The sequence below is a fragment of the Anopheles ziemanni genome, chromosome 3 (genome assembly GCF_943734765.1).
Source record: "Anopheles ziemanni chromosome 3, idAnoZiCoDA_A2_x.2, whole genome shotgun sequence".
NCBI lineage: Eukaryota > Metazoa > Arthropoda > Insecta > Diptera > Culicidae > Anopheles > Anopheles ziemanni.
In genome coordinates, this window is record NC_080706.1 from 36,984,899 (window position 1) to 37,054,559 (window position 69,661).

Genomic DNA, 69,661 nt, shown 5'->3' on the forward strand with positions numbered 1-69,661 from the left:
TCCATAGCGTTGTTCTGCAGACGTCAATGTTCTAGAAGCATGGCACACCGCCTTTATGGATCCATCTGGATAACGATGCATGAGACACGCTCCTATTCCATGACTGGATGCATCGGCAGCAACTATTGTCTCCAAACTGGGGTCATAGTGAGCCAACAACAGGTCTGAGCGAAGCAAGGCTTTGAACTGATCAAATGATTCTTGGCAAACCTTATTCCAATTCCATTTTGAATCCTTCTTCAGAAGTGCATCTAGTGGACGTCTCAGTTGATGCATGCTGCTAACGAATTTTCCATAAAAATTAATAGCGCCTAGAAATGATCGTAACGTTGTTAGATCTTGAGGAGGTGTTAAGTTGCAAATAGCCTCTGTTTTCGTTGGATCTGGGCGAATTCCTTTGTGGTTTACAATGAACCCGAGATAACGAATTTCTGACGCGAAAAATGAGCATTTGTTGAATCTTAGTGTGAATCCCCACTCTTGGATGCGGTCGAGCGTTTTATATAATCTGGATTGATGTTCTTCGACAGTTCTGCCATGCACCAGAACATCATCGAGATAAGTTTCCACACCTTCCAGTCCGGCTATCATCGAATCCACTATTTTTTGGAATGTGCCGGGAGCTGATTTAATGCCCGGTGGTAATCGGTTAAACACGTAGAGACCACGATGGGTGTTTACCGTGAGCAGTTTTTTTGATGTTTCTTCTACGGGAACCTGCAAGTAAGCATCAGAGAGATCGATGTGTGAGAACATAGTACTGCCTGAGAGTTTGGCGAAGATTTCTTCCGGCAATGGTAGCGGATGTTGATTCATCTCAATGCTATTGTTCAGGCCAGTGGAATAATCTGCGCACACACGAATTTTCGAAGGCTGGCCGTTGATTGCTTTCTTTCGAACGGCTAATATTGGTGCTGCCCATTCCGAAAATTCTACTGTAGATATGACACCCATATTCTCTAATCGATTTAACTCTGCCTCAATTTCCTGTAGAGCGGCAAATGGAACTGGTCTTTTAGTGCGATAAATTGGCTGAACATTTTCCTTCAAATAAAGCTTTGCTTCAGCTTTGGTGCAGCAACCGAGTGTGTTTGCGAAGAGAGATGGATACTTTGTTTGCAGCTCCTGAGCTTCGCTGGTTGCGCTCACACTTTTACACACAGTTTCTAGCGGCATTTGCCATAAGTTGAACGATTCGAAAAGATCCAACCCAAAAAGATTGAGGTTGTCAACTTTTGTGATAAATAATGTGCATCTACGCTCGGTTCCGTTGAGGATGACGTCACAGTCAATTTGCGCGTGAAGTGGAAGTGGCTGTCCTGAAGCGGTCCGAGCTTTAACTGTCGGTTGTTTTGTAGGTGGACTTCCAATCCGTTTCCAATTGTCTTCCGTGATGATGGAGATGTCAGAAGCACAATCTAGCTGGAGCTTCACTTTCACGTTATTTATCATTACACTGATAAATTTACGCCTGCTTTGCGCATTGATGTGATTAACCGTGCGGATCGTATTGATATTCGATGCCTTCCCTTTTCTACGTTTGCCTGGGTTTGATTTCACACATTGACAAAACCCTTCTTTGTGTCCGATGCCATCGCACTCTTTGCATCGGTGATCGAGGTAGGGACACTCTCGAACAAAGTGTAACTTTCCACACTTCCAACACGGCGTTCTAGGTTTTCGATGCGTAGAGCCCTTTTGTTCGATTTGCGACGGCGAGAACGCTCCTCTTGGTGCTTCGGTTTTTTTCTTTGTGAAACGCGGTTGCTGAACCACGTGCACTGCAGCATCACTTGATTTTTTTTCCACTAATTCCACATCACGTCGCAGATTTGTTATTCGATTGCACTCGGTTATGAGTTGTTCTAAAGTGGTTGCTTTGTTTACTTCGAGCTTTGCGAGCAATGCTTTTCTTATTTCGGCGTCTTGAGCTTCGTGTAGACCGCACACAAAAATAAGGCACTTAAACTCGTCCACTGAACAACTCCCGATGCCAAATTCTTCACATTGCCGATTAACTAACCCTGCGTAATCAGTATAATCTTGCGTAGCACGTTTTCTCATTGCGAGACAGTTGTAACGTTTCGAGAACAATGAAGTTTGAGAACCGAAAAGCTTTCTCAATTTCAATACTGTGTCTTCGAAGTTTACGTCTCGTGTCGCTAGCGGCAAAATGTGATTTGAATACTGCTGAAAAGCGTCATTACCCAGTTTTCGCAGTAATAACCGTGTTTTTGCAGCGTTATCGAGATTTGCAGCGTCCACTGTGAATATGTCCTCGTATCGACTGTACCACATATCGAAAGTGTAGCTTTTGTCCTGCGTAGGATTGAAGTCGGTCATGGACCTTAGCAACGTTTCAATACGCGTATCCGTTGTCGATGTTTTATCCGTTGTGGAGAATTTGGACATAAATTCAGCGAAAAGTTTTTTAAACTCTTCGTCCATCCTCGTCGTCAAAATGTTGTGCTTCTATGTGGGTGTATTTATTATAATTAACGTTAGCTTATACTTATGGTAGTGGTGGCTGCGGAGAGGTACGTGCGTTCGCCTTGAGTGTCGCTGGTCAAAAGGGCCGAACGACCACGCTGTCTCCAGCTCGCGTCATCTCGCTGATGACGTATGATCGGCATGCATTTATACCTGGCGGTACACTGCTCCAGCCTCCAACAGTTTACAAGCTCTTAAAAAGCATTTAGGATGATGAACATGTCTGGAGGACGTCGAACTCGAAAAGAGAAGTTATTGTGAGCATTTCTCTATTCAAAACTTTTGGAAAACAAAACTCTTGATACATTTTTGAATAACAACATTTAAAAACGGCTGTTTGCTTCTGCCGTTAAACCTTTTCTACGTTGTGGTTTTGTTCGCTTATCTTTAAATTCCATTTCATTAACCCTGACTGCAGTTTAGCTGTTTTGTTGTATTCCACACAGCTGTTTCTCTGCGCTTTCTTGGAGTTTTGATTAGCATTTCCTCTGTGAGCACAACAAATGGAACACCCTTTCATGTGCTCTCTCGAACCGAACGCAATGTCCCGGGTTGACCGGTGGGTGACGCTGTCTGTCGAAGAATAATTACTGCACAAAGAGAGTCAAACAGTCAACGACAGCTCAAACATGCACGGTGTGATTAGGGAAGCTGTAGCTCATCCGGAGTAACCCTAGCGGCTTTCCGTCCGTCTGGATGCCAGCCGCACGACCCGTCGCAAGCGGCAGTTCTCGCAATGGTGTGCAAATGCAGTAGGAAAATGGGGAAAGGGGAGAAGGAGTCTTTTGTGCACGCGAAACACGCTGTGTTTATGGTGAAGCAGGAAGGCAACGGGAAAGGGATGTTTTTCTCTAGAAAATCGCTCCATTGCCAGGCATCACTCGGGCTTTCGCCCGAAGGCTACATGAGCTTCCGCTTTTCCGGATATTTTCCGGCCCTTTCAACCCAGGCTCTATCCATGAGAATGTCAAACACACTTCGACACACACGCACATGAAATTCTCTCCTCATGTCCTCATTCAGACACCATTCAGTGGATAGTATGTTGGTGCTAATATACGATAACCAAAAGAAGTGACAAAGGGCAAGTTTTTGTTTGCAAAATGGCTTGGTCTGGCAAACTCTTAGCTTGGTTTTCTTTGTGAAATCATGCGGCCTAAAAGTATGTGAAATAATGTAAAATGTTTTGTAACGTGTTTCAAAGATCCCATTTGAATTTCATAGCACTACGAAAAAAAATTAAGAAACCAAGGCAAACAACTTTGAGTATGAAATGCTGTAAACACATTCTAAGGAAAAGTATTCGTGAAAATAAGATTATGACTGAGATACATAATCGTTACCTTTTTTAATGAGAACGAAAACTAAGGGCAATATAGACCGACTGGAACGAAAACACAATGTACATGTGTGGCAAAAAACTTAGTCGAGGTTGCTCTTATTTTGCTTACGCGACTTGCTAACTATTGAATTTCAATTTTCAATTCTTTGCATCGTAAAAAACTATAAAATTTTTTGATTACGTCATTTTTATAATTGTATTATAATTCAATGAAAAATGTTTTTTCAGACATAATAACTATTAGAATTAAATTATAATTATGATAATTCATACACAACCATGTGAATAAAATGTTAGTGTAAACACATGTTGAACATCTCGAAGATTTCTTCTTTTCACTGTCATACTAGTGAAAAGAAGAATTCTTCAAGATGTTCAACATTTTTTAAATAATTTAAATAATTTTTTAACTAAAACGAAGGATACAATAAATTAGCAGTAAAGAAACTTTAAATGGTGATTTTTTTATGCAACAATAAAATTATGAAATTTACATTATCAACTATTATGCTATTTATACATTATCATTTGAATTGTTTGATCACAATGTATAACATCAGCAGACTCACAAAGAGTTCGGACTGGAATTGGAATAGCTAGTATGGTTCGATATGCAGTTCTCCGATCTCACTGATCTGCCATTGCATGCAATTCCACTCGAAATGCTACCGTTTAAGCACTCCCTTAGTAATAAAGTGGAAAATGATGAAAAAGACAGAGAGAACGAACACCTCGCACGGAAACTTATGAGCGACTGTCGTACAATGCGTTTCCCTCTCGTTTTCCGGTACGGTCGCACGGGTGGGAGTGCACAATCCATGTCCATGGGCTAGCCCACGCAATCCTTTGAACGGGCGGGTTTTCCCGGGCAGCCTGCCGGCGGACGGAAACGCGCAAAACGACGGAGAACTTTGCTCGCTAGCACATTGTACGCAAACGGACTTTCACCGGCACTCCGGCAGCGGTACATGAAGTCATTAGAACTTTCATCAGACGACATGCAATTGCAACGAGTGTGGGCGAAATGCTGGGAGGAGGGAGGGAAAGGACAAATGAATGAGATGCAAACGGACACGAGCGTGAAGCAGCATCTCGTCCGACCGCTTCGGTGGACCGACCTGCAGCAACAGGGCGAAAAGGTTGCACGATGCAACAGTTCACCGCTTTCCCTCGCTAGCTATGGTTTTCCGCTATGCTCACATCCGGCAGGTGGCCGCTATCAGCGTCACCTGGCCCGTTCGAGCAACGGCCGCGATGGGCGGCAGGCGGACAAATTCATTCGTACCAGTTCCGTTCGGAACGAGCTTTTTCCTGGGAAACTTAGTTTCTTTTTTCTCGCCAGCGCCCCGAGCACAGGTCGGTTGGATTTTTCGTGCCAGCTTCATCGCAAGGCGGCCCGAGGAGAACGGCAAGCGATGGAAAATTGTATCGCTGCTTCACGTCCGCCAGATCGGCTGTTTCCCTCTGTCGGACGGATACATCAAGGGAGATTACAGGAAAGGCGCACAAAACTCACTGGAAAGGCTCCGACACAAAGTGTGTAGCTGTGTGACTATTGGAGCCCTTTAAATATTCATTCCAGGAATATGGCGCGAAAGAGGACGATTGTGAAAACACAACCAATTTTGCACAGCTAGTAATGTGATCTCCAGTATTTTACGAGAAAAGAAAAATAGCAAATCGTTGGCTGCTTAAAAGTTGATGCTTGCGTTTGTTGTATTTTCTTACCTTAAAGGGTAGATAATTATCTTCTATTCGTGAAAAACAAGCCAGCCAATTATGTTTGATAAGCCGAGCCGAAAAATATTGTCCTGTGTAGATGTCAATCATAAAAACCAGCATTTTGTTTTCCTGTAAATGTACTGTTTTACGAGAAGCCTTTTGATTTTGTTCGCCACGCCTATCCTCCCCTGGAAGCTAGCCCATAATGGCTTCGATTCCGAGAAAAGAATCCACACGGAATTGTACCGTGAACCAGGGGTTGTCGGTGTGGCACAAACAACCAAATGTCGCTGCCCTGTCCAATGAGCATTAAAATATATTTACGAAACATGGACAGGCACAAACCGTTTGCACCAACAACCACTGGCAGTAACGGTTTTATCAAGCGCATGAAATGACAACATGACAACCTCTACATGATAACGAAGTTGTCCAGAGTCGCCCGGTAATGTTTGAAATTATGAAAGTAGCTCCACCCACACCCGATGGCCGGTGCGCTATTGACCAGTGACTGTTTACATTCCATTCGGAGCAGATTCAGTTTAACTTTAAATAAACGCAGCAACAAACGTTGCAATGGTACTTTCATTTAGAGTTTGTGCTATCCCACTCCAAGGATTTGTTTGCGGCGATGAATGAGTAACGAATCCATTAAAATAATGAGAAAATCTTTGTGATCTTTTGTCCGAAACGAAATGATAGAAAGTATAATTTTTAGCTTGGCATAATTGATTAAAGTTTAAAACCAATGCAATCAGAGATGAGTTTTGGTTCAGAAATATTTTGTGTCACGAACCAATTGGTTTTGTCAATTGATTGGCACGTTAATTCTATATCAAAATATAAAATATATTGTCCTCAAGATATATTGAATATTGATATTAAGGTTTTGATGAAAGCTGATCGATGTAATGAATGATGCTTTTAATTAACCTTAGCAAGTCGTCAAAAAGCAATCAAAATGGTAAGAATGGGATTCTCATAGAAATCCCCAAAGTCGACCCACTTACATAAATTAAAATGTATTTAACATATGGACTCTGCATAAAATGGGAAGCACACAGTTTTCCTACAATCTATCAGGCAGGGTTTTCTTCACACCAACGATTCCTTCCTCCTATACACTCCCTTCTAATTGATCCATTTCCGATTAAAAATTTCCACAAACAAAAGCATACAATTAAATCCGATCATGGCCAATTAAAGTGTTTTGCTCGTAACGTGGGTTTTTTTATTTAAATCTGAACTCCATGAAAACACCACCAAGGTAATATAAAACTCAAATTGACTAGCTCAAATGTTGAAAAATGAGATCGATCCCGGTTAAATACGCTTTATACATGTATTATGTAGCTAAATGAATGAATATTCCGTTTCCACTGCCACTCAGGCCGGATTTTAGAAACACTTCAAGATTTTTCTCGAGTTGTTTTCAATGTTTATTTTCAATTATTCAATCCATCCAGACTCAACCGGAGCCATTCGGATTCAACCGGCTCAACCAGATTCAAATGGATTCAACCGGATTAAACCGGATTCAATCGGATTCAATCGGATTCAACCGGATTCTATCGGATTTCACTGGAATTCAACCAGATTCAACCAGATTCAACCGGATTAAACTGGATTAAGGTTGAGGTAGAAATCTAGTGAGCTTGGTGGAAAACTGAAGTACTGTATTTTTTAACTAATTGCCATTAATTAAACTCAACCAAAACTGTCGTAAACATTTAAATTAAACATTAAACATTTAAATGTTTAACAGATTTAAACAAAATAAAATACACATAGTATCCTTGCCTCGATAAACTAAGCATTCCTTGTAACGGATAGAGATTGGAAAATAATAAAAAAGGCGATAGAAATTCAAGAAATGTGGGATTTGGCAACAAAGGAAATTAAGGTCGAAAAACCAGTGGCAAATTATCGAAACTAGGAGCATTAGATCGATCAGTTTAAATTCAAGTTAACGAAAAAACAGATGGTTCAATTGATGCAGTAATGGATTTATGATGTGAAGTATAAAGACAAACAAATCCACAACCCTTTGCTTTCGTAGAAATAATCATGGCCAGGAAAGGTGGTGTTATATACGTGTAAATACGATACTATTCAACTTATTTCGGTGCTGTCTAATACCAACTAGACACCATAAGCTATTAATAACAAGTTATTCTTCGTTCTCCCATTCCAACTCACAAACAAACGATTAGAAAACCACACAAATTCCAAAAAGCTACAAAATAACCTATTCACTCAGAAACGCATGAAAAGGTTTGTGTGGTGTGGGATGTGAAAAAAAGAACAGAACGGACCACATCGACATGTCAATTTCACTTTAATAACTACCGACCTTATATCTTCGCAAGGCATCTTTCCTTCGGCACCTGGTCACCACGAGGGGGAACAAAAGTTTGAAACAGTTTCCCGTCGCCAGCTGGGCGAGTGGGGTGAATTTCCACCCCGAGTTCCATGGTCATGGTCGCTTCCGCTTCATCGGCGTTCCAGAGCGTGCTGAACGTTGGAAGGAGATGTTTATCTTGTTTATTTTTTGTCTGTTCTTCCGTGACCTCGGGGGCAGGAGGAGGGGATGGTACAGGTGATTAAAATGCAGTAGTCTTTGGCGCTATCACCCGAGGAAAAACAGCTCATAGAATCAATTCCACCGGAAAGCGGAGCGAAGCAGCTTCCGTTTATGTGTATCAGTTCTGTTCATGTGTATATGCGTGTGTGTATGTGTTTGTGAGTGTGGTTAACATAAAAGAAAAACATCAACTCAACCCTCACTGTCACCATTTTGTCGCAGCGAAGAAAATCCCATAGAACCTCCGCCGGCACTGGGGTAAGTAATTTATTTCTTATTTATTCTTATTATTATTTTATCGAGGTCCTTAACGGTTCGCTTGTCCGGGCGCATCTTTATTCAACCACTAGTCCGTACATTCCGAAGTAAGTAACTAAAACCAGTTTGCCCGATTAAGGGAATGCGCAGGGGGAAGGAAAACCTCCCACAAACAACGAAAAGCCTTCCGAACTTGCTTTCGTAATCACTCGACGATCTATTTTTCCACCCGACACCGCAGACAGACATAAAAACAATCCATGGGGTGAATCGTTCGTCGTCGTCGTCGTCGTCGTCGTCGTCGACGTCGTCGTGGAAAACATTTCCGGTACAGAGGAAGGAAGAAAAAAATTAAACCCACAGGCTGGCGCTAATTTATCACGCAGCGTCGCAGTTAAAGGCTCTTATTATCATGTTAATTAAATTGTCCACTTTCGCCCGACCCGACACACCGGGGATCCGCAATTGGGATTCGAAATGAATCATTCAATAAATAACGTTTGAGACGAGATCGCACGCCCGTTCGCCGGAAAGATAGGCGGAAAGATTGTGCTTGGGTACATTCCAATTAGTCGGGCCGGGAAAACGCTTTAAACCACCAACTGGCAGCTGAGTGTGCTGAGCTGCCTTCCGCCAAACTCCCGTCAAAAACGCGCACAGTGCATTCCAAGCACGCTCGGGATTTGTTTCTTAAGAGACCGGTGGAACGGTCTGTGGGGTAGGAATAAAAAAATAATATCTCGCTCAACCCCATCCCAAAGCCGTCGGGTTTCTTCCCACCCTAGGCAGACTACACGCCAAGCACACTCCAACACGCCCGAGACAACCGAATAGCTTCGGTGAAGTACTTTGCTGCTGCTTAGGAGCAACTTTTCACGAATAACTCTGCCGGACGGCGTGGAAAACTGAACTCCTCACCTCGCCCGGAAAAACTGGCCCTGCCCAAGGGCCGGGCACAGGAAAACTTCGCATCCATGTGGCGCTTTTGCTTCGGCGGTTTGGATCGTTTTGACAAGCGTGCTGGCGGATTGGTGTCCGCCAATCGGTGTGAGGGAAGGAATTTATTGTCCTTATGCTCCCGGTATCGATAATACGACCGGGCTTCTTCCTCAGGACTAACCGCCTTGGACGTGACCAGCGGGCGCGGATGAGTCGAAGTACACACGAATAAACAACCAGGTGCATTGGAAGGATTTATATGCGCCGGATTACCCGCTGCCATATGCCACCACCCTTATCCCTTATGACCTAAACGATGGTCCGCAATGTCAGCAAACTTCGGATCGATCGATGAACCACTGGTTTCTGGTCCAATTGGCCATTCCCCGTACGGAATGCATTCTTTATCTGTGCATCAGCAACCGCATCGACACCGATCTCTGCCACGCAAGAGGAGGATAAGTATTTTCGAAACTTTACTTCCCTACTCCTGAAAGAACTCAAAAAACTTTCTTGAAAGGCGGTGAGAGGATTCCGATGCAACTTCTTCATCGCAAATGGTTACACGGTGGATGCACTTTGGCAGTAAATAATTTCATATTTTCACATGTGCTTGGGATAAAACTTTCCGCTCATCTTTCATATTTCGGCACACTCAAACACTCGGTGAACGATTTCTTAAACATGGCAGCCTGTTTTCCTTGTATCTAGTTCAGTTTGAAAGATTATCTTTTTAAAGGCTGTAATTTTAGCACGTACACCGCTTGTGCAGATAGTAAACCCGAGGCATTTGTAGCATATGAGCTATACATCTTATTGCCTTGTCCAGTTGGGTAATCGTGAAGTTTTACACTTCGTTTGTGCCAGTCTATTGAAAGTGTTTTTGTTGGACGTTTCATCACTCTATGAAATTGGTTCCGAGTTTGTGAAAGTTCACATTTGCGCTCCCTGAACTTGCGCAGTGTCCGGGGCCGAGTTAGTCGGCGTCCTGTTGATCAACAACGTGCCACCACTACACCAGCAACAAGTTCCCGCCGAATTGGATATCGGCACTACAAGGCATTCGTAGTTTCTTAGTATCGACCTTCCTGTTTGGATGCTCACTTATACGCAGTTGACGGAGGCCGAGTCCATCCAAACAAAAAACGCCTCTGCTACATTATATTCTATAGTACCAGCACTTTGTTTACCGTGAATTTGAACTAGGAGAGCGAGCTCTTCAGACTTTTCATCCTGCGATAGCATCTGATGTTGATCACTCCATATTGCAGGAGGCACCGACCCAAATCCTAGTACTATACAAAATTGCATTAAACTCAAGGGTGGGAAAGTTTAACATGGAACGCGGAACTTTTTTTATGTATAAAAGAACAAACCAACGGTATAAGAATGACGCAACCATCAACCCCCAATAAAGTGAAGTAAATGGCTACAAAGATGAACATTTGTGGAGGTTTCGTGATCGTGAAAACCGACAACAAGGCAGCGGCAAAGGAAGTGGGAACTACAATGAGTGCTGACCAGCGACCAAACAACAACTGCAAGACAACGACTACTCACAGAAACTAAAGGTTAATTTTACAGGTGTCTTGTTCCAACTCCTTACGCTTGGGGACAAGTATTGCGAGTACTGTGCCCAACTGACTTGTTTTTCTGGCCGTTTGGGTTATTTGTATATTCCATCACGTACATTTTAAAGAAGTCCCCATAGTATCAAACAAGCTTCTAACAGAAATAACTTAAAAATAAAATTATACAGGCTAGGAAGACGAAATCAAAAGGTCATAAGAGAAGTTTAAAAAAGATGGTCTGAAGATCCCCCAGCCGAGGAGGAACAAAAACAAAGGCCTTTACCGAAAGAAAATTGATGGAGCTCCCAGAGTTTTAAGGAAAAGTTAGAAATTGGTCTCAATGTATAAAGGCACATGAGGAAACCGACCGAATTAAAATGTCCTCGGTTTAAGTAAAGTTTTTTTCGATTCTAATTATTAGCTTAGTTGAAGGCTGTAGTACCAGGTGAAATCATTTTGGTTTAACTGTTTAAAACTCCATCAAATCAATCTGTTGACTTTTGGAAAAATAACGCACCAACCAAGATGCACTCGATTTATCGCTTGTTTTATAATCGCTATTTCTCCAACTTCATAAAGAAGTAATATTGAAACACCACAAACTATAATGTATTATATGCACATTTTATGGGTCTTGGATTCGCTTTAAAGGAAACATGGGTCATTTAGCTTGAATACAATTTGGCTATTAGCAGCAAATGGCGATCCGTTACTTTCCTATGCAAAACGTACTGAATATTACATCCAAAATTTCCTCTGTTTCTACAGAACCCGTTATTTTCCCTATGCTTCGGACGGCAGCGCGCAAGTGATGCGTTACGATGGCCAAATCCCGATCACCTACAATGGTGTCCGCAAAATAGTTTCGATATCGCTCGAGTTGTTCTAAGCATTTCTTGAGGTGGTACCGATGTCGCTCCTGACTTATGGTTGGGCATTCGGTGAGAGGATTTCCACACAACTGCACCAGTCGCGTTTTCATGCGATCCAACATTTCCGGAAGACCTGCTTCGTTCTTGCACGATATGAGGTTCAAGGAGGTGTTAGTCTTCAAAGCTTCCACAATTGCGTCCGTCAACAGATCACATTTGTTCAGTACGATCAAAGCTCGTGCCAGGGCTGCTTCTGAAAGCCCGATTGATATTGCATACTCTCGAAGCTGCAGATCTACCCGGGCAGGTTGTTCTATTTTGCTCGCATCGAGAACTAACACCAGCAAATCAGCAGCATCGACGTACGCCCTGGCCCGTGCGATCCCTTCACTTTCGACGATATCATCGGTGAACGGGCGTAATCCTGCCGTATCGGCAAGTACCACCGGATAACCAGCAATATCGTAATGTGACTCTACAATGTCCCGCGTAGTGCCTGCTATGTTAGTTACAATTGATACGTTCCGTTGGCTGAGTAGGTTTATGAGGCTACTCTTTCCCACATTGGGAGCCCCCACAATGGCCGCACGGACACCGTTGCGAAGCCGCTCTCCCCGTCGGTTGTCGTCGAGATGGGATTTGAGTTCGGTAATTAATGATTCCACTTCGGCCAAAGTCGCATCCAACACGCCATCATCTACATCCTGGTCTTCGGCGAAATCAATGTACGCTTCAACGCTCGCGATTGCCTTGACAAGGCGCGAACGCATGCCATTATAAATGTGAGAAAGTTGTCCATTTGCTTGACGCAGTGCTTGCCTCCTTTGGGCTTCCGTTTCGGCGTGAATTAAATCGGCAAGACCCTCCACTTCCGTAAGATCCATTTTGCCGGCATAAAACGCCCGTTTGGTGAATTCGCCCGGTGCCGCCAGTCTGGTGTCGGGAAAAGTGCCCAAGCTGTCGTACATGGCCGAAACTATAGCCGATCCACCGTGCACATGGAACTCAATCGTGTCATCACCAGTGAAACTATTCGGACCTAAATCGAAATAAGGAAATTATTATTAATAGGAACATAAAACCGGAAAGTTGGAAAATTTTCACCTGGAAACCAAAGCAAAAGTCCACGATCGATCATTTCATCCGTTTGGCCGTGATAAATCTTTGTCAGCAACGCCTTCCGTGGTTCGGGAACCTTTTTTAGTCGTGTTTTCTTTTGAAGAATATCCTTCGAAGCTCCACCGGAAACTCGAATGACCGCAACGCCACATTTTCCCAATCCTGTAGAAAGTCGTTATTATTGTTATTCCTTAGTGATGCCAATCTGTTTTTGATTTTATACCTGATGATAATCCGAAAATTGTCGAACTGCACCTTTTAAATACAGAACGGGAATCGATTGTTTTGGAAAGAAAATGAAATTTTAAAAGGAAAAACATTATCACAAAAGTAAACAATTGTGACGTTCGGCAAAAATGTAAACAATGTATGACAGTCAGCTGTTTCAACTGCGACGTTTATACATGCCAGCTAGGTTGAGTTAGGATTATGCATTCCGCATACCAATTGAAATATTTCAAATGAAAAATTTCATTATATCAAGCGATACTTTAAATTTTCATATTCGCATCTGGCTTTAACGGTGACAAACAAATGATTTGTATGTACGATTGAAGACACAAATTATATACAATTAATGAAGCAGGAATGGCAATCTTATTTGTGTTAGAGGGTGAGGAGGAGATTTTAATTTAAACATTCAACTAAGTGCTGTTTAAGCCATAAATAAATAGTAGATTTTTCATCATTTTCATTCGAGTCTTTTTAAACGCCATTATTGATCTATGCTACTAGTGCAAACGCGCCGGCCGTAAAGCGTTGTGACACCGTGAATTATGCGGACGTCAAGGTGTTAACGATGGAGACACCCAGTACCTTTCTAGCCACCATCAAGGAGAAGAAAGAAAATACCTTTTGAATCCGTACATAAATATTGCAACTGCCTTTCAACTCTATCAACATCATATAAATCATATGAGGAGCAGAACAATAAAACAAACGCAAATTTGGCACACAGTTTTCAAAAGTCTAGTTTTGGTATTTAAGCATTGGATTCTAGGATAGAATTAGAAGGATTTAGAAGTTTAAGTTGTAAACCTACCGTATTTGATGTAAATGATAAGAAAGTTGATTTTTCAACAATCAAAGAAATCATTCAATGTTGGTCTAGGGTAAGCTAATTTTTAACAGATTTGATTTGTTTATGATAAAACCCCAACTCTACAGTCATATTTTAAGTGCTTAATTTGTTTTTATTTTATCAAAGCAAAATGAAAATGTTTTCTGAACACTAAATTAAATGACCATTACATTTTTTAAAACCAAAATCCGAAAGGAAACGTGTGTTAAACAGACCTACGTGTAAGGTGATTGCTCAAAATATTAGTTCAGATAATTGTATGACCATAATTCATTAATAGAGTATTTTTTACCATAAATTATCACTTCAAATTGAAATGCAACCGTACACATCTGCGCAGTCAATTTCGCTCTGCAGAACTATCGGGCCATCGTGGCCCCAAAAAGAATCCTCCCTTCCACGAAATGTCATGACCATCCTTGTCCGCTTGTTGATAGACTTCCAATTCGTGTACCTTGCCCGATTAGAAAAGCCGCTAATTTCCACACGTTTCCGACCCGACGGCAGCGGGCCCATGACATTCTCCACGAGTCGGTTCGCTCCACTGACTTCGCTGCGCTCAATTTTTTCAACGCACGCCCAGAAGCGCCGACTCTCGATTGCGATGGGGACAATATCTTTGGCATACTTTCATCGTGCGCAAACCAGTTGTACTCGCCGCCGGAAAAGCGATCACACAGCACAACGGATTTTGGTCTGATCGGGGTTATACTTTTATCGGACGATCGTACACGGGACAGAATGCGGTCCGCTGTTGTAGTGCTGTTCGGTGTGTGGTTGGTGCTGGTGTCGATGGCCATAGCCCAGGGATCGACGACGAGCCACGATGGCTCACTGGATACACTGTCTCGAACGAAGCGAAAGGTTCTCCTGTTCCCGATCCAAACCACCCTGCAGGTATGCTGTTGTGCTTGGGTCTGTGCCTCCGAGTGACTCCTGGATTCAATCAATTGTGTTCTTTTCAGGTCAGCATGTGCACGGCCACCAATGGGCGCCTGTTTTTCCCGAAAAAGAAGTACTCCGCGCGCAAGCTGGGCATCAACTTGGGATTCCAGCAGAACTTCAACCTGCCCTTTCGGCTGCTGGAGTTCTACAAACCGGCCACATGGGCTCGAGCGATCGCGGGCATCGTGCGGGGCTACTTCCCGTCGACCAGTGTCGTGACGGCTCGGAGCTGGAAGCGGTCCACCGATCACGACCACAATCGTCAACCGTTGGCCCTCAGTGCCGGTCAGTTGTACACGCTGACGGAGGACTTCCTGCAGGTGTTCGGCTACGACAAGGACTGTCTGCTTCGGAGTGTCTGCGAGCTCGCTCACAGCCCGTTCGACCAGGCGGAACTCGAGCAGGACTTCATTGCTGAGGTGGTGCACCTTCTGCTGAGGTACGTCACGGAAAACTCCTTCCTCGTTGACTTGTAGTCTTGAAGTCAAATTGTTCTTCTTTTTTTATCCACAGTCCCTCCGTGCACGAGTCTTTCGCCGACGACGAGCAGGAACTGAAGCGAGCGTACGAAATGGCGGAACGGCTCGGAGCCAGTGGGGCCAACTGCGAGCTGATCTACGACCGTTGCTACCGATCGGTGCTGAGTGATTTTTCCAACCTGGTCGGCGAAGACGCGCGGACGTGATGTACGGCGGGTCGTGCTTGCGATCAGTTCACTGGATCTCTTACAACTGTCCCCAAAAAACCTTCCCCAGGTGGGCTTGCTCAAAAAGTGTTGAGTAGATGTGCGTTTGTTTGTCGGAGGAGAACTGTCGTTACTCAGTTATTAATAAAATATTTATTTTATATACATTCTGTGGAGAAACAACCCCAGCATCGTCGTGATGAAATGATTCGTGAAGGAAAAAAAATAGTCCTTAACATTCTCATAAGAACTGGGTGCTGCTAAGCTGGAGAGTCAACAAATGAACTGTACTGCCTTCATCTGCAGCAATTCATTTTCTACACCGCTCTCAGTACATTTACACACCCCCGGATCGACGCAACACTTTGATTTAAAGCCGACAAAATGTACTACTTCGATCCTACCAGGCTAGGGCATTGCACTCTCGTGGCCATTTGCCTTGCAACGCTTGTTCACGGGGAAGTGACCATGGACTCGTCATGCACTAATGCAACCACCCTCGTTGCGGCCCATCACAGCCGCGATCGGCGTTACGTGCTCAGCTTTCCCGTGAATGGCGGTGTCGCAAAGGTGCTCTTTGGCTTCGTCGCACCCGTCCGGTTCCACCACAAGCTGCGGCGAAGCATCAACCTCGGCATCAACCTGCAGGCGAACTATCGCATCCTACCGAACATCATTTTCCCGCATCCCGAGTCGGTGTGGAAAAATCGCTACAACGCCGACGCGTACGTGGACACGGGCCGGAAGCAGTTGTACGATCTGCTGCTGCAGTTCCTCGCCGGGGCCGGCGGTGGTTCCCGGCGCCAGGCACGTACCTGCCTGCTGCGGACGATCTGCGAGGTGGCCGACACACCGCTTTCCCACAACGGAATGGTGGGCGAGATTATGGACATCGTGTTCGCGTAAGCACCGGGGTGATGTTGCATTTTAATTACGTAGAAATAAGGAGGTAGATCGATGTGGTTTATTTACTTCCAGCCCGGCCGACACTGACGACCTGGCGGAGGAGTTTAAACTGGCACGCAAGTACGGTGCCAACGGAGTGGACTGCGGACGGGTGTACGACGAGTGCGCCTGGGGCCATGGCATCCTGGATACTATCACGGCCATGCACTGGTGAACTCGCTTTATGTTAAGAGCAATTTAGATGGAAACTATAACAAAACAGTAAAATGGCAATTTCTTTCACATTTCTTTTTCATACTAAGCTCAAGTAATCAACTCCAAAAAAGCTTTGATTATTCGTAAGTTAAATAAATTCTAGAAACCGATTGAAAATATTGTATGCCTTATTTGGAAAATCTGCTGAAGATTTTAGTGAATAAATTATCATACCCATCTAAACGGCTAAATTCATTGATAAACCATAATCAACGAATAACAAGAAGGAAGGTTTATTGTCAGAAGCAAGATTTTGTACAATAAAAAATATTTACCAGTTTACTAATAGAATTATTATTGACGGTGAATACTATAAATCTCAAATATTGGGTTTGGTAAAAATGTTGGAAAATGATGAAATTAAAATATTAACTTTAGCTTTCAACTAGGAACTAAATTAATTATTAATTAATGGAAAACCGGTTTTTCTGATTCCACTTACTAGTAATTTCACCAGTTTATCAGATTTTTTAAAAACAAAAATTCAATTAAGAACTGTTAATACATCTTCATCCCTTTTTCGTATTATTTCTCATTGAAAGCTCGAAGACCTTGGATCATTTTCGCTCACCTTGCAACTTAAAGTAAAAGTGTCAAAACCAAAGAATTTATTCCTAATGTACGCATCGAGCCGGAAGTACGAAGGCATGGAACGAACCTTCCATCTGTAGAAGACGTAGAGTAAATTAAACAAGATGTCTGGAAGCTTCGTCACTCGACGGGTGAACACATCGCTTCGATAATGGAACATCACGGGACACATTACAACTAGAACCGTTGCTGTTCCCATTTCGGTTTATTTGAGGTGCTTTTTCTTTTCGTTTCACGATCACGACCGGTGACACAGATTTTCTAACACGTTAATCACGGAGCCACACATGTCTGCGTGTGACGGATTCGCTTCTCCAACCGAACTATTCTGATTGACACAGTCAATGACCGGGAAGGGAAAGTTGAAAGTCAGTTGGTCGAGGCGACCAAATTCTTCTCCTAGCTGTGGCCTTTCATCATCATCCACGATTTGGCTCAGACCGGTGCAAATGATCGGAGAAACAGTTTGAATCGTCGCATTGTGTCTAGACTGTTGAACATTTAGTTGAATTCGAATGTTTTGGTAGCAACATGAATTTACGGTGGATTGTAATATCGTCAATAGCGATGCTGATTACAGTGATTGCAGTGACGTGCAGTGTCCATGGCCCTGATGAAAAGCGAGACTGCTGCGACAACTCTACAGAAACTTTGGCCCGACGGAAGCGGAATCTCATTTTCCACCCGATTTCGAGAGGATTCGTAAGTCAAGCTAGTTGAGTGAAGTCGGTGAGGATGGAGGACTCAAATCTCTCTGGTGAATTCACAGTTTCGTGTAAATATCAAGGATGGCGTCGCGGACAACACCAGCATTTGGGCGCAGGGTATCGGCTTCCGTATGAACATCGAGTTCTTTAATCCTCCCGGGCTCAAGATAACCCGTCGCGATGTGCATCAATCAGTGGAGAATATGATTATGGCGTAAGATACGATAAATGTCTTTGGTTGGATAACATTTAGTTGGATATTATTCCGTTTCAGTCACGGATTCGACGGACGCGCCTGCATTCTGCGAACGTTCTGCGAGATATCGAAGGTGATGACACCGAAGAGTGGGATCCTGTTCAAACTGTTCAAGATGATCTTCCGGTAAGTGGCGAGAAGTGGGTACGGGTCAATCCAACTCCTCCCCAGGACAGTCTTACATGCTAATGTGTGGCGTACCGGTCCGCTCTCCACTTCAACCCTCAGATCCAAAGCGCTCGGCTCTGATGACAGTTCCATCGGTTCTTCAAACAGTTTGCCACAGGGCGATGAAGAGTACTTCCCGTACCTGACGGCCAACGATTGCGAAGAGCTGGAGCGCCACTGTCCCATTTCGCAGTTGGACATGGACCGGCTAGAGGACACGGCACCGGATGAGGCCGACGAAGCGACTCGTGCAAATCGGGATTAGTATTTCGTTACCAACCCACATACCTGATTTCAGTCGGACAACGAAGTTATGGAAATGTATAGAGCGTATAAATATCAACACCGCATAGTTTGTACGAATCATCATCAGCCATCAAATTTGACGACGTGGACGCAGAAATGATCTCAAACTGATCCTTATTGGTGGCGGGAATGGGAAATCCTGGGAACTGTGGTGTTGGCTAGTATGTCTAGAAAAACTTATCAAATGTTTTGCATGCAACTAGGCATGTATATTAAGTATTATTACCGTAGCAAAATATTGATCTTGTCTATCTTATTCTTGCTTGGAAGCTAATTTCCAATGTTTTTTGGACTAAATAAAATAAATTGCAGGAATAAAACTAAGATAAATAGAAAAAAAGTTGTAGAGCACATTGATACTTTTTTTGAACCATTTATTAATGATGAACGAACTGTATGAAGAAAACTTAAAATTCATTATGATCAAAGAACGTTTCCACAGAAGTCAAAAACACAAAATAGTTTGATTTCTTTGCAATCGTTTCTTAAAGTAATTGTGCCCCAAGTCAGACTAATGATTTATTTGATCACTCTACCTTTAAATAAAAAAACATAACACTGGTTGAAGCTGGTTGTCACTCTTGTGAAAAACCACCCGAGGATATTTGACCTATTTACATACCTATACAATTGTAAATATGTTACAGGATTTTAAGTATTTGTCTATCTAATGATGGATAGATTAAATGTATAAAATCTTCTTTAGTTCCATCGGGACTATTTTTCTAATTGTTTACAAACCCTTCGTGTGTTTCGTTAATTATTCTCCCAAATATGACATAAAGATAAGTTTAATTTAATGGAAACACAAAATCCAGTGCAAAACTCTCCTGCTATAAAATCAATCCTGCTTTTTGAATGAATGTCGTAGGTGAAAATGGTGGTATTATGTACGAAAATACACAGCAATAAAATTGCACAATTGCTGATTGTTCCTTCATTGAAAGATACAATAATTTACTTTTTTCTGCATAACAATCTTTACTGGCTTGTTCAAACTAATTGTGTACTATTTATTTATTGCTGCCAATCAAAATCAGTGAAACATTTCGGACGCATAAATAGAATGGCCGTTCATTATTCGTCTTTATTGGAAAAAATGACTCATTTCCCTTCTTTATTCATCATCCCTCTGGCGAATCCTACTTAAGTGAATATCAAGAGAGCACGATATTATTGAACAATGGGAAAGATTCAAGGTTGGTAAGTATCTATCTGGATGATCCGTTTACCATCTGCGTTGTAACTATTGCTTACCTACAGAATTCTACCCATTTCCCAAATAGCAACTCCATTTTGCATACATCGCAACAGTTATTTGAGACAATCCAGTTATGCTGTTGATGATGTCGATAACATAGATACAGCAACTTTGTGCCATTAAAACTGCAAACTTTAAACGCAAGAACGGACAACAAATACATCGCAGTGATTGATTCGTCAATGGTCAATGGTGGCGTGTTTAACGTTACTAAATAGCGTCGAACACGCTAGATGGACGCTATTGCAGCCACCTGAAGCGGAGCAGTTAAGGCTGGCACTCTTTAAACCTCGTCTCTAATTAAATTATGGCGTGCCGCAGGCGAAATCCGTTGTCGTGCGAGCCCAGATTGCAGGTGATCGGTTTGATATGTTTGGATCGGAACTTTTCGCTTCAATTACACTTTGCATTTCGACGTTGGCCACCCGTGCCCTCCCATTCCAGTTCCGTCTGAAGCCCAACTGAAACGGTTACTCTCGGGTTGAACGGATAGCACGCAACTAGAACACGAAATCGGAAGACCAAAAACTATCCTCGCAGTAGGAGTACGTCTCGGCGCAGTTTCCGGTGTGGGCGTGGGCTTCGTCGTACAGTCGATGTTTGTGATGATTTGGAGTCTCGTGGGTAGGTGGAAGGCTGGGGAGAAATAGTGAAGAGTATTAAGTAACATGTTTACACGCTCCGTTTTGGTTGAACGCGATGCTCACCTAAAAATGGCTCTTAGTATTTCTTTTAAAAACGTGTCCGGTTCACTGTCGTCTCTACGTTGGCCACTCTCACAAAGTGCCCGCAGCACGCACTGGTGTCCATGTTTTCCTTTCCTGGCGGATAATAATAATTGATGGATTCAAATGCGATTTAAATTATGATACAATTTCATATGCCTTTCACTGACGAATGGTTGTGATTTTATGAAATCACATATTATCATATCATGCCAATTTAAAAAGCTTTATATGGATAGGGTTTTGATTGAATGTTTACTTGGGTTATCAAAAAATTATCATGGACCTAATGCAAATTCGGATCAACTAATTTAAAGTAAAACGATTTCAAAACGATCATTTAAACGACTCTTTTGCAAAGTTCAGCATTACTTCAAAGAGTCTTTACCATATTTCAACCTCGCTGAAGTTATATTTGCAATTCACATAAACATATCTAAAAATCATTAAATGACCCGAATCGGTTCAAAACAAGCATTCATATACTGGTTGATATGTTGATATCTTCATATTTTACTTTACTGTGTTGCCCATTTTAAAGAGTCTCAATTTGTGCATTATTTTCAGACTAAAAATGATCACTTCTGAATTCCCTATAGAACAGATACGCGCACGACAAGGATAGTGGTCTAATAACGACACTGCTATCGCTCATGGGGTTGTAAAGGCACGTCACGTTCGAGTCCGGTATCGCAACATTCATAAACTATCCGTTTGCGCTGCAAAAAAAGGAAAACAAAACCTAGAACATGCTACCGATTCCTGGATGCCAATAAATTCTAGCCTTGCATCGGCGCCACTCGGGAAGGCAACGCGACCCAACCGTCGATTGGCGAGTTATGCATGGCGAAATTGGGGTAAAAAAAGGAAACCTATCATTGTCAAACCGATTATGTGCAACACGCTAGCGTCGCTACAAGTCGAAGGCCCACGTTCGACCAGCGATGGATGGAGAGGGAAATAAATCAGGACGAACTGCTGCACGAATTTCCTATCTGCCGGAGCCCTGTCCCGCTGGCGAAGGAAAAAGTACAAGGAAAGAAAAAAACTTACGCCGTTAGAAACTGTTCTATCCTCTCGTAGAGTGCGTGCCGCGTGACACGATGGTGATTGAGAAAATGCCTATCGAGTGGGTCGGTGTCCTCGCGTATGCTTCGCTTGCCGAACACGGGATAGAACCGCTTTTTGCCCACCGGGTAGTTGGGCGGATGTCGTCGGACCCAGTCCTGGATGTATCTAGCGGTTGGATAAAATTGGGAAAACATACGTGTGGTTGAGAAAATGGGTCAATATAAACATGTTTTTAAAGCTTTTCCAATGTTCTGCTCATTTGATTAGAATGAGTGCTGATATGAACCTAAAAATAGCAACAAGAGTTAAAGGCAAAGATAAATCATAGGTTAGCAAACTAAGGCGCTGCTTTGGGCCACTAGCTGTGATCACTCCCCCCGATCAATTCATTTTTATTTCGTCAAAAAGAGGAAAATTCTAAGAATAGTTTGAGTATCATCGGCATATATGGATTAGCAAAATTAGTATTCTGCACATATCAAAACATAGGAATAATGCTAAAATTGAAATTATATTATCGGTTTTTAAACATTTCATAAACGAGTTTTTCAGTTTTAAAACTACTGAAAAATGTTATTATAAAAAAGTAAAATATTAATCAAATTTTTAATTTATTTATAAAAAAGGAAAATATTAAACATATCTCAACTTTCTTCATAGAAAATGACATCATGGATTCTCTTCAAAAGCTATTGATGATATCACATGAAATAAGCCGAATAAAAACAATTGAATGAAACATTGTTTGGTATAATCTGGATCCAAATTATATAAATTTTATATTGAAAATAAAAATGGTAAATGTAGAGTGAATGTTTTAAGGGCTTCAAATTATAGCTGCTTGGAATGCCTAGAAAGCTTAATCCTTCTCTGGTTAAAGGGGGATAAAATGCCAAAACAACTTTAGAACCATTCAATTTTTCCTTTCACATAAGCTCACCATCAGCAGCGGTGGATAACTACCGACTTTTGCACGACCCATCAGCATGGCTCACGTTGCAGCCGAGGGAAACCACAATTTTATCATGCATGTTGTGAAATTAATTTCATTCCCGTCGTTGGCTGCTGTCGTTGCTTAATTGTGGCGGCCATTTGCGGACAGATGCAACCGGTGTGCGACAGTGACACAGAGTGTGTGTGTGTGTGTGTGAGTTTGCTTATTTTCCCATCCTTACCGGCGCTTTTCCACCCCGAGCCTACCTGTTAACGATGCTGCCGAAATCGTTCCCGGATGGGTTCACGTACGGTGGTTGCGGGACACCGCTCGAGACGAACCGATCCCACTGGGAAAGGCGCTGCCCGTACCGATCGTACTTATCGTAGCGTCGGTTTCCATCGGGGCCACCAGAGGAGGTGTAGTAATTTATGCGCCCACCACCGGGGGCATTCGGAACCGTTTGAACCGCCGGACGGGGCGTCTGGTAGTAGTAGCTGAAAATGTTCTTTCGCGCCGGCGTGACGTTGGTGTCGACCAGGACGGTCTGGTTGACGTTTGCGTCCATCTTCGGAAAGATGTAGCCTTCGGCCGCGTTCTCCTGCAGCATCTGCTCGATCTGGTTGATGGTGATGCTGGGCAGCTCGTACGCCAGCGCCACCGTGATACCGATCGTGAAGAGTCGCTCTACGCCAATCATGGGAATCGTTTGATCGTAAACTGGACGGGAGTAAAATTGCGAGACGGATTTAGAACATTTTCTCCCATCAGTGCTATTTCACTCATTGTTAGTAATTGTTCCTTGTTCATTTTTTTGTGCAGTTAACATAAATTATCAACTCTTAAGTTTAAAGCTGGCAGCCATAAATTTCATTAACTAAATAAACGTCTATGAGAAGAACGTATACCCAATTAACAAAAACGCCATTTTGTCCACTGAGACAAATAACATATGAAATCTTTTCATGCAAGCTGATAATTGTTGTCAGTAAAATTCAAATTCACACATGCTAAAGCAAAACTTTCAACACATTTCATTTAAAATACTGATTTTTAAATGTAATAGTTAAGCTAAGTTAACTTCATTAATTCAAATTGTTGAATTATATTTTGACGATCGTAATTTTAAAGATTTTGATAAGCTTTTGCAGGTAAAGCCTATTGAATGGAATGACGCGTCTTGGCCATCATTAACAGCTTATTGTAAGCAGAAAAACATTACTATAGCTATGCAGAAGGTTTGGTTGATTGCACATTTAAGAATTGGATTGAAATCTACAAAAACAAATATTTTATGCAAAACAGTTTGAACACTTGTACGAAGAAAATACTCAACACACAATAATTTGCTTTTTAAAATCTACACATGTTTAAGAAAACGATATGTTAAGCCGACGAAGTGTGCATCATGTTTTTGATTAATTGAGTTGTTAAAGTTCCTCGTGATAACGGGTATGAAAGAAAGAGACTCTAAGGATGACGAACAACATAATAAGTATGTATGTAACGTATGGTTAAATTCGGAAACTCTTGGGAACAAACTGCCAGAAAAAATGTTCACAGACTTTAAAAAATATATTATTACATTCACGTGTCCCTCAGAGTAGTCTATTTTTCTTTTCTACTTACCCACTTGAAAAGAACTACCCTCTGGGAATGTCAAAAATCGTCGCTTTCTGGAAAGGATTTTCTGAGGTGTGGGATCTTCCTCCATGCCGTCTTTGGTAGTACTTTCCAGGATGGTATCATTGCCAGCTGAGGATCCACACTGTTGGATAAGCGCCCCGAGTATCAGTAGCAACATCATGTGTAACTTGGCTCCTTCGCACCACCAAGAAGTTTGATTTCTTGTTGGCATCGTGTTCAAAGACTGTGTTTTGTGTTTTCCACGAACTTTAATCTCCAGTGCCAGGTTATGGCAACGATTCGTACATGCTTCAAGCCCGAGTCCCCAAGCCAAGCGTTCCAGTCGACTCGAAGTGCGGAAGCGATTCTGTCACGAAGGAGTAACGTTCCTATATTAGGCTAAGCACTTTCACTAAAACGAGTGGTAATAATTCAACCACGCAAGTTAACACAAGGACCAAAAGTTATAGTCCTACAAAACACTTAGAGAAGTCGAACAGCACACGTTCCGCGAGACTGGCTCCGGTTTGAGTTCTCAGTGGGACCGTTACAAGCTTTCTAACGCGGCTCTACTCCAGAACCGTTCAGTTGAGCCGTTCGGGACTCGAACCCAATTTTTCTTCCCCATCTTTCTAACCGGGTCTGTAGCTCTCCAAAGTCATAAATCGCGCTCGTGGTGTTTGTGATTACGCCGCGGACGAAGAACCAGATTGTCCCGGAAAAGCCGAATGGTTCCAGGTAACGGTGGTATGCAAAGGAGGTCGCATTCATTAGTAATGGCGTGTTACTTCGCCGGAGTCATCATTGACCACCTCGACCCGGTCGGCAAGACGTCAGATATGAGCACGGGAAGAAATCGTTCAATCTTGCCACTAGCCAGAATCTGGACCAGTTCACCGAAGGCGCGAGGAAGGAGGACGTTCTCATGTTTTCTCAGCCAGATCTCCAACCTCCCAACCGGAGCGCCGATCCCCATCGGAATTGCATTATTTACGACGGCCCGCTTTCACTGGTTCGCCCTCCTACCGACCGAAACTCAATTAGGACATTGGCCCAAACTTTGGGGACTTTGCGTTTTCCGTTCCGGTGCAAAAGTTTCCCCAATGCCCGTAGCAATATGGGCGCCCGTGCCCATTTCCGTGCGGGCTTTGATGTGGGGACCGGCGACGCACGAACGACAGGCAACAACGATTTGCGGTGCGGTGAAAGATTCTTCCAAGACCCGATGGGCCACTTTTTCGTTTTGCTTCCTGCTTTGATCATTCGTCGCCTCGAATTTACCCTCGCCTCGCCGTGGTGTGGGGATGGAGGACTTTGCCGACATTTTCCTACTGTCACACGCACGCCTTTTCCCTGGAGGCCTCATGGATGAGCCGAACAGTGTGTAGAACTTGGGAATGGAGCCATGCATGCACAGGACGTTTCCTATTTAGTTGGGAGACAGATTCCGATTCGATTTCCAGCGGTACCGTGCGTGAGAAAAACTGTTTGTAGTTGTGCTAAGATTTTCTTTCGGCGAACAAACAAACCGAAATGCACAATAGTATGACATCACAAACGATTCATAACCGACGCCAGTGCCAATCAAAAGGCTAGCAAATGCATTCTACTGGGCTATGTCCGACGATTCAATCAAATACACAAAAATCCGACGCACTCTTCCGTGCGAATGAATGTTAAATGTTGCGGCCAGCTTTCGCCATCCAACAGGGAAACTGAACAAAACAAAACGCTGCGAATGCATAATTGATTGAGAGACATTTTTTTTGCTGCTTTCATCTGTTGTACAACTAACCTTTGGTTGTTTGGATAGTAAATGCAGGGAAATGGTGAAAGACGGGGCACCCTACAACGCAGCATAGCTCAAATCGGACAAATGAAGGAATTGTCCGAGCACTCCGTTAAAATAAATCGACCTGGTCACCCCTAATGGAAAATGGAAATAATCCAATAGTACCGCACCCTCTCGAACACGCTGGAGTTCGCGCGTTTGATTGGAAAAGCTTCCCGCTGGAGAAACTGGTGGGAGAACTGCTAGTTTTATAAATGGAATTGACATTTTTCATTGCGCTTGCATGCTGTCGACAAACGGTATGCAGAGCATTCTGCCTTAATTGATAGGGTAAGTACGAAAGACATTTTTATTGGTATCTAAGTGCAGTAAAAACGACGGGACTAGTTACCAAACTGAGCAAAAGTGTTTGAATTTTCATCGTACAAAATGTATTAGATAAACCATATAATATGGTGAAAATGAAATATGAGCGCATCATCATTCTGTTTCCATTATGAAAAATCAAATTAAATTAAAACCTAGATCTTTTTTACTCGGTAAACCGCTTTTCCTTTTTTCCTAAATCACCCTTTTTCTCACCTAAGATTGTAAAACAATATTAAAATTTGTTTATGGACTATTTGTGGTATGATATAGTTATGATTTTGCAACTCACCATAGGAAATGACTCTTGATTCTTCTGCTTTAGTTTTTGTTACTCCGATCAGTAAAGAAATATAAAATATGAATAAGAAAAAATTGCAAGTTAAATATGTTTTATCATGAAATAAAATTTAACTCATGAACAGATTACCCAAAACGTTTTGGCTTGTAAAGATGAAACACGTTTTGTAAACACGTCTAATGGTCTACATAGAAATTTTTAGGTCTGTTAAGATCATTCTATGCGTGAAGGCAAATTACTTATGAATATGGTTAGATCGAAGAGGCAGCTTCTCAGACGGCTTCAATTATTTGATGCACCATTGACTCGGAGCACTTCGCACGCTTGTGTTAATTAAACTGTCACCTGGGTAAACTGTGCTCCAGTATCGGTTTCATCTTCCGATAACTTCTAAGATTTTGCCCGGGATTGTCACTCATCAGCTGGTCGAGCGATCGATGTCACTGTGTCGCTTTCCTCAATCCAAGCGGTACGTCGTGTGTGTGTTGTTGATTTGATTAAAGTATCCTCCCGTTGCGCTTATTTCGAGATTTTTACATGGAAGTTCAATGGAAGTTTATACTGCTGATGATTGTTGGTCAGGTGGTTTGTCAAACATACAATGAATCGGACCCCGGCGACTCAAAGGTGCTCACGCGGAAGAAACGATTTCTGCTCTTTACACCCGGATCACATATTCTGGTGAGTATTTGTGTGGCTAAACGGAAAAGAAGTGTAAACAAGGGCCAGTAAATTTTTTTTTACCATTACATCCCAACAGCTCACTGCTGCATTTGGCAAAAATCTAATGTTCCGAGGGCCGGCCGGTTACGTTTGCATCGGTGAGCTCGATATGTACTATCCTCTGCCGGACTACAAATACCATGCGAGTTCACTGAAGCTGGGAGGTGTGGCGACGTATCCACCCGAGCCTATGAAAAGCCCTCCACCAACACCACCACCACCGCCACCTCCACCGCCAAAGGAGGAACACCATGACCACCACAACGGTGGCGAGCTGTCACCCGCCGAGGTCGATCAGTACCTTAAGGATCATCCGGGAACGTGGGTTCCTCCGGGTTGGGGCAAGGAACGGGCTGACTGGAACCGGAACACACTACAATATAGCTCACCGCAATGGGCTGCAGCTGAGCGTATGGATGAAAATCAGTATCAGAATCCACCATCAAGCAACCTGAATCGATATTTGGGAGGAATCGGTTACGGAGGCGGGAATAACATCAGCCCATACCAATATTCCGGATGGAATCCCACATCATACGATCGTTATCGTAGATCCGCGGCCCTTGAACAGAAGTTTGCTGATGACGCTGAGGAGGAGCACGAGCGAGACAAGTGGCTTAGCGGTGAAGCCTTCAACATAAGCCAGCACAGTGATTGGGAGCACTTCCATCACTACCGCGACCGGAGGGCCTTGTTCAACCATCTGGAGGAAACCATTGGATCGGTGTAAGTACATCAGACTGTATTCACTTCAGCTTAATCAACGATTGGGACCTTGCAGAACTGGATTCCACATGAAGGAGTGCATCCTTCGAAGCATCTGTGAGGCAAAGAACATGCTTCCTCCACCTGGACGGTCGATGGCGATGGATATTTTTAGAGTCCTTTTCAGGTAAAGTTCTTAAGCTTGTTTATGATCTTTGTTTCTAACCAAATTAGGGTTTTAAATTTAACCTGATTTAAATACGTCTTGTAAGGGATAGATTTCAGTTGGAAAAAATAATGTTCACCTGCCCAAGGAAATATTTTCGGTAGGTTAGAAGAAACTAACTGTTTTAGAGAATATTTTAAAGAGCTAGAGATATCGTTTAAACATACTGATGGATACAATAGGCTAGTGGAGCAATTTGTCAACTGAGACTGCTAGTATAATCTTTAAGAAACTTTATTGATATTTTTAAAACTGTTGACTCCTTTACAGCTTTCCCATTAATGAAGCGCTCAACGATGACTACAGTAATGCTATGCGCCAAGAACCCATGGATTGCCGTGCACAGTACAGCGATGGGTGTCCTATGAGTCTTCTGGATTTGGTGTTATTTGGAAAATTTGAGCCCTAGACCCCGGAGATACCCTATATTCTAGGTCATCGAAGCATATCTCAACAACAAATCCCCGCGAGCTACTAGGTTAAGACGTGTTGGTTTTAGTTCTTTTTATTGTAGTTCTCAGTCAATAAATAATTACAAGCTACATAAATCCATGCGGTGTCGAGTATTTGCCAAGCGCGAGCTCTAACAGTGAGAACTTGCAGTTGCCATACAGCGACTGGCAGGGTGCCAGGTTTTTGCCCTTCCGGTGCGCCTCGTCGTACAGCCGATGGTCGGCGTGTTCGAAGGAGAGTACCTTCTGCTTCGGGTAGCTGAACAGGGTGCGCAGCATCTCCGCAATCATGTTGCTGCCCTTGCCCCCGAAGTACTGCGAGCTTTCACAAAGCGCACGCAAGATGCAATCTCGACCATCGTAGCCCATGCTAGGGAAGAGTACAAGAGGAGGATGGAATAAAGCAGTTTTTGAGTTGTTCGTCTTGACAGGAAGTTGGTAGATTTACCTGTCCATGATCACTTCCAGCTTCTGGTAGAGATCCCGCCGGTATCTCCGCTGCACCATTGGCTTTGGTTCTGTCATTTCCTTCTGAAAGCTCACCGTTTGATTCGGCAGGTTGTAAGCGATGCCCCAATTCAAGGCCCAGCTGACGAACTGGTAGTTGGGATTGCCGTACAAACCGATCGTCATGCACACGGCTACCTATGAAACGGAGAAGGCTCACGTTAGACACTTCTGAGGGACGATCGCCAAAGTTACTTCAAAACGTACGGAAAAGCTGGACCCTTCCGGAAACACCACGAATCGTTTTCGTCGCGAAAGCACCTTCCCGTGGTCGGCCGTTCCCTGCCAGACGTGCCCATCGCCCGTCTCGCTTTCCATTCCCTCCGTTTGGTTCCACTTTGCACCGATCGACCGTGAATCCGCGTCCTCCGCTGCCCTGGACTCGGCCATTTCGGTGACCACCAGCACCAGACCCCCGAAAACGCGGACAAACTGGCTAAACCTCATCTGTTGGCGGCGCGAATGTAAACGCGGTGGCGGTGAGTTAACGGACCACACTGCTGCCTCCTAATGGGGCACGTTTAGCATGCAAATATTATTACCGTCCTCAACGGGGATGGGCTGATAACGACGCCGAGCACGGTACGATATTATTCACGAACCTCCTCCTCTAAGGTGGCACCTGGACAACTTCCTTACACTCGGACTTTCTTGAATCCGTTTGAATATGGCCGCGCACAGTGTAACGCACCGACTGGCCACTTAGAAGGTTGATGAAATATTCAGCAAACCACCGTCCGAGCTACCACGGTTCGCGAGAACCGGACAGCAGGCCGAGCGCGCTGGTGTTGGTGTGCATGCGAGACGTGAACGCGTGGCTAATCTGAAACAATTTTCTGTTCCATTTTCAAACAGCCCCGTCCGGGGTCTCCCAGACTCCTGGCCGGCATCCGCACACGGCGTGCGATGGCATCGCCCCGAGAGAACCCCGATACGGGGTGCGTAGAACCTGGCAACACTTGAGTTGGACAGGTGCTAATTGTAGTTTATTTGTACAACTACGATTTCTCGCCTTCCCTCCACCGTCCAGCAGTGGAAGGGCGTACGTGCACCGACGGGTCCATAACGGATTTTCTATCCCCGACCGGTTCGGTTCGGCGCTGGCCTACCTTTGGGTTTTTGGAGCAATTAGCATGTCGCGTGCTACATTCAATCTACCTGTTCGTCCGGTTAAAGCTGGGGCGGGAAATTCAACTCGAGCAAAAAACATGAACGTCCGAGCCGACAAAAATACAAGAACGACACGTAGCACACAGCTTTGGCGGTGGGGTTTCTGGCCGTGGCTGGACAAATGGCATAATTTCCCCCCTCCGACCGAGCCTCTCCTCCACGGGGACGGAAGCAACGGAGCTGCGACGCGCCTGATGGTGAGCAATTTCCTGAAACTATTATCCGTCGGGTTGGGCGGGAAAAACGGTGGCCTATCAAAAATTCAAACACCAATCAACGCACGCCGGTCCGCGGGATCCGACGGCAAACAGCACGAACGTCGGAAACGGTTGTTCATTTGTCACGGAAATGTTTGTTAATTTGTTTTTTGTTTTTGCGCTTGTTGGCGCTGCCGCCATGGCGCTAATTTTTTGATGAACACATATTTCCGCTAGATTTAATGCGAAGCTAATTCAATTCGACCGGCAGGAAATGCCCATAAAGTGAAGTGTGTCGTTAGCTGTACACGACGGATGGACATGATTTGTTGGCGGCGGTGCTGCAACTGCCTGCGTCGATAGCTGTTTCGACTCGGGAGAATGCAAATTAGACATCCGGTGAGCTGTGAAAAATTATTTCCATTTCAATTAATATTTTACAAACTACTTTTCGTATGGCTACAAAATGTAAAAAAAATTTACAATATTAGGCTTTTTATTGAAATTTTAGTGTCTTGTTTTTGGCTGATTACTCTTAATTTACTTAATTTTATTTAATCTCCTTAGTGAATTTTGTTTGTAGCATATCTGACAACAAAACATACTACTTTTCATCAACTTTATTTGCAATTGGAAAAGTGTACTGAAATCATTCAATTCATCTGAGAATACGACGCGAAAACCATCTTTATCAAAAACATCTAAAAAGTGGTAAAAAGTAAAACCATGTATTAAATTCAATGAACAAAAAGTCACATATTTCTTACCATAATGTTTGATTCTTGGTTTTTCTGCAGTTATTTTAGTTTTTTGAGTTCATTTATCTAATGTTTGTGACATGATAGTTAGGATAAAAAATTTAAATTGAAATAAATTACAAGCACTTATTGAAGGAATTAAAAGGAATTCTGTAAGTAAAAGTTGTTTGAAAATCTATGTTCAGCTTCCAAATGTTTCTAGCAGCACAACCAATATTGGGACAAAAAACGCATAAAAATTATTTAAAAATGTCAAATGAACAGTGTTGCTTAGGTTCAAACAGAAGGCAAAAAGATAACCTACATATGTTAAAAGCATTATTCAATTGTCAACCGGTTGTGATATACTTTCGGAGCAGAACGACAATCTAATACGAACGTAAAGGATCGGTTAAAAACGCAGCGTTCATTATTTTTTTATAATTTATTAATAACGCGTAACATTTATTTATATATGTATATATTAATAAATTTCTATAATATACAATCTAATACCTTCTTATCATGTGTTTTTGCTTCGTTTCGTAAGAGTAATTCATTCACCTTCACCAATGTCAGAAATTTTACAACTCCCTTTTGGATCTGCTCTGCTCTTGCGGCTCATAGCAAAGTTTTGGCTTTTCCTAGTTGAGTTTGGCTCAGTATCGTGTAGTAATTCTTGTTTAACTGCGCGCCCTGCGTCCGTTCTTTCGTTTTCTATTAGTGGGTGAGGGTTAAACTCCGGATCGAACCTTCTCCGAAGAAGGAACACCCGATTGAGCGTGCCCCTTGCGATGATGTTAAAAAGAACTGCTAGTGCGTGATCATTGCATCAATCGGTACATCCATCCACGGCATCGTGTCTTCCCTGCCCTACGGTATCTCACTCGTCTGTGAACACCCCTCTTGGCTTGGCCCCCCAAGCCAAGGGCGTTGCAGAGTAATGACTGGCGCGCCCTGCCCCATTTTGCTACCGTTGCTCTATCATTTATGTATTCGCGAAAAGTATGACCAAGTTCTAGGTGTTTTTGTGTGATAAACAGCTTCCATGTGGATGATTGTTCGAACCGTACTTGGAGCTACTCTCCAGTGTTCTCCTGCATAGACAGTTTAACGAACCTCAGCTCGGTTCTGTTTCCGAACTCAGTTAAAAGCAGTAATCGCCTCTAACGGAACGGATTGTTTTCCACTATGTTCAAACCATAAGGACATTCGTGATGCCACACGTACATTTCATTCCAAATGCATTTCTCAATTGCTTTTGATACCGGCGCACGATTCCCTGCCTCACTGGTATGGTGTTTCCTTGTTTTTTTTTTAGCCAGTGAATCATCCCTCTTGTGTAAGTTTACATTAAGATCTAGGGTTTTTGTTTTGCGATCACAACTTGATGTACACCCTTCTGCATCTTCATTTCACTCGTTTTAAAAAATCAATAACAAAAACTAACTAAAGGTATCTCATTCAGCGCAATTTCTTCACGACTAGTGCATGGAAACAATCAATTTCAATACGTGAGATTATGCTGCCAACTCGTTTTCACTCGTTTTCTGCATTAGGAGCGTTCGTCACTCTCAATGCAATGCGTTCTTTTAACCCCTTTTTCTTCACGGGTGATTTTCCCTGTTCTTTCGTTGCACTCTGGCATTTCGCAATCCTTGAGACTTTGTTTGATTTTACGGATAACATCGTGCTTGTTTTTTTTTTTATTTATGAAACTTGATCGCACCTTTCAACCCTGGCGCACCTTGAGTCCGGGGGTTAAGTTTCCTTTGGCAGCAATGAAAAGGTCGACATCAGTACGCCACATTGTAAGTCACGTACTTTTACATCCCATTAGAGTGGCATTTTCGCTTGCAAGTTTTGAACGAGAGTAATCGTACCACTCCTTTCCGTTTACGGCTGTTACATTAAGATATCCTTATGTGTTAATCAATTCACCAATACGTGTAGCGTAATGTCGATTACGATTGAGTTGCGGTACTGTGTGGTATTAAATTTTGGCATTTCATTATTCGTGTGTATTTGTTTGTGTATGAGTGATTTTTTCTGTTTTTTTCTTTTTTCCGTTTTCTCCATTGCTTTTCGCGTACACCGTGCTTCCAGCTCCACTTTCATAGTTCTGACCGTTTTTAGTAAAAATGGGTTTACTTACAATGTATATATATATATATAATTTTTGTTGCTGTTTTCGTTATTATTTACTTGTCTATAAATAATTAACTGTATTTTTTTTTCCTTTGTCCTCTATACACATGAACCACCGGCTTTTCGCTAATTGTCATTCTTTCCGTACATGTTTTCTCTCAGTGCATCCGCTTTCCGTGTTCGCATCGTTACGTAATTTATGTTGAAAAATGTTCACCTGCATTTATTAGACGTTCGTAACGATTCCCTCCCCCCATTTCCCAATTCGTTTGCAGTGCGCCCTCCTTTCGTTTGCCCCACCCAAGCTGGCGGTGGCGTCGGGTGGGAGCGCTCTCCTTTGTTTCTTATATCATAAATAAGTTATGTTGGAAACAATTATAAAAATTTATTTACGTTCCTCGTTAAAAAATATATTTACATTACTCTCTATGTTCAAGAATCCAATGAGATGTTTCTTTGACCCTCGCGGCCACGGCCGATCCTCGCCGTACACCCTTTTCATATCGCGTGCCTGCCTTGCGCGCAAAAACTCCTCCGTGGTGCCCGCGAGGGTAGGGAGGGCCCGGAAGGGGAGTGGGAAGAGTTACGGCCTGCAAGGCATGCAACGATGCATCAAAGGGGAAGCGTCTCAAGGCAGGGCGCTCGGGTGGTTTCAAAACCCCAACATCATCGATTAAGATTCACAGCTCTGGTTTATGTTTTGTTTCCATTTTCAATTAATTTCATTTGATCAATTTAATTGAAAAGTACGAAATATTTTCACAAAACAAAATTATTACAATTTAACGAAAAGTTTTTTTTTGCCTTACACATTACAATGGGTTAGTGAGTATGAGGATTGTTGTTGTTGCTGTAGACGTCGCGGCCGACGAGGTGTTGATGTGGCAATGGTGTTGCTATGGAAAATGTTGCTAATGTGCAACTACTGGTGCCTGTATGCAGTTGTTGTTGGTTTTCTGCCAATGAGCGTATGCCGTGTCAGGTGCAATAGCCTCGGAGTTGCATATGAGTGATGGCTGGAGATGGTGATGATGATGGTGATCGTGTGCGCATTTACAATCGATGGCAGGGTGGACTGTTCGTCATGCAGCGGGCGATGGATGATTTTTAATTTATTGATTTATATAACTACACTTCCATTATCACTAAGCTTAGTATCCTGTTTATGTTTAGTCATCAAACAGTTAGTTCATTTTCGTTTTGGTATTAGTGTGGTGGTTAGGGTTTGTTTCGCTCCTTCGGTTAGAACAACATCAATCGACTCTCCTTCGCTTCGTTTGCTTGTATCCATTAGTAGTGTATTTTTTGGTAGTTTTATTTGTTTTTGGTTTTAATATTTTCTTACAAAAGATTACCTATATGCGTATAAAAAGGTTCTTGAGTATTGAATGCCACAAATCATGTCCGTTTATGCTTCCTGTGAGTGTACGTTCAACGTGTACGCCCACCCGGTAGTGCTTAGTCGACGGTATAATGTTTGCCCGTTTTATTTCCAGCCGATAGGAAGCATGAACTAAGAATTAGAGTATTTTCCCCCGGTAATTTTCGCACCGTTTGCTTGCGGAAAATCCTAAGACGCGCCTCTTGATAGTAAGGGGAGCTGGGGGTTACAGATTAATCACTTTAACTTCGCTTGCTCAGCGCTTTTGTAACATCAGTGGGCAGCATATTCCAGTTCGTACAAAAGTAAATTGTAGAGTGGTACATGCATACATTTGTAATCGTTAAGGTTGTAATAACACTAACGTGGAGTTGGTTAACGTTGTATGATTTTGTGTCATTTTGCTTCATCGGTTTGCCGCTGAAAAGTGTTGCATCATTGATAGTTTCTTACGCACTGTTTGTTAGGCGAAGTTCTGTTCAATGCATTTTGCATTGCTCAGGGTGAACGAGTCGTTTTTTCGGGATTCTTTATGTTTTGGGGATTCATTATCCTACCGTTTGTCTCATTTGTACACCGGTTGCTGCATTTGCTACGTATATTTTCTTTTTGTTTGTTTCTGGCGGACGAAATAACGCGAACGTTAGTGGGGAGTGAGGGAGGAAAAACAGACAACCAAATATCGAATGATGCTACGAATTTTCTTGTACTGGATTGCTTCACTACAGCGCATTCCGTTGCCGGTGCCGAAGTTTTACTCTCTAAGCGATTGTCTAATCAACAGGCTGACCAACGAAGCTGCGCAAAGCATAACACAAACAGTACGAAAAACAACACCGGTGCTCCAACCGGATCGGGAAACTTCGGCGAGAAATTCCCGGTCCGAGCGGTCACCGTGAATTGATTGTTGATGCACTAAACAAACGGACACTGGTGCTGCGAGCCGTGCGCTAGTTGATCTTTTGGAAAGTGAGATTTTCTTCTTCCTCATAATTGCACCGAACCGCGCTTCCTTAGGAGGTATTCACTATATACAGGATGGAAAGTGTGGTACACATGCTTAGCTCACCTATTGGGAGACCAACGTTCACCTTTTTTGCTGCCTGGAGTATTGTGAATTTACTGTACTAGTTCAAACAACCTTCGATTGCCAGATATTTTATTTACTTTTTATTCTGTTTGATTAAACATATGTTCACCTTCCTGTTTTCCTTTTTACGATGCCCAAGTGACACTCTCCAAATAACTGGCTTTAGCTTTTGGACTGTGTTGTGTGTAGAAATTGAGAATAACACAACAATGGGAAGGATGTTCAACTTCGGTTCGTTTTCCTTGTATCCGTTTTTCCATGTTATGGTTGTACGGTGCTGCCCTTCAGCTTGACACTCTTTCATCGCTCAAGTGCGTGCAATTAAACGACATTATTTGAATGAAATAACCTATTTTCGTTAAGTTCCAGTCTCTGTTCTATTTTGTACAATTTACTAAACATACAAGTAACAATTTCCGGGTCAAGCCAATTAACAAACGTATGCTGAATTCGAACAAATGTAGTCGAATTCCTCTCTTGAAGTTTTTGGCTGAAAATTGAGTTATACTTTTATATAATCAGGTTCTTGCCAAGTGATCGCAGATGAAAACATGAGATCATGCTGCTTTAAATGATCCAGTTTTTACGCTTGAATCATCAATGTAAATACTGAAATAGCGTTCTTGGAAGTCTATCATTTTCCCAAAAAAACCCTCATTGAACGAGAGCACCAACAAACACCAAAACCCATCATTTTTATATTGGTTGAATTTTACTTTTTCCCAGCGCTGAAAGCAGCCGATTGGCAAACGAGAAGCTTTCTAGTTAATTAGTTCCAATTCCGCCACGGTTCACCAATCCCAGCCGGTCCGTTTGTTTTTTCCTAGACTTTTTGCTTTTTATTCCAATGAATATTCCATTCAGTTACGAAGTGGCCACTTCCGGGGCAGGAACCAACCACGAACGGAACGGTGCAATAGCGCGCGATGAAAAGGTGAAGCGACTGAAATCTTTCAAACAAACCGAAATCACCCGGAATGCTCGAGTGAACGAGATGCTATTCCACACTTGAGCAAATGATTGTTTGAGCAGAAAATTGCCCCATCTCGCTCCTCCCTTGATGGGCGGAGGGTGTGATCCAAGGGAAAACTTATGGGTGGTGAACTCTCGGGACGCGAAAAGTGGAATAAATGGGGTTGAACCTTGTTTATTTTGTAAACTATTTTACGGAGGTCAAGATCAACTCAAAACGAATCAACTTAAAGAATTAATTGCCGGTCCTGAATCCAAAGGTGCTGGAAATAAAAAGCAATATTTTCAAAATGATGGTGCATTTTACATTCATTAATTTGCTGTACTAAATTATTTAACGAATATGTTTTTATCCAAAACAGATAAAAGGCAACCAAAACCACATTTTGATGTTTCAACTCTCTGATAATAAGTAAAGTGTTGAAATTTTTCGAAATTGTGATCCGATCCGAATGACGCACACGGCAAATCGGGCTCGTATCGTATACAACCAAAGTGGTACCGTTCAAGGAATGTGGGCAGAGTAAATATAACTCACCATTTATTTCCCTGGAACGAATCCTTGCCTCTCCATAGCAATGCAGGAGAAAGCCCGTCGTTTTGTGGCAAATAATTCCATCCGTTTTTGGAAACTATTGAACCTCAGGCCGCGGGGTTTATTTGGGCATCACTGATTGAATTTCTTCTTCAGACAGCACACCAACCAGAGGTCTTAGAGAGAAGCAACGGATGGGAACGGAGAAAAAAGTCTACCGAAGCGATCTGAGAAAGGGAAAACCCTGCCATACAATGTCTTATAAGTCCACCCCAACCCGTTCAACTGGTGCGCCAGGCGGCTCAACCCACTGACGGAATGCCGCCGCCGCCTGCAATCCTCGATCGAACAGCAAAAATGCTTTTCTAGCAGCAGATTTTCATGCCCCGTTGGAGTCAGTTAGTTCGGTAAACATCATTGTCCCGGCGGAACGCTGGCACTGCCCTGGCGTGCAGTGGGTCGTGCGCCCGGTCTTGCCTCCGGTCGGAACGGGACGAAACGACCAGGCGAACCATTCCGGCGGAGCGTGGCGAGCGAAAGGATAAAGTAAGACAGAGTGCGCTGGATTGTTGATGATTTGACAGATTGGTTTTTGGGCTTCGGGGATAGAATGTGGAGGAAGGCGGTGGGATTGGATACTACCACGCATGCCACAATCCAAGGAACCTTTGCTTCCGGGAAAGAATAAAAAATGCCTTCCCCATGTTATGCTTTCACCCTGCGGTGCCGTAATTCCTTTGTCGTGTGAAAGTATACCGAGAGAGGGAAAGCAATAAATTGCGTTGAAAATTCTTTCAGGCCATGCTGCTGTTTGGTGGACTTTTTTGACCACCTGTATTCAAAAGGATGCTGGCATATGTTTGGGTAAAACAGGAAGTGTGCGAAGTAAAAGTCAACATGTTTTTGACGACATTTTTCGCCAATTTTTACAGTGTTGTTTTAGTTATTAATAGCCGGGATGTGTGTTTAAATAGAGCTTCACAAAGCATCAGTTTATTTTTAAGAAAATTTCAACTTCCTCCAAAAATTTTCAATTTTAAAATAATTAATTCGTCATATTGACAAAAAGCTTCATAAGTTGCATGTTGAAAAACGCATGTTTTCCAAAAGGTCGGCCCCAAATTTGCATGCCCAATTGAGGCCCTATTTTTCGTGTCACCAATCTGCATAAATGCCGGGTTAAAACTGTCATGCCCTTTGCTCATCACTTCACCGACGTCCACTGCACGTCCAGGGCAACGCGCTTTAATGCTATTATGCGGCTTTTGCATGAGCAGAAATGTCCATGCCAGGAGGAAGAGGAAGCAAAGAAAAAAAAAAGAAATCACCCAGGAAATATCTTTCCGGTTTCCGGGTCGGGCTATTGCCGGGGACCGTTTCATGCTATGGGTTTCATGATCGCGTGTCGGAAATTAAAATTGACGACGATTCGCTTCGTTTTCCAATTTCCTCTCGCACCTCCGCCCTTCCGTACCGTCCGTTTGAGTGTACCACACTGTCCCGTTTCCGCCACGACCACGGAGACTCCGCGGAAGCGCTTTGAGCAACTGCCATCCCCGGGCGAAGAAAACCTTTTCAGAGGGATCGAATTTCATTCTTCTAAATATCCCAACTGCTCGAATGCGATAAAGCTGGTTGCATTGTACGAAACTTTTGCCATTCAGACGGTGATTCTTTCGGTTTTGTTTTAGCCTCTTATGTCCCGCTTTTGCGATTACGGATTAACTCGGAGGGTAAAAATCTAATCAACTGCTGTTCCAGGACAGATGGGTTGATTTTGTTTAATTCGCTTTTTCGATTTCACAGAAACTAAATTCATTTTGGAATTCGCACTCGTCGCGGCCCTTCTAATCAAAATTAAATAAAAGTACCTGTTCCAAAGAGGTAATAGAAAAAAATTGGGTTTCTATGAAACGGGCCTCCCTTTTTTCTCGTATTTTTTATTCCTTCAACGGCACTGGAACTGTTGGATGTTTGGATATGATTACGAAATGTCACCCTTATCTTATTTGTATATTTGTCATTACGTAGAAGCGTACAGCTACCAAGTCTGGGAGTTTGTGTTTGCCCACCCCGTTGCACTCGTCTGGGCGGCCATTTTGCATGCACTTGAGCGAGAAGAGCGTCGGGGAACTTCGCACGCGTACGCTGCCAACCGACGTGCTGAGTTTCAGGGCGCACTTTTACTTACTTTTCGTCCTGGCTTACTAAATTTCCTTCCTTCGACTGCTACACCATGCTCCTTACCGCATTCGAATTCCGCTCAGCAAAAACCCTCATCTCATGCTGCTTTCGACCGTAGCGCTTTAGTTTAGCTTTCCTTTGCAACGCGCAACATTAATTCATTCTCTTCAACTTGGATAAAAGCCAAATGCACGACATGTGACTGGAAGACACTCGATTTGAAATCAGGGTCATGCCATAATGTTCAAAAGTTACGATTTTTGTTTTGCCTCTTTAGTTCTTCGCTCATCTGGTAATCCGATACACACGATCACGTTAAAGTTTATCATTGGTTGGTTTTCTATTATTCTTCGTTTCGCCTTACGCAGTGAGATTATGTCTATCACGGGTTGTGAAAGTGTATTTGTGGAACTGGGGGTGATTAATGTAGGGTGAAATGTGTGGCACACGTGTGTGATTTCAAATGATTATTCCGATTATTTATCTTGAACCATCCTTGAATGGAAATAAGCTTGGCTTTGTATTTTTTAATGTAAACTTAATAGTATGGCCATTTGACGATTATTCAACATTCTGTGTCTCGTAAAACAATCGTGTTCCAGTGAGTTAAAATGAACCAACAGATCGTATCACAATTAGGTGTCATTTTTGAAGTGAATTGATTGAACTATCTATGAATACTTAAAAACTGAACAATATTGACTCAAGCACTAACCGCACAGAAAAACAAACTTAATCACTGGTACATCGTTCGCACTCAGCTACGATGGCCAGCATTGCTGACACGAAATCCAATGTTGACTGAAGTTGCCAATCATAACTCATTCTCACTGATTGTATATTTTGTTTAAATGTTGCCGCCGCCGCCAGTCGGTTGCACTCCCCGGTTAGTTACACGGTAGTCAGCAGTTCTGCGGTGCTGTTCTGGATGTCATGTTTGCAGCCAACATCACGACACGGTACGACAGAACAAGAAGTGCAAACGTACACACCGCACAGCTTCATTTATCCAATCGAGTTTTATTTTGTTTCGTAACACCGATCAATAGTGGTTGCTTTCGGACAACTTAATGGAAAGCTTGTTTTTTCAAACCATCTCGTATTTCTACGCAGTTGGTTTTCAACTTTACTTATTGCAATTTTGCTAACTAAGGCAAATGAATAATGTATGTTGGTTATTCTGTGAGTGAAACGTTTACAAACAATAGCATGATTTGAAACGCTTTCACCTTGACGATTTTTAAAACCGATAATAAATCTGTATTTTGGATATATATTTCAATTTTACTCCTACCAGCAAGGATCAAGCACTGCTTCACAACGCGAGAACTCTTTTATTTGTATCAAACAATAAATCTGCCATGACTACGTATTCCAACAATTTAACTAACATTTAAATGAAAAAGAAATCAACATCTCCTAAAACGGAAATCTACTCACGCAAAACTACACACAAGTCATCGTAATTTAACCTTCTATTAGCTATTCGCTCTGGAGCAACTGAAATAGCGTTCAGCGCAATAAAACAAGTCCCAAATAGTTTCAACAAACATTCTACCCATTAACCCAACCACGTGACGCGAATGTGATGCTTTAACAATCAAGTATCAAGGAGTTTGTTCCTGTTTCCCTATGTGTGATTTTTTACATGAGCCTTTGCTTCTGCATTAATAACTTGGCTAGTGTATTCCTCAACCTAGTTCTCGGTATGGTACGATAGAAAATTAAATAAATATCCTCGTGACTCGATTTATTTGACTAACTTCTATCTATCGGTTTAGTTTTCTTCTGCTTCATCATCTTCTTTTTCTTTTCTTTAGCCTCTATCACCCAATCCGCCACCATGCACATTAGTTTGTAAGCTTTTATGTATCGTTAGTTTAAATGGTTTACCTTGTTTATTATACATGTTAACTTTGAGCACATTTTAATGTTTCGTTCTTTCATTGCGTGTGTATTCTGTTTTTCCGTGTAGTCAATTGCTTTTTATGCGTTTGTGTTTATGATTCTGAAATACTTCCTTCCTCTCCTTGTTACAGTTTGTTTATGTTTTTGTTTCCACTGATTGTATTATAGTTAGGATTAATGAGTTTTTGTTTAGAGTAATTTTATATTTAATAGCGCCACAGAAACAACAGTCAGGGCATCGGTTCAGAGTTTTTGTAGTTTGAATTGGTTGTATTTACAATTCCTTACGCCTCTTCGTGACTGAGTTTATTTGTTTACCTGCATGTGTTTAACAACTGAACTGTGAAATTATACAGTACAAACCACACACACGCACACACATAAGTTGCTTTGCTTGGGTCAGATTAGCTTCTAAATCAAAGAAAAAAAATTCTAGTTAAGAAAACATATTCTTTTAGTTTATAGTCAACTTGAAAGAAAAGAGTACAAGAAACTGTTTGTGAGTAGAAAATGTCGAAAAAATACATTGTTGAAATAATTCTTTGTTTGTAGATGTTCCTTGATGCCTTTATTATGTTGTGTGTAGTCGAGTGGTACTATGTATGTAGCATGTAACTTTATAATTTCACATTTGTGTTTCACATACGCCCCTCTTCCCCTTCCCTCCACGACCAGGATTGTGATTGCCTACGGAATTTCATCAATTGTACAGTTCCATTAGTAACCAATAATTATTTTTATCGCCTTTTTCCTGTCAAACGTGTGATTCACTATTGCCCAGCTTGCTTGCCAGTTTTGTTTATTTGTTCGTTTTGTTTGTTTGTTTGTTTGTTTTTTTGTTAACTATGAGAAGTGTTTCTGTTTACTTTTTTATTTTGTTTGTAAAGTATCAAAGTCTCGTGACATGAGTTAATGCCGACGGGAAGTTATCCGGTTCTGGGCTACCCTAGTCAGGAGTTCGTGGTACCTAGGAAGTCTTGAAAGTGGCAGACCCGCCGAAGTTTTACGAACCGTTCACAGGTTGTTTTGCCGCCTCTCCACGTACCAAGGAGGATTCCGGATGCTTATAACGGAATGTCAGTGGTGCAATGGAAGAAGTTGTACATCAACGAGTGGCGAACCTCTTTTTCATAAGTATCCCCACTCGCAGGACATCGAGTAGGGTAGGTGCAGATTTGCGGTTATCTTTTTTTCCAAACTGTCACGCTGTCTCGTTAGTACTGTCTATATGATAAGTGTTAAGCTAGTATGTTGCGCACCCTTCCGGCCCGGAGTGGGCGCCGTTTGATCGCTCAAACACAGTGTTGCAATATTTCACCAACCTTTTTGATGAGTCCAGCCCTTGCACGCTTGTTTGAGTGCGCGGTGGCGTACGCAGCTGATACAAATTCTAACTACGGTTACATTTAGCTGTTGTAGGAAAAAAGTTACTTCATACCACACGCTTTGCAGTGTTCTGTCCCTATATGTATACGTGCCCTCACCTGCCCGCTTCGCTGCGGATCTGTGTACGGGTGCATCTGTGTGTCGATGTGTGCAGCGCTGTAACAAAAGTCCCAAACCCATTTGCTATCGGACCGCCTCCCGGTTTTACTTTTGCTAATATAAAATACATACACATGTCACTATAGCCATACTTAAGTACCGTTATTTCGACTTAGCTAGTTCGGCTGAGTAAAAAATGTTTATCTAACAGTACAATAGGATGTATTAACTTGTCTGTGGGTTCAGCAGTGAGTGTCCCGGTTTTGGCCTGCTGCGTTCGATGCAATTTTCTTCCACCCATCGTCCCCATCCCCACAAAATGGTGGCCTTTTATGTGTGGCTTTTTTTATTTGTTTTTTTTTTTTGCTTGCAATCCATTGCTGACTTTTCCTAAAGCTACACACTGTTTGAATTTACAGGTCCTGAAAGAATGCAGGTCGCCGTACCTTCATAGGGGTTACGTCAGTTTTTAATTTTTTTGTTTTGTTTTGATTATTTCACTCATACGCAGTTGGAAGGAGGAACGCTTGTCCCCTTCCCGGGCATAGACCGATGACGCCATCATCGGCGCCCAGGAATATGACTTTCTTCTGTAATTTTGCTACACTTACTGGCCGCGGTTTTTAAAATGCTTACCGATTTATACAACTTTCCCGCCCTTCTCAAACGTATTGCCCGTTTGAAGATGCGAATGAATGTCACTATGAATGTAATGCTGGGTGAATGATTATTTATAAGTGCATATACTATGTACTAACGCTTCGCAAGTGGTACGCCTCCCATTCGGCGTCCATCGCACGGGGAACATGCATGGTATGCTTCTCTATCGTCTCCTACTGCCTCAGCACTTCCTATTGGCTGTCGCCCTGCAAACGTTGCACATCTTCGTTAGGTTGCATGTGTTTTGGTTTTTTCATTTATATGATCGGGAATTTTGGTAGAATTTCCTGTAGTTAAGACACTTCATTATCAGACCAATTCATGCTGATTGTTTTTATTTTTTATTTTCTCATTAATTCCATCGTCGATTACACTAGATTGCGATAGGAGTCTACGCGCACACCAGTACCGTGCTCCTCTCTTGCTTTTTTATTTGCCCCTCCCCCGTCCTGCCTGTCGGTGTGGAACCAAAAGAGTTTCCCGGTGAACCACCTTAGGTGGACGAGAAAAACATAATCCACTAAAACAACTGCCTCCCAGAACAATGTCCATCGCCCCCGTTCGGTTCTCGATGTCGTTCCATCGTCACTTTCACGCCTTCCCTTATTTCGTTTAACTAGAACTCAACCTATAACAAACGCTAACCCTCTGCGGTCAACGGAGCTGTACAAAGGGATAAAGCAACAATTCTCCGGATTGCTCGCGCCACCCCGAAACGATCGAAACGGAATATGTTGGCAAACTCTAGCCAACAGGCATGCTTTTACATCGTTAAAAAATTGTTTATTTAGCTAAACTAGTACAAAACGTTGCTACTTGTTTTCACGGCTTGCACTCTGAGACGCGAACTTGGGGTAAGCAGTTGAAAGTTATAGTGTGTGTGTGTTAGTGCCGCGAGTGTCACATTTTTTTTAAAAATATTTCCCAACCCTTGTCTCCTCCGGGGATTGTTACTCTTGTGTGTTTCTCTACGTATAATGTGCACGGAACAATAAAACCTTCGAAACGGTTGGTGGAGTGGTGAATTCGTGGCCCAACATTTCGAAAGCCAACTAACTTGGTGCCAGAACTCGATCGTAGAACACGCGGGGAGCTCGAACGGACCGAGACCCTCCGAAGAAGAGCAATCGAATATAAGTGTATGCCGTCCCATAACGAAGGTGTTTATATGTATAAAAATAAACTACAAGATGTTCAAATCCGTCGGGCCGCTGTGTGACAGCCAGATGGCTTGATTAAACTGTAACGATCTTGGGAAGATCACAACACCCCTTTTGCTGCGGTGGCAAGAGGGCGGCCATTTGCAGTTTCCTTTCGGGGTTAAATTTTACTACTTATTATCGCCTGCACAACACATCGCCGTGTCTTGTAGAACGTGCGCCATGAAAACGACTCCATCTCTATCTCTTTATCGCTTCTTCACGTCAAGTGTCTTATTTCCTTAGAGTGCGGAACCATTAGCTCGGAGAAACTACTGCTCCTTCACGGGGCTTCACATTTCTACCCTTAATTCTCATTCGCTTCCCCCGTGGGATGCAATTAACGTCGAGAGCTCGCAACTTCCAATGAGTTGGCGGTTGGCACTCTCGAGTAAATTAAAAGCAACAAAACAAACAACCTAAAAAGTCCACACTTTCATCACTTCTGCGGTCGGTTTTGGCGCCTCCGCTAGCGCTCGCTCTCTCTATCTTTCTCTCTCTCTCTCTCTATCCCAGTACGATACTTTATAAACGAGCGGACTGCACGATGCCCCCGTTTTCATTAACCTTAATTTGATTGTTATTGACACTTGCTTGCTGGCGAACGCTGGCGAACGCTCCGTTGCTGCATGGGGATTCGTTACGGGAGACTGGGAGCCACGAGGACTAGGACATTTCTTGTCTTCCCTTTGCCTTAATGTCCCAATCGACGCTGATTTGCATAAAAAGAATCGAAAGCATCCGTCCGTCGCATTCGCGTGAGTAAATGTGTTTGTCGAGCGAGTTGCTTATCCCGATCGGGATCGGTTAAAGGATGCACCAGGGAGCGACCCGCTACCGCATCAGGCTCCCTCGTACCCTTATATCGCCCGTCCTCCCCTATCCCCCTGCATACCCTTACACTAACATTAACGAATGTGACAGTAACAAAAGTGTAACTCACGTAGATAAGATCTATCGGAGACCGGCGAGGGCGTTTCACTGGAGCAGACCACGCTAACCGTGGCCATTTCGTTGTCTATTGTACGTGTGTGCATTTGTGTCAGTGTGTGCGAGTGTTGACGTTTCCGGATGGTAGCGGTTTTGCGGTGTTGTTTTGGTTTGGCTGTTTTGTTTGACTTTCCCCTGCTGGGGGGTAGGAACGCGACTTGATTAGCGTTTAGTGGTCATCCTCATTGACCAGGGTTCGCATCCAGTTCAGAATGTACTTCCAAACGGCGGATGCGAACCCGGGCGGATGCTATACATTCTCGCTGCCCATTTTGAGCAGCTCCATCTTCTTCTTGGCGATCTTCGAGTACATCGCGTCGATCGGTTGCGTGGTGTCGTAGAGGCTCGGGGCCTGCAGGATGATGAGCGCCGTGCCCATCACGCACGCTATCGTGAATATCCAGAGAAACAGGCGGTCGAGCACGAGCGCCACGTATTTCCAGTCTTCTTCTATCTGCAGGGAAAAAAATAAGCAAGCAACAGAGGGGGTCGGGTTATTATTTTTCACAAATACCTAGCTTTTTCCTCGTTCCTGCTTTAGAATTACTTTATTGTATCTGAAATCTAATACTAATTATCGTAAAACAAACACTAGCTAAATAATTAAATGAACTACGTCACGTGAATTTTTTCAATGTTCGAGATCACGAAAGATTACATTGGATTAAAGATAGGTCGGAAGATTTTAAAGTTCAAGTTTTATTGTCCAAAATGGTTTTATGAAACTGCCATAAGACTTTCCTCCACAAAACAAATATGTAATCTCAGTTCAGGAATTCAAAACAAATCTTAAAACATATTTCAATAGAGAATGTGGGTACATTATAAATCCCCAAGACGAAACTAAGAGCCAATAACTTCAAGCCTCAGAAGTATTGATATATTTGGTTTAATCTGTATGTTTAACTTATATTATTTTAGAGAGGCATTTATGTTTTTTTTGCAAAATATTCATACATTTTGAAGAATTAAAACGCAAATTATTTTTATAATATAAAATAAACCAGGCAGTAAAATCAAAATCATATTTCGTATGCCATGAATTTTGTTCACCTGCTTTCATGAGTTGTTCTTCAAATTTGTTTAAATTCAGTAGATTATTTTCTTTTAGCTATTTTTTTCTTATTACTCGACAAATCGTTTAGCATGAGAAAAAAGACAATCTAACAAGCTTTTTTATTTACTAGTTTGTTGGACATTATGTGACCTTTGTGAACATATTGTATTTGCACTTGGCATAGCATAGCATGTAAGGAAAATTAAATTAATTACATATTTAGTTAAAATTGAATGGCATTAAGTAAACAGATAAGATAAAAACCAATTTTTCGTGATCAGTTAAAATAATGACATATTAATGAAGCATAGTTTTCGCAGTTGTAACTTACACTTTCGAACTTATCCTTATTCCTAACGTGCTGCGCGACGAATCGCGAGGCCTCGATGGTTTTCTCCATTTCGCGCAGCAGCGGCTTCTCGAAGGTCGGGCTGAGATCGCCGCAGCAGGTCGGGCTCATGTCCCCGTTGCCGGTCGGGCTGAACAGATCGTCGTCCCCGCCCGGCAGTGGCAGTGCTGGCAGCGGCGGCTCGCCGAAGCATGGTCCGACGCCGCCCGACGCGGCCACATCGAACCGGGATGGTGGCAGTGCTACAGAACAACGGACACCGGAAACGTTGGTTAGAAATCAGATCATGCCAACAGTTGCTGCATGCAAGTGGCCAAGGGAACCTACCGGGGATGTCAAAGTCCGTGGCGTACTCCTTCCCGCAGAAGCCGACATACTTCTCCACATCCGGCGGCACCTGGAACACGTCCGTCAGCACGTCGGTTGGCGTTTGATCTTCGTTCTCGGATGGATCGTCGTCCTTCTTGGGCCGCTCTATGCATAAAACCTTAGGCAGTAGTTCTATAAAAACTCGATGCACCCACGGTGCCATCTTGTGCGTAACGGGTGACCTGGCGAGGGCAAAGTAAAAAGCGGTAGTCGTTAACATCCTGGCCGGGATGTGGATCCGTCCCGCCGTTTGCTCACCTAAAATTAACGTTCAGTACGGCGATCGTGACGACGACCGACAGCGTGACGAGCATCATCGTGAACAGCAGATACTTGCCGAGCAGCGGCACCGTAAGCGACGTCGGAGGAATGATTTCAGCAAGCAGCAGAAAAAACACGGTGAGCGAGAGCAGTATACTTATACATAATGATATCTTCTCGCCGGAGTCACTCGGCAAATAAAACACCAGCACGGAAAGGAACGATATCCCAACGCAAGGTATGATTAAGTTTACGGTGTAGAAAAGTGTCTTTCGCCTTAACGTTATGTTAAATATAATATCCGGATATGGTTCTTCACAACAACTATAAAATTTTTCATTCCTAACGGCAGGCACCTTCATAATGTCCCATTCAACTGATATATAGTAATCTTGCAGATCGATGCCGATGTCGATGTTGTCCGAGTCCGGTGTCTGCTGGAGATGCCGAAGGTCGACCTGTGGGAGAGGGAGGGTGGCACCATGAGATGGATAGATGGGGGGAGGGGAAAATCGAATGTCAATATTGGCGAGAGCCACTCGACACTTACCATGTAACCATCGTATGTCCAGGATCCGAATTTCATAAAGCATGTTTGCTCGTCAAATGGAAAATACTCAACATCGATTTCACAAAATGATTTATAAATGGCAGGTGGTTTCCATACTACTTTACCCGTATGATGTAAAATTGCTTTTGTCATTATTGTCACCTCATAGTTACCGTCCGCACTGGAGTCCGTACGCGCGTGGAGAGGAAGAGAGTGAAAGAGTGAACATTTTATGAAAAACGGGGTTAAAATGTGGAAGGCTTTTCCCGGCTTGATGAGTTTGTCAGTGTCACAAAGGCACACAGGACACGCACACATTCGGCCGGTGGATGGCGTGGCCTCTAGTGGTGCTTGAAAAACTCCACCATTCGGAACTCTTGTAACGCCTGGCTTTTGCCAAGAGAGAGTCTGGATGGAAATTCACACCGGTTGCACCATCGCCCGGGCATCGTTCACCTGTCAGTGACCGGTGCCGACGACGGGCTTTTCCCATAAATCAACTACTTTCCCACGACCCACCGACGACACAAAAACGCCATCCTTAACCCATCCCCTCGAGCCCGGGTTCCCGCATCGAGAACGACAAATCGACACTTACTTATTATACAACACTATATCTGGCAGCCAAATGTGTTCGGATGGGACGTGAAGGGTGTCCACGCCGCCGTAATCATCTGGATTCCATTTGAGCTTGTAATCGTTCCATTCCTGCGAAGCAAAGCGAAGGCAAGAGGGCGGGAAAAGATGTGAGTGTTTGGCGAAGGCACAGTCAGCGTTTGTCAGGCGCAGACACACAAATAGGCGCGCATTAGGAGCGCAAATGGGTTCGATTAATCTTTTGCAGTAACCAGGGGCGCCTATTTCCAATTCACAGCACTAAGTGGGATTTTGGGACACATGCAAGGGAAAGTCAATTATTTAGGCATATCGTAGTCGTTGAGCAGCTGGCAGGTGGAGCTTTCAATTTGTCCATCTATTTTACATGTTTTCGGTGAAAATGTTTTACTCGTAACTAAAGGAGAAAATTTTACGTTTTTAACGTTAAGATTGAGTTGAGTGGGGTTTCAGCGGAAGACAAACTAATTGTGCTATTCATTACATTGATAAATTCGGAAAGAACAAACCCAATTTTTAACTAGCAATATGTTTTTAAAAGCATGGAAGTTTTTATAAACAAGCAATATAAGCATGAAGCGATAACAAATAAAAATGATTTCTTTTAATTGAATACGAGCATTCGCAAAACTGAAGTTGACGTGAAAAGAAGTCCACATGTGATAATTTAAAATTATATATCAACAGTAAAATTAAATAAAGATAGAATTTTACGAGTTAAGCAATTTTTCATCTTTTCATCATAATGAAAAGGGTAAAACAGCTATAAGTTTTCACTGTTCTCGGCGACTATAGAATAAAAGCTACAATTAAAGCTCTAATCAAAAAGCGACGTTTCCAGAAGGCAACAAATTATTTTAAGAAACAATGTTCTTGCATGGATCACAGAAATGGGAGACCGGAAGACGTATGATCTAGGATGCAATTGTTGTAGTAAATGGAGAATCGATCATTTTCATCACAGTTTAAAACTCTTAGTCTTCGATTTGAGCAAATAGAAAAATCAAATACGAATACGCAAAGAATTGTTTTTCCCTTTTCCAACATATAGCTCTATAATGTTATTATTGTTGTTATTTATTCTTTCTTATTCTTTATATTCTTTAACTCCTGAACAAAACAACAAGACTGTTGCAAATCGTTTTACGCGAAAGTAAATGTTGGTCGCTTGTAGATGCGCCACAAATTTAGTGCTTTATTTGGCGATCGATTTACAACTTGAATGGTGTTTGCCTTTAGAATTATCCCGCTTTTATACTCCTACCTTGGGTAGGCGTAATCCTTAATCGGTGTAATCGGTGTAACTACATCGTAGTTTGCGCCGGCTTGTTGACGAATGTCAGCAGTGTCAACCTTGCCTTGTTTCCATTCGTGACATTACATAACCTCTAGATGTATTATTTTGTCTGTTATATGTATCTATCGTATTTATATATATTTATAGTATTTGTATATATTTATAGCCACTCGATGTACCTGCATTTTCTGCAAAGTCTAAAATCCGCCCCGTGCAAGATTTTACTTTCCCTTTTTTCGTTTGTTATTTAGTTTTAGTTTTAACATTAAACTTAAGGAAAACTCAAAGAACTTAGAAGAAAATATTAAACTAAAATCCCACAGGGCGAACATTGTTAAATATAGATGAAATGAAATGAAATTTAAAAATAAAACCTCGAGCGTTCTTGCTTTGCAAACTTTAAAAAGTATACGTTGTCATCAACATGGAGATTATTTGAAACAATTCCAGCCCTTTTTCCATTTTCATCAGATTACTCTTTAGTTAAAATAATATAAACGCAAGAAATAATGATAATGCTTAATTGGCTCTCATTATTCAGTACAGTATTCTTATTTTTCTCAACTAGACACCAAGGTAAGACACAAACATTCCAATCTTATTGGCAAAGTATAGACGATATTTCGATATTTCTCCCTACTATCAAACGCAGTGTGGCTAATTCGCTATTGATCCTTGATTTATTTCAAATTCTCTTTTGTCGAAGGCATTTCGGCACCCTTCGGACGTTTTGTCGTATCAGTTTGAAAGTAAAGTCGCACTAATGACTTTATGCATTCATGCTGCTAGATTACCTCTGTTATCTTATGCCTTCACGAGACACCTCTCTGACGCTTAAAGCGGAGCGTGCTAGCCGAACCCGCAGCTACACAGCGTAACCGTTGTCAACCAGATCTGGGAGCTTTCATGTGGTCACCGGTCTTACTGCCGGTGACAGCTCAATTATGAATTGTTTGTGCCACTGCACGCGGTTGACTCTTGTGTTTAGCATCCCGAGCTCGGGAGATCAATGCGATGGAGACTCGAAGGATCTCCAAGCAGTAGTGCATGCCGTCGGATTGGGAAGCAGTTGGAGAGAAGAAAATTAAACGTCAAGTAGCGGGGAGCAGTTGCAAAGGCAAGCCACAAGTCGAGGTAAAGAAGGTTCCTCTTCGGTTGAACGAAGCAGCTGATTGACGTTGCTGCGGTTGCCTTCCGGTCGCGCCGGAAGTGATCAACCGCAAACGAGTGAACCGGAATCGATCGCATTTACCTACGCCATGAGTCCCAGTTGCCAACTGTGGCCACTATGGGCGGCATGCATGTGTTCGTCGAAAGCCGGGATCACGATGTCAACCGCCGAACGCCAATGGATGAGCATTTTCAGGACTTGGGACATCTGCAGCCATCTCCCAACCGATTCGACGTAATGCAGCGTAACGGCGAGTGGACGGAAACAGTGAACCATCAACGGCAACGGTCCGTGCAATGGCGCGAACGGAACGAGTTCCCCGGGAGTCCCACGCACTTTTGGCTCCGCTTCCCGTTTATGATGGCAGCTGTTCCCGTTTCACTGTGCCTCGAACCCAAACAAACAAACCACGGCGGGCTGAGAGGAATCGCCCGGCGGACTCGTAAATTTGTGCAATGTTTACTGTTGCGACCCTTGCGGTCGTGCTGTTGTGCTGCATTGGCATGCGTCCGCTGGTCGACGGGCATGGCTCGAGTTTGCTGAACGGTTGTTTGCCGAAGCGGTAAGGCTCCGGGGTCGAGGCTAACGACACCGGATGGGCGCTGTTTATTGCATTTTAATGGCTTGCAGCCCGTTCGGATCGCTTTTCGGTATCATTCATGTACTTACTCGCCTCCCCGCCGACCCCCATTTAACACCACCGCCTTTTGTCGATTGGCCTGATGGCGTTCGGAAGCCTGCGTCATGTATTTTATTTGCCATCCGCCATTGTCTTTACCCGTTCCCTCGAGCATTATGTTTTTGGGTACACTTTTAATTTTTTTTTCCATCCCTACCATGTAACATCGGCCCACCACCCAGTGCGTGATCATTACGGGATGATGCGTTTTTCTCTCAACCCCCGTCCGAGTAACGCTTACAAAATTATATTTTGGCACAATAGTGTTTGAGCCTTTAAATTGCGCAAACGACGAACCGAACTGCTTTGGGCCTCGCTGTACGTATCGAACTGCAGTTAAAGGCTTTTTTATCGTTTGTTTGATATTTGAATGTTTGCCATTAATTTTGATGGTATATGTGTGTGCTCTTTATAGTCCGGTTGACCTGCGATAGCTTCCTAGAAAGCGTTGCGTTTCTGGAACGGAGCCAAAAGTTCCAACAAAGCGTTGATGCACAAACGTTTATTGCAGGGTTAGGCATCATTGATAAATGAAATGAATACATATGAAAAAGGTTACCTATTTGTAATTGAATGGGAGATCTATTTACAAACAACTATACGGTACACTTTCAAAATGAGAAATTCAAGCGCTTGAAGAACAACCTCAACTTTTACACTTCCTGAACTAGAAATTATGGAGATAATTCATTAAGAGGCATAATACGTTGAACATCTGATCAAAATTTGTTTGATCTGCGAAACTGTGTTACTTTTCTGCACACGTAGGGTACTCATTTCACTATTTTTTCGTGTTTAAAAATATTTTTGTATAACATCAGCCCTTCATTCTCGTCCCTTTTTCCTCAAAACATTTGCAACTTTTATGTTCATGGGCGAGTTATTTATCCGAACTGTAATCTAGAATTCACAAAATCTGGTTCAAGTCAATAAAATATTTGATTTTTTCTTTTACAACTTATTCAAATTGCTTTTAAAATCTTTTGAAAGTTTAAGTAATAAACAAAGATTAATTGATAACATGTCGCATAATTTTTTTTCCGAAAATTTCATGTTAAACTGTCCTAGCATAATGAAGCTCATCTTTATTCTGTTGAAGTATTTACATGTTGTCAAACCCTCAAAGCAAACTAACAACGAAATAACCTTTGGAGTGGTCAAATAAATATATTTAGATTAAACCGTATTTCTACTTTACCTACTGAACTTATACTCAAAATTTAAAACTAGCAACCAGAGAATGAGTTCATATTTACCTAAACTTAAATTTTCCTAACGGAAGAGATAACTTTCACCGAACATTACCGGTTGCCTAGTAATTTGAATGACAATCGGTTGCCGCGTGTTGTCAATTCTTTTAATAAACAGTGTGAACTCCCACCAGTTGATGTTTGTTTTTCTTCCAGTTCTTCAGTTCGTAATGCGGGACAAGAACAAATGTGTTCACACTTGCTGTCAGTCACGAACCGTTCTTCCTCAGCTCGAAATGTTTTTTGGACGAACGATTTTCGTCGGGTTGCTGATGGCAGTGTTCCTGTGCCGTGAGTTGGAAGGTTGGAGGAATGAGACCTCTTCATCGACCAGCCAACAGCGTGTATTGTCTAGAAAGAAACGATTCTTGTTGTTTCCTCCGGGAGCTAATTTTATTGTAATCAATAATTCTGTGATCTAAGCTAAACGCTACGAACTCGAATCATTGATAAAGTATATCGTTCGTAGGTTACCATATCTGGAGGTAAAGGGTCCATGTTCTCGACACCGCGAGGTTACAACCTGGTGGGCGAAATGGACATGTACCACCCACTGCCAGACTACCTGTACCACGCGACCTCTCTCCGGCTGGGAACGGTAGCAATGTACCCCAGTGAAACCACGACTACGCCAAAACCGTCCACTACGCTGTCCTCAGCTCACGAGCTCTCGGAGCAGGAAGTGAACCAATATCTAGCAAAGCACCCGAACACATGGGTTCCACCCAGCTGGAGCAATGATCGGACCGACTGGGCACCCATCCACTACGCACCCACCAGTACGGCCCAAAAGCCTCTCTACTCGGTGCGTCCCGGTGCGTACCAATGGTGGAAAAGCAAACTGTGGGAGACAACCGGAAACGATCGGCTGTACTATCACAACCCATCATCCATCAGGCGGGTGCGATCGCTGGCGAAGGGTAAAGTGCTCGACGAAGGTGACGAGGAACTATCCTTCTGGGCCGCGGCCGACCATCTCAACATTAGTCACCACCGTGGGTGGGAACATTTCCATCACTATCGAGACCGGCGCAGCCTCTACGACCACCTCGAGACGACGATCCCTAGCTTGTGAGTTGTCTGTCGGCAAGAAAAATCACCTTCCCAGTCACTGGGCTCTACCCCTTTTCCGTTCGTGTCTATTTCAGCTTCGGCTTCCACATGAAGGAGTGCTTGCTGCGTTCGATTTGCGAGGCACGCAACCTTCTACCACCCAAGGGACGGTCGATGACGGTTGATATACTGCGGGTCATTTTCACGTGAGCATCTTGCCGACGGAGCAGTCTATATTTCATTTGCCGGACGAATTTATTCCATCTGTCTCCGCTTCGTCCCGTTTCTTAGATACCCTTTAAAGGACGGACTTTTGGACGATTACAGCCGGATGATGCGAGCGACGAATCCCAACTGTCGGGATTTATTCTTCGAAGGATGTCCGCTGAGCATTTTGCAGCTGATACTTTTTGGCAAGTTTGAATTGTGAGACATTTCGAGTAAAAGTTAACGTGCCAATGCAAGAACGTGTCCAGCGTGTTAAGCACGCACACGAGTCTGTCATTCTTAGTCAAATAAAATTTGCGCATAAATAAAGAGCAATCAAAAGCAGTCAAGCATGACCATTCACGAACGATTTACAAACATAAGAAGGGAATGGGAAAAAGTTTTGAGAAAGGCAAATAGTTTCCTTCGCCTCCATCGGCGCAATATGCCAAAGTAAACTTACCTGTTCTACCCACACGTTTGTTGTCATAATTTGATTTTTAAGATTCTGAAAAGACAGGAATAAAAAGAGAACGTCGTGAGAGAAAGGTTCACTGCGATGGTGATTCGTTTTGGGAGATCTCCAGCTCTACCGAAGATATATTTGCGTAATATTGCCCGCAGTGCACATAAAAATGAGGGGGAGTAGGAAGGTCGAACGGGACGAAAATGGTCTTAGTTTGCGGACGACCGGCGAGCCAAAAAGTTCGGTCGCCTTCGATCGACACGAAGTTTGGTTTTGGTAAATTTCTTTATAATTCACTTTCCAATCATTAGCATACAAATTGACGAACTCCAATTGGAGGACGGTTGGAATGTTTTCACCGCCCGAGACGGATTGGGTTTTGGGGCTACGGTATTCGGTAGTAAATCAATCCCCGAACTACCACACTACTCTCCCACGCTCGTCCCGGACCGGTTTCGCACGTGGCAAAGGTTTGGTAGAAAAAAACCAAAAGAAACACCGGAGACTTTCCCGCTCTCGAGCAATCGAGTGGATCGAATTCGAAAGGGCTTAATTTATTCGAGCATTCGGAACGGTCGGTGTCTTTTGGCTTCTAAAGTGAGGAAAAATCGAGAAAGTTTGCGGCAAGGCAGGCACGGGTCAGCAGAGGTGAAATGAAAGAAAATTCCTCCCAAGGATGAGTGCGTTACTAAAGTGGGAAGGACTTTCCAATTTGTTTTCTCGGTGCAGTGTAAGTGACAGCGAAACAAAAAAGAAATGTTCCAGAAGATGGACTCGCAACGTCAAGAATGAATAATACAATTGTTTGGGAAAAAGTTTAATAATCCTCGCAAGTAAATAAGATCATCCAAGGGATTCTTATTTTATTTTAGTTGTTAAATGAACACGTCGCCAATTTTTATTTAAATTGGATACTTTAACAAACTTCACACGAACTCTCAACGGACCTTGAAATACAATTCTACATCTGATAAAAATTGTATGGTTTCTTCTTAGTGAACAACGCAGGGTAAGAAAATTTGTGAAAAAAATGTTGGATCGAACGTCGCCCGCTTTCCTTTAGTCCTTTTCAATCTTATTAACTTTTTTAAGTGGTTGTTTTCACTTGATAGCTTCCCATTTCCCAGGAACCAATAAGGCCACGCGAGCCGTGATCGGCGCAATGAAAATTGGTGCGAAAACAAACGGGTCTAGAAACGATGCAATTTCTTTACTTTACAAACCCAAAATGGCATTAAAACATGCTTTCCCACCCTGCGCCGACCGGGTTTTTTTTTCGTCTTCTGCCCTCCCCGCGCACGGAGAGAGCGCAAAGCGAGGGACCGTAAATTACTTTTATGCATGCATCGCACATCAAAAGCGAACCGAAGCACATCCCGCGTCCGAACATTCCAGCGACCGGTTGCGGTGAAGTGCCCCATCAAATGGTGGAAGATTTTCGTATTTTATTGAACACTTTGCCGCCGTCCCAGGGTGCGCGCGGAAAGGGCAATCTGTTGACCGCCCGACGAACCGGAAGCATCCGATCGATCTACACCCCCCCAACCTCTTCCGTCCCCCGTCTCCGACGGTGGGGAAAATTGAACAGGACCCAGCGGAATAGCGCAAAAGGCGAATAGCCATCGATGGAAAACGGCAGATGAAGCGGAATTCTGCTGCCATAGAGGAGACATATTATAGCAGCGATGAGTTTGCGGTTCGGAGCGGCTGCACGTAAAGCAGGATCCAGGAAGGGTGCGGCCCCGGGAGAGCTGACCGAAAAGACCGACGGAACAGGGAACAGCAGTATGGGTTAGTGAAAAAAACGGAATGAAAGCAAAACCTCCCTTCCGTTTATGGTCGGCAGGCCATTCGTAAGGAGAAGGCTTTCGCTTCGGTAACACGAACTACGGTGGAAATGCCTGGCGGATTGATTTGCAAATCAAATCACCGGCGATGGTTTTTAAAATTTATAAGATATTGAGCATCGACGGTGGTTGGGACGCGGTTGGAAGTAGGTCTGATCCACTCGGGACGGCTTCGGTATCGACCGTCGATAACGACCGGTTGGCGAGCGAGCGGACCTTCGGGGGAATTGAGCCCTGGGAAGGAAAGGCTGGGAAAATCGGCTCATCGGCAGCTGGGCTCAGCAATAATAAACCGTCCCCGACGAAGCGGGGTGACAATGATGCCGAAGTAATCCGGAATTGTTGCCCGGGTTTCGCTCCTTGCGACACTTTAGAATTTATTCCTTCGCCAGCTGTCGACGATTGCCATCTCGCAAAACTCCTGACGGCTGGACACGATGTTCAGTCCTTGTTTGGTGTTTTGTTTTGTCCACTCCAAAAACCAAGGGACGCGCTTGGGCAGCACAAACAGTGCGAACTCGATAAACGTTGCATCGTAAACCGTTCGGACGCGGGTTTGTTATTGACAAAGCAACATTTTTAGTAGGGGTCAGTAGTATTCTAGGTTTCATTCTGTTTTTGAACAATTTTAAACAAATCACCTTGCTTAAAATGCTTTTGGTGTTTTTGTGTGGTCTCAAGAATATTTGTTGTTGCTTTAGTACTCAGTTCCTAAAGTCAAGAGAATGATATTATTCGAACTATTTTTACAAAATTAATCAAGAAAGAAATTTATTTTCCACACACCGAAAAAGGGACTTCTGTCTAGACGCTAAACAGTGGATTCGACTTTGATGTAGCTTGCCATCCATAGAAGAACTTGGCCTCTCTCCAAGGAGAGTAGTAGTGACATATTCCACAACGATAGATTGAAAATTGTTGGCCTGCTGATTTTATATCGAGAACTATCAAACTAAAGAAACGAAGTAACGGTTTGTTCATCGAGTATCGTTGAACTAAAAACATCGGAAAACTAAACTAAAATAATTCCGTAATGACTATGAAGGGTAATGGTAGCAACAGTGGCTTATATCACTCACAATATGATGTGTAAACTACATCAAAAAATGTCAAAAACTCAAAATTTTACAGATTTATAGAAACCATGTTTGAAACACCATTATTCTTCTGAAAAACATGTATTTTTACCGTAACTATCATTTTTGATAGCCAGCTGTCATTAGTTTTAAATCGTTTTGACCTATAAATGATGAAAATGCAACATATGCTATCATTGAAAAATAATTCTTTGGGAAGCTAAGTATATGCTTGACCTTCGAAAACCGTCGGTTTGATAAATGTTATAAACAAATTTTATTACAAAAGATGTGTACTAAAAAATGTGTTCATAACGCTTGACAGTCAACGTACTAATAATGGTGGTATGGTTCCTACAGTTGTGGTATAGTGTACCAATAGTAATGGTAGTACAGAAAACTACGGATAAGACTGATTATATTTTAACTGTATTTGCATTTCTGTTTAACCAATGCATCTTGGTCATAGAGCAATGCATTAGCCTCATAGACCACTGCATTTTGCAGTGATTTACAGGCTTCAGGAAATCTGTAGGAAACTAGGGTCCGCGACAGAAAGATAGAAAATTGACCTATAAGTTTTGAACACTCCGTAGAAGATCAAAAAACATTTTATACTCAAACAAATTTCGCTATTGTATTTATTTTGTCGTAGAGCTATGGTTTTATTCCAATACAACTACTATTGGTACTATCAACACTATGACAGTACTTACCCCAAAAGATTTTCCGAAAATTTTAATGTTTCTAACATCAAGATTTTTGTTTGCTGCTACTTCTCACTTCCGAAAAACAGTTATCTAAAATGTAATTAAATTGACTATTCGATGCACAAGGAAATTCGTGCCATTGTTGAGTCATTTCTTAACCCTCATACATGCACGTCCTGTTCAGTTTTTCCACTTCCAAAAGAGTGTGCTGATCAATTACCAGCTCTTCGTACAACGGATGTAGCAGAAGACCCGGTGTAAAAGTCAACCAGAGTTCCTCCATCGAACCGAGGTACGAAACAAAAGCAAGCATCAAACTTTGTCCATGGCAATATCGGTACCATCTGTTACTCATCCGAACGGTCCGCGCCGGTATATGTGTCCGATTTGTACGCCCGGATCCAGTTTCCCATCGGTTTCGCTCGAGAGTTGGTACGCTCGAGAGGAGCGTAATTATTTTTAATGTCCATACTTAAAAACTAAACTTTGCCACCCTCTAATTAATTACTCGTTTCACTTAATGAGGGAAGCTTCCTTGCCTGGCTGGCTTGACCATGGGTGGGTCTTTACCGGACAATGACGTAAGCCGAACGGGCATTCGGGCTTCACAACCTCCTCGTGAAGACCCCTTACAGCTTCCGTTCTATGATGTTCGGTGAAAAAATGTAGACAAAGGTGCGGAACGGGAAAAAAAGCCGAACCACTACGACGACGGAACCGTCAGCGTAACCAAGAGTAAGTTGCATGAAAAATAATGCTGTCCATTCAGCCGAATCGACTGGACGTTCACCGGATCTCCGGATGCCGAATTTCCTGGGATCCAGTTCCCATAGCTTATATTACGCTAATGATGATGAATCGCTAGATACAGCTGCACTAGAATTCCCTGGCAAGTATCTTGAGTAATGGGGAGACCAGCAGGCGCCTGTAACGGGTCCGCAGCACGCACTGTCTCTTTCGCTTGCCGCCTCAGGTGCTACCGTCGTAATTTCCCCTTTCAGCAAAGTATCCTGTTGGTCCAACGGAAAACTTACCACATCAATCAACTGGGAGAGTCGTAGACCCATTTTGACTGTCAGACGATCGGAGTTGTTGCCCACGGGCCGTATCAGTCGGTTGTAGTTGCTCAGCAGGTCGTCATATAAACGCTTTGAGTCAGGGTTGGCCAGGCCGGTAGCAAATTGTAACGCTATGAACACAGCCGTGAGTAGCACGCTCCCCATCTTAGGCCAGGTCCACCCCTAGAAAGAGAGTTAGAATGAGGAAAAATATAGTGTCTTGCATAAAGGCATGCTACCAGTCAATAAACGTGACAATAAGAATTAGATTGTTGATGTAGAAGTCAAATTAACAGGTGTAGCTAAATGAACATCTAGGAAATACAACTCTTAAAATACAATTTCTTAAAACAATATGAAATCATGTAAAATTTATGAAATTCTGTGGTGTCCTGGAGAATTTGTTTATAATAAATATAGACTTTTTCATTATTCAAATGCAGTAATAATAATCGCGCTGTTTAAATCGACTGATGGAAAAATGTGTACAGTAAAGCATAGTTTCAGTTTTATTATCAAGACAAAACCACATGAATTTCGTTTAACCCGTTCTTTAGCACCTTGCAGAACTCGCAATGAAAATTGGCTCAAATTTGCTTTTATTTTTATTTATTTTAAACGAAAAGAGCAGTTATTATGCATAACAAGTAAAAACCAGTGTGACTTAACAAGAAGCAACACGTTGGAGGAATAGTCGAACCTCGTATGTCATAGAAACTTGGATTATTGTGAGTTTTTTGTTGCGCATTTCGAGTTTTTTGTTACATTCAACCTTCAAATTACATCGCTAGGCCACTAATGTATGCTTTTAACTAATATATTTTGATATGAACTACACATCTGTGCTCTGCTTTCAAAACCACATGTGTAATTTTTTGGTAGCAAACATTATCTACAGTTTTCAGTAGTTTTTTTTTAAAGAACCATAGTTAATCGTAGGAACTGAAGGGTTTTCATTAATATTATTCTAATTTATGGCTCATACATGGCACTAATGAAAATAAACATCAGCCCAAGTATGTATGCATCGCTGTCCACTACTGTAATGAAAGTGACAATACCAGATGTCAAGGTACATTCATCAATAAAGTTTTTAACAACACGGTGAAATTGATGAAATATCAACAATTTTAAATATTACGTTATAGCAACTATCAAATTGAAGTAAAACTTTCGAGTACAGGGAAAAAACTATAATTCTTTTCTCAAATTTTTCTTCGCCGAGCAACGCCGGGGCGACAAGCTAGTATTTATTAAATTCAATAATGAGTGGATTGAAGGCACTAGTTAATTAAAAATGTATTCAGGCATGAATTGTCGCATGTTGGCAAAATTAAGCAGTAACCACTGTGTTACTAAAATTTTACAAATCTATAAAAAGGGGACGATCCCGTTTTAAAACATTATTATATTATTTTTGTGAACTGTTCAAAATAACGAAACGACAGCGATTTTTCAAGTTTAGCAGCGGTTAGGCTTCAAATTTGCGATATAGCTCCCAAGTACACGAAATACAATTGAATTATTTATCTTGCATTTACAACAAGTTTAATGCACGATCAAACTTATAAAAACGCGCTTTAGTCGAAAGAGCAGGCAAGACAAAATACAACATATACTTACCTTTAGTCTGTAAAGACCTTAGTAAACGGTTTTAAAGATAAGGAAGAAACTTGATGTGTTGTTTTAGGTCATATATGTTCAAAAAACTATTCCAGATCAATCGTATTCGGCCACAGTTGTTAAATTAGAATGAAGCACATTCCTTTTTAACATGCTTAAGCACATGCTTTCTATTGATACGCAATAACATTTGATTGTTTAATTTTGCGAAATGCCATAACGTAAGGAACAAATTTGAGCAGACTGTATTAATCAACATAAACAAGACCAACTTATGCTATACAGCGAAAACTACTGGGAGCAATCCAAGTACCAATCCAACGCTTTGCGGATGCACCAAAGCTTTTAGCAATTAATTTCCACCGGCCGTCATTAGCACCCAATTGAGCATTACGTACTGCATTACGATTTCGGTATTCATTTTTGCTCATTCCCTAACCGACCCAAAACCGCAACATTGTTAATCATGCCCGGTGTATTTCTGCACGGGCATAAACAAACCGGTCAACGATCTTTCCCATCGTGCCCAGCAGAACGCCAGTAAACACGTCGACCACGACTCAATGGGGGAGAGCGATGGGCCAGGGCGAGGGTAATTAAATCAAATTACTGCGAATGTTTGTGTGCCGGGGTGGTTGAATGTTGCACATGCTATCCTTAAAAAGGCGCATAATCGTGTTCGTTTCATTACATTCCGCTCGCGGAGCACATGCATGTTGCACGGGTTTCATCCGCGCGCGGATGAATTCATTCCGCTACCACTAATGCATCCACAACTGCTCGTTCTCATATTATTTTTGCAACGCCGGTTTGGCACAGTTTCGAAAAAGCGCCCACCCACTCCCAACGGATCGTCCTAGGTACCGCAACAGATAATTATTTATTCCATGCATAATCCACCAATTTATGCATCAACGCTGGATGCCAGCAACCGATGGTATCATTGTTCCGCGCGTGAGCAAGTCGTTAATTTTCCCTTATTTTCGGGGCTCCGAGGTACTCCCCGGAGGCATTGTCGATGGGCTGCGACGTGGGTACGGGCGGGGGGATCGTTCGCTTTTCCAAAATGGTGCCATTTCGACACTTGCGCCGTTCCGCGCGCTGGGTGTGGCTTTTAAAGAAGACACGCTCGACAGCATCGTGCGAGATGTGGGAGCAATTCCCCCCGTCGAGAACCGGGATAAGGTGCGGCTTTCATCCTTTCGATGGAGAAAGTTGTGAAGTTGCCGTCGGAGACACACGTTCGTAAGCGCACACGATCGGGCCGCATTAAGTTGGTGCAGGATTAGGGAAGAGGCCCGATTTTGATGGAATCGAAAAGCACACCATCGGTCGCGAATGTGTGCTCACGTGCATCCCTGCAAAGCGCGCAACCACATGAACACAATCCTACAGATTCTACGTATTCTTGCAAGACCTCCACCGTTCGATCCAACCCGCTTTTCAGGAAAATCCACAACGAGACGAATGAGCGACACCGTTTCCGGTGCCGAATTACGCTCAAATACGGCATAATTGCTACGCAAATTTATTCTCATTTGAAATGGATCCGGCACGTGTTCGGCGGTTGCACTGAGCATGGTGAATGTTGTAGCTACGTTTCCGAAGAATCGGTAAACCGGTACCGGAGTGTGTCGGGTGCGTTGTTACACTCCGCGAATGATGCCCCGTACTATCAATTAGGCGCGTTATAACATTCTGTGAAAACTCAGGGAACGTGGTTTTGGTAACAAAGAAAAATAGCTTCTTATTTCCCAGCGGTGACAGTTCTTATTTCAAAAATGTTTGCTTTTTGATACTTTACAGGCCTGCTTCAAAATCCCCATTATTTTCCATTTAAGTTACACGACTGGAGATATTTGGAATAAAATAAATACAATGAATTGTAAAATTATAAGGACATGAGTTCTGTTTATTTGGATTGAAATGGGTTGAGCGCTATAGAAAATGTTGACTAATAATTTCAATTAAGTATTTTGTTTCACATTTATGACAATAGTTTAGTAATATCAAGTATGAATAATTAAAATAAGCAGTTGCTTAGTATTGTACACTTTTTTTTTTGGTATTCCTTGAAGAAAATCTCAGGAATTTAAGTATTGAAAACTGGTAAACTTAAAACTTTTCTATTTATTTCGTCAAATAACTCTATATTTTCCAACATCTGTTTTGATGAAACAAAAACGCTAACTTACTACAAACATGAATAAGATTTCACATTTACCTAGGATAAAACTAAAACATCAACGACTTTCTTTTCCGACGATGAAGCATAAACATACGTATATGTTATATATAAATAAAGGGGTTACGTTAGGCCAAAAAGAAGAAGAAACAGAATGTATATAAATATGCAAATCCTGGTTCACTTATCTCGTATATCCTAGGGGCACAATATCACGAAGCCGTGCTTATTATTCACATGTTTGTGCATCAATCCATCATTCGCTACATTTTTCAGGACTATAGATACAAGAAGAGGAAAAGAAAATATCAGCCTCAGGGGAAACATATAACCAATTTTTCTCGCCAATCGAAAAGCGGTTTACAACGTATGCAATACAAGGAACGGCTAACACGAGTAAAACACAAACCAGAAGTGGTAACAAACCAGTCCAACAGAGGCTAAAAAAGACTATGATGTCAACGAGTGAAAGTTACGTTCTGAGGCAACAGAATACGACGCTCAACAAGTGTCGAACGAAACCAGCCGCAAATTCAACCACTCCCGGGTTGACGGGTTGCCGGGTGATTGAGTGAGAATTCATACCTAGATTCGATCGGTTTTTGTTTCCGCCAGTTCCAACCGCAGAAAACCCCCCTCGGGGGAAAAGAATCGAGTTCCAACAGAAGGTTCGCCGCCGCGGGCCGTGTAAGGAAGTTTTTCGACAAGCAACTTGTTGAAAACTGTTGCTTGCTCGCTCGTATGGGTGTAAGGCCAACTATTAGTCTTTCAAGGTGTGACAAATGTTTCAAATGATGAATATCGTTGGTTCCCCATGGTTTATCTTAAATGATGCGTTTAATTTCAATCATAAAAATCGTTTGAACAAAATAATAAGTTTTATTTGTTTGTTAATGTGTTTTTCTAGCATTTAAACAGTAGTTTCTGAGTTACGTGTGTCAAATATCATTGTGCATGTGCTTGCTTCACAAATTCCATGGTAAAGTTTGTGAGTCTCCATCTAAGCATCATTTTATAGAAATTGTCTTCTTCGAAATAGGTCAATCCAACGGCAGATAGAAATCATTTTTTTCATTAGATAGAAATAGATTTTTGCATCGTAAAGGCTGACAAGCAAAGAGCTTACTCTAGTAAATTTATCATTCATTTAAAGTAACAACTAATAAGCTTTATATTCAATATTGATTCTTCACGTTTGGTTCAGAACATACCTGCCTTCCCATAGCTTGTATACCAAAGAACCGGAAATGTTTGCTAAAAGAAGCTTTATCGCTGTGAGCAGGTATTCCCAACGGTGCAGGACTTATTTTCCCTCGGCCGTAAAAGATATGTGCAAGAACGTTTTTACTGAACTTTGTCGACCCGTTAGGACGCACCATGTCACATGAAAAGAACCAACATGCCAAGCCAGGGCCCGGCGAAAAGCGGTGTCGCGTTCTATGTCGCCTCCAATCAACCGTGCCTCGGCGACCAGCGTATAATGCCTGTCAAATATCATGTACTATTCAACAAATCTTAATATCATCAGGTACATTTTTTTCCTCCCTTGCCGCCTCCTGCTCCTCTTTCTTATTATCGTACCCATAAACTAACAACCGGAACGGGCTTTGCAAGGTATTGACGGAGCGAAAAAGCGGGCATAATCGCGTGTTCATAATTAATAACGACACGGCCGCGATAGTGCCACGGAACCGGCGGAAAAGGGAAACCGAAAACGAAACGAAAGCCGGCTGAGCTAGTGAAGCCGTCGTCGAGCGCACCTCATACCGGGGCGGTCGAATGAAGTACATGTCACGGTTGGTTAGGGACCGCAGGGCTAAATCAAAGCAGACATTTCCTGCGGAGGCGTAACAATCTTCATGCTAGACGCAAACATGCCTCCTTTCAGCTGGGCTTTCCCGGGGCAATGCAGGAGGTGGGGAGGTGGCGGCCAGCTCGGTTGTTACATCATAACGAAGCATGCAGGGTAACGACTCCCGACAGCCGATCGACGCGGGAACAATCCCCGCTGCATGAGGAAGCAGATCTCCGGGGATGGATATGATGAATCATCATTTTTCCTGCGATTAATCGTTGTGCAAACAGTACGCTTAGGGCGTCTTGGTGGTGTATTCTGCGGTGGTACTGGTATCTCCAGCCGACGAAATTCTGGCATAGTAACGGAGCGGCCTAACCAATCATCGTAACACAAACGCCAGAAAAGCGTTTAATATCAATTTTGGTGCAGTTCCGATTCGTTGGCCGTGTGGCTGGTGATCCTGGCACTTTCTTTCCCGTACGCATCCAAATATCGATTCTTGAAAAAACATTTCATGCATTCAAGAAAATGTATTGAACGGCACGAAAAACAACGGCCCATTATTCTTGTCCATCATTTCGTTATCTTTCCTTTGGGTTCTTTTTATCAATTTGTGTTTTTGTTACAATCACACTGTTTATGTATTATACTCTATAACATAATTGTTTTAAAGATCAAAAGTAACACGCAATCTACTACATATTTTAGCTTTTTTTTATGTATGGAGTTCTATGTACACTAAAAACTCGAAAAATATTGAACTGTCAAAGCTGAAACTTTTCACACATGTAGTTTAAGCACTGCAGATGTTGTTGAAGGTTTGTTTGTTCACAGTTTTTGATAAAATCATCTAAATTTTACAATTTAAACTCACTTACTAACACAAACAAAACAAGCATTTAAACAAATGTCAAGGTGTATCAACCATAGCTGCAACAAGGTTTATACATCACGGGGGAATTGATAAAATATCAAACAATTTAAATATGCCGTTATTGTTACTCTTAAATTAAATCGAACTTTCAAGTAAAGAGTAAAACCATAATTCTTTTCTCAACCTCTTCTTCACCGAGCAACGCCGGGGCGCAAGCTAGTTTAATATACTTTTCCCACTTCATGTGTATTGCTTCAAATTAACTAAAACAAAACTACTTTTGTTTAATTTATTAAAGACATGTATTACGTAAGTGTGTATTGTGTACTGTGATTTTTATTTAAATACAGTTTTTAATTTATGAACTAAATTTCCAAAATTGGTGTTATGTAATGGAAGAATTACGTAAAACATTGCGATCGAAAAGAATTAAAATAATAAATCACATAAAAATGTACAATTGAGTGTAATATTTCATATTATAAAACGAAAAGTTTTTCGTCAAAATGAGCTATCATCAATAAAATACCAAATAGTTAGCAGGCAAACAAGAAAAGATAACTTACATGAAAAGATAACCAAATAAGACAGACAAAATATAGTGGCACTAAAAGACAAGAAGAATAGTTGCTAACCTTTGCCTGACTTGCTTATATAGTTGTGTTTTCTCACAAGACATAAATGGGAAACCCAACCACATTTAGCCACCTCCATGGACACATGTAACTGTCCGGGAAACAAATAGAGTCCGCAAGCAACATGCCAGCTACGAGAACAAATAAAACTTTCGGAATTGATGCCACAGCTTGCCCAAGACAATTTGCGAAGCGATTCCACTACATAGCGGGTCTCTTGCAAGCGTTCTGCTGTCCGATGCCCTGTAACGGAAGCGGACCAACTGCCTGCCCGTGTCTTCGAAATACGATTAAGACACGAGCACCGAACTGCCTGCAAAAGTCAAACGGGACGGGTTAAGGCGGTAGAATGCAAGAGTGGCGGCCTGTTAAGGAGTCAACCGACGTGCTACGACATCGACACTGTCTCCACTGACTCCACCTTGTGTTGGCCGAGGTGAAAAATATTGCACCACCGAGAATACAAACATTCGCCAGGTCAGGTCCCTTCGCGGGATAGATAGGAAATGGAAAAATGCTTCGCAGTCAAGCTGAAGTCAAGGCGATGTGTTCGGGGGCCGGGTCCCACGAGAACGGCGGCACAGCAGAATGTTGTGCTGCGATATGAGACCCGCCCGACACCGTCGCACCTCGGACCGGAAGCCACCGGTCTCCCGGGGCACGCCCGGTTCCCGAGGATGTCCGCTCGTGCGTGATACTCGTTAAGCGGTCATAAATCATCGAATGTGAGTGACTGGAACAGTCGTGAAGCGGAACCGACCGGCACCATCGGCGGCACAATCGTGGCTGGAAAGTTAGCGAACCGAGCGCTATGGCCGAAATGAAAATGTTTCCAGCCATCCATCGCGCTATGAAGGGTTCGGTTGGCTTTTCCACTCGGGTCCACTTGGCGCACCGATGGACGGAGCTTGGGAAAAGTTGGGGAAAACGAGAACGTCAGCACGGTGCCACCTTGCGTTCGCTTGGGTCCGCAGTTTCGGGGTGACAAGAATGAAAAGTTGTTTCCATCGACGGGAGGGGTGAGTTAGGGATAGAGGGGGTAAGGAAAATATTTTCCATCGTCAGAACACGATTTTTCAATCTAAAATGTGCGCCAGAGCTGAATGGCTTTGCGCTACAGCTCTGCGGTGGTAGAACTTTTCCGAACGCTGCACCTGACAACAAAACGCTTTTTGGCTGATAACTTATCAATACAGCTCCTCGTTGAGGGAGTTTTAATTGCATGAACAATTATTTATTTATTTAATAAATTATATGCTTGATCGAAGTTCTCGGTGTTTATATAAGTGAAGCGCAACAATCAAAATGTATGTCAGAGTTTAGATCTTTGAATTAAATAATTCAAAGTTGAAAGTCCTTTTTCAGATTCAATAAATTAATATGCAGTCAAGAGAAAATTTGATGAAATAATTAATTTGAAGTCTTATGTAATAAGGTGAGCGCTAATAAGCAATAAGTAATGATAATTGTCGTGATTACTCTCTAAACTAGATAGATCGCAAAGCTTTTTTAGTATTGACTGAAAATTACATTCAGTTCGATGGAAAGTTCTTAATATTCTGTTGAACCCAACGAATGATTTATGACTATGATGATTAAAATTCAGAAAGAAACTGATTTGGAATTAGCAAATAATGAATAATTTATGCATGAACCTTATTGATTGTATCAGCTATTTCAGCCATATATTTGTTTCAACTGTTCTACAGAATTTGTTTACTGAGGGCTTTTTTGTATCCATAGGATAAATTAATTGTCGATTAGCTTAAAAAATGCGATTCAAACTAAGATACAACAACCCAGCATATTTAGCAGGAACATTAAACTTCACAACCGGATATTATGGGGCTCGAGGGTGGGAACTTGGTGGAAATTGAGATTTAATAATTCATCAGCGATAAGTTACCAGTTTTCACACATACATGCTTTCGGAGACTTGTCGATTATCCTTGAAAAAGCTTCGGAATAAAATCAGTTTTAATTACAATCGCGCTTCAATTTTCTGTTTTTAGCAACATAATATTCGTTGCCTGAGCGTATTAGTTATGTTGAAGGAAAAAGAACGCAAACTCCCATAGGAGCGACAGCTTCTAAATGAAAATTGTAGAATAAGGATACATTTCGGATCAACCACTTGTTAATCTAATGAAATTAGTGAATCGAATAAAAAGAATGCAACAGCAACATAACATTTTCCTCACTTTTTGTTTCTAATGTTTTTATATGCGCGTGCCAAACATTAGAAGCCAAAAAAATTATTTTAATCTAGATCAGTGTAATCGAAAATATTTCTCAACATATTCAGGCATACCAAGAACCATAAACACTCCGATATTTTTAGCGTTCCATGGTAGTGCCACCACATGCTTAGGGTAGCTCGTATTTAAGA

General features: G+C 42.5%; 8 protein-coding genes across 11 annotated transcripts; 4 read left to right on the forward strand and 4 right to left on the reverse strand.

Moving 5' to 3' along the window:
* Positions 1 to 11,615: 11,615 nt before the first annotated feature.
* On the reverse strand, positions 11,616 to 14,778 carry LOC131284671 (tRNA modification GTPase GTPBP3, mitochondrial). The gene is made up of 4 exons (XM_058313534.1): positions 14,624 to 14,778; positions 13,121 to 13,146; positions 12,883 to 13,059; positions 11,616 to 12,817 (listed from the first exon to the last, which is right to left on the reverse strand). Exons 1-4 carry the CDS (start codon positions 14,776 to 14,778, stop codon positions 11,616 to 11,618), a joined length of 1,560 nt encoding a protein of 519 aa, XP_058169517.1.
* Positions 14,779 to 14,806: 28 nt separating this feature from the next.
* On the forward strand, positions 14,807 to 15,608 carry LOC131284672 (uncharacterized). Its single transcript, XM_058313535.1, has 3 exons — positions 14,807 to 14,875; positions 14,944 to 15,362; positions 15,437 to 15,608. Exons 2-3 carry the CDS (start codon positions 14,950 to 14,952, stop codon positions 15,606 to 15,608), a joined length of 585 nt encoding a protein of 194 aa, XP_058169518.1. The 5' UTR covers positions 14,807 to 14,875; positions 14,944 to 14,949.
* Positions 15,609 to 16,076: 468 nt separating this feature from the next.
* On the forward strand, positions 16,077 to 16,728 carry LOC131284673 (uncharacterized). Its single transcript, XM_058313537.1, has 2 exons — positions 16,077 to 16,510; positions 16,587 to 16,728. The coding sequence occupies exons 1-2, from the start codon at positions 16,077 to 16,079 to the stop codon at positions 16,726 to 16,728; spliced, it is 576 nt and encodes a 191-aa protein (XP_058169520.1).
* Positions 16,729 to 17,891: 1,163 nt separating this feature from the next.
* Positions 17,892 to 18,756, forward strand: LOC131284674 (uncharacterized). The gene is made up of 4 exons (XM_058313538.1): positions 17,892 to 18,062; positions 18,130 to 18,281; positions 18,342 to 18,449; positions 18,552 to 18,756. Exons 1-4 carry the CDS (start codon positions 17,892 to 17,894, stop codon positions 18,754 to 18,756), a joined length of 636 nt encoding a protein of 211 aa, XP_058169521.1.
* Positions 18,757 to 20,558: 1,802 nt separating this feature from the next.
* LOC131284675 (uncharacterized) lies at positions 20,559 to 24,592 on the reverse strand. Its single transcript, XM_058313539.1, has 5 exons — positions 24,418 to 24,592; positions 23,055 to 23,508; positions 21,837 to 22,019; positions 20,766 to 20,879; positions 20,559 to 20,694 (listed from the first exon to the last, which is right to left on the reverse strand). Exons 1-5 carry the CDS (start codon positions 24,590 to 24,592, stop codon positions 20,559 to 20,561), a joined length of 1,062 nt encoding a protein of 353 aa, XP_058169522.1.
* A 2,818-nt stretch (positions 24,593 to 27,410) lies between these two features.
* On the forward strand, positions 27,411 to 28,936 carry LOC131284676 (uncharacterized). The gene is made up of 4 exons (XM_058313540.1): positions 27,411 to 27,554; positions 27,634 to 28,322; positions 28,378 to 28,488; positions 28,798 to 28,936. The coding sequence occupies exons 1-4, from the start codon at positions 27,411 to 27,413 to the stop codon at positions 28,934 to 28,936; spliced, it is 1,083 nt and encodes a 360-aa protein (XP_058169523.1).
* A 130-nt stretch (positions 28,937 to 29,066) lies between these two features.
* On the reverse strand, positions 29,067 to 29,876 carry LOC131284677 (uncharacterized). Its single transcript, XM_058313541.1, has 3 exons — positions 29,694 to 29,876; positions 29,428 to 29,624; positions 29,067 to 29,349 (listed from the first exon to the last, which is right to left on the reverse strand). The coding sequence occupies exons 1-3, from the start codon at positions 29,874 to 29,876 to the stop codon at positions 29,067 to 29,069; spliced, it is 663 nt and encodes a 220-aa protein (XP_058169524.1).
* Positions 29,877 to 46,392: 16,516 nt separating this feature from the next.
* LOC131285464 (acetylcholine receptor subunit alpha-like 1) lies at positions 46,393 to 60,322 on the reverse strand. Of its 4 annotated transcripts, none has more exons than XM_058314321.1 (8): positions 60,134 to 60,322; positions 55,464 to 55,508; positions 49,327 to 49,436; positions 48,729 to 48,909; positions 48,176 to 48,636; positions 47,876 to 48,099; positions 47,531 to 47,790; positions 46,393 to 46,596 (listed from the first exon to the last, which is right to left on the reverse strand). In XM_058314321.1, the coding sequence occupies exons 1-8, from the start codon at positions 60,320 to 60,322 to the stop codon at positions 46,393 to 46,395; spliced, it is 1,674 nt and encodes a 557-aa protein (XP_058170304.1). The 4 variants fall into 4 exon arrangements, with proteins under 4 accessions (XP_058170304.1, XP_058170305.1, XP_058170306.1 ...); XM_058314322.1 differs by having other exon boundaries at positions 46,393 to 46,592; positions 47,527 to 47,790; XM_058314323.1 differs by having other exon boundaries at positions 47,531 to 47,728; positions 47,856 to 48,099.
* Positions 60,323 to 69,661: the final 9,339 nt, after the last annotated feature.

Excerpts from the sequence above, each read along its gene's own strand:
- LOC131284672 (XM_058313535.1), top strand. The coding sequence starts at position 14,950 with ATGTGCACGGCCACCAATGGGCGCCTGTTTTTCCCGAAAAAGAAGTAC. Across the intron at positions 15,363-15,436 it reads GTGGTGCACCTTCTGCTGAG|TCCCTCCGTGCACGAGTCTT; the intron begins GTACGTCACGGA and ends TTTTATCCACAG.
- LOC131284676 (XM_058313540.1), top strand. The coding sequence starts at position 27,411 with ATGGAAGTTCAATGGAAGTTTATACTGCTGATGATTGTTGGTCAGGTG. Across the intron at positions 27,555-27,633 it reads CACCCGGATCACATATTCTG|CTCACTGCTGCATTTGGCAA; the intron begins GTGAGTATTTGT and ends ACATCCCAACAG. Across the intron at positions 28,489-28,797 it reads ATTTTTAGAGTCCTTTTCAG|CTTTCCCATTAATGAAGCGC; the intron begins GTAAAGTTCTTA and ends ACTCCTTTACAG.
- LOC131284671 (XM_058313534.1), bottom strand. The coding sequence starts at position 14,778 with ATGGCCATCGACACCAGCACCAACCACACACCGAACAGCACTACAACA. Across the intron at positions 13,147-14,623 it reads TCCGGCGGCGAGTACAACTG|TTCGACAATTTTCGGATTAT; the intron begins GTTTGCGCACGA and ends TAAAAGGTGCAG. Across the intron at positions 13,060-13,120 it reads AATTTTCGGATTATCATCAG|GATTGGGAAAATGTGGCGTT; the intron begins GTATAAAATCAA and ends GACTTTCTACAG.
- LOC131285464 (XM_058314320.1), bottom strand. The coding sequence starts at position 60,322 with ATGGGGAGCGTGCTACTCACGGCTGTGTTCATAGCGTTACAATTTGCT. Across the intron at positions 48,637-48,728 it reads GGACATACGATGGTTACATG|GTCGACCTTCGGCATCTCCA; the intron begins GTAAGTGTCGAG and ends CCTCTCCCACAG. Across the intron at positions 46,597-47,530 it reads ATAAGGATAAGTTCGAAAGT|ATAGAAGAAGACTGGAAATA; the intron begins GTAAGTTACAAC and ends TTTTCCCTGCAG.
- LOC131284675 (XM_058313539.1), bottom strand. The coding sequence starts at position 24,592 with ATGTTGCTACTGATACTCGGGGCGCTTATCCAACAGTGTGGATCCTCA. Across the intron at positions 20,880-21,836 it reads ATAGAACAGTTTCTAACGGC|GAAAGGAAAACATGGACACC; the intron begins GTAAGTTTTTTT and ends ATTATCCGCCAG. Across the intron at positions 20,695-20,765 it reads ATACTAAGAGCCATTTTTAG|CCTTCCACCTACCCACGAGA; the intron begins GTGAGCATCGCG and ends ATTTCTCCCCAG.
- LOC131284673 (XM_058313537.1), top strand. The coding sequence starts at position 16,077 with ATGGACTCGTCATGCACTAATGCAACCACCCTCGTTGCGGCCCATCAC. Across the intron at positions 16,511-16,586 it reads ATTATGGACATCGTGTTCGC|CCCGGCCGACACTGACGACC; the intron begins GTAAGCACCGGG and ends ATTTACTTCCAG.
- LOC131284677 (XM_058313541.1), bottom strand. The coding sequence starts at position 29,876 with ATGGCCGAGTCCAGGGCAGCGGAGGACGCGGATTCACGGTCGATCGGT. Across the intron at positions 29,625-29,693 it reads CGGAAGGGTCCAGCTTTTCC|GTAGCCGTGTGCATGACGAT; the intron begins GTACGTTTTGAA and ends TCCGTTTCATAG. Across the intron at positions 29,350-29,427 it reads CTGGAAGTGATCATGGACAG|CATGGGCTACGATGGTCGAG; the intron begins GTAAATCTACCA and ends ACTCTTCCCTAG.
- LOC131284674 (XM_058313538.1), top strand. The coding sequence starts at position 17,892 with ATGAATTTACGGTGGATTGTAATATCGTCAATAGCGATGCTGATTACA. Across the intron at positions 18,063-18,129 it reads ACCCGATTTCGAGAGGATTC|TTTCGTGTAAATATCAAGGA; the intron begins GTAAGTCAAGCT and ends GTGAATTCACAG. Across the intron at positions 18,450-18,551 it reads CTGTTCAAGATGATCTTCCG|ATCCAAAGCGCTCGGCTCTG; the intron begins GTAAGTGGCGAG and ends TTCAACCCTCAG.